Here is a 56,134-nt window from a genome sequence, read left to right as displayed (position 1 = left end):
AGAGAGAGAGAGAGAGAGGTAGATAGATAGATAGAGAGAGAGAGAGAGAGAGAGAGAGAGAGAGAGAGAGAGAGAGAGAGAGAGAGAGGGGAGATAGAGAGAGAGAGAGAGAGAGTTTGGTCGACAGAGGATGGGTTGTTGTTGTTCTGGTTGGCATGCCCAAAGCCAGAAACACACGCCATCACACCGATATCTGTATGAACCCTGGCTAACACCAGACGCTAAGTATTGTCTTTTGCATAGCTTCAGGATGAATAATTACTTGTTCGTACTTTCAAACAAGAACATGCTGTTTTCAGTAGATACTGTTTGCTGTAAGGAGACCAATAAGTGTGCACGAAGGGAATGTGCAAAGTTCAACGGTAAGCCCTGGAATGTGTGATGTGGTATAAAGGGGTTACTTACATGAAGCAATATAATTCTTTACACGAGCTCCATATAAGATATGGCCTTGTGAAAAGTCCTTCGGGAACTTGAAAGCACACAAGCGAAGGTTGAGTGAGACTGCGTGCTCAAGATATCTGTGCATGTATGGGACACAAAATATAATTAGAAGTTTCAAGAAACTACTCAATAGCCATGGACAGTGTAACAGTATCCACTACAACTGGCACAGTTGTCCTCCTATTATCGTTATCACCTTTGATATTATCATCAAGGGAGAGTTTGCTCACGTATTGCCACTGATGGTCCCGTTGTGATGTTGCATATTCTGATTGGTACATTCTGATCGTTTTTTTACTTGTGTGTTACACTGTTGTATTACATGATGCATGGACTGTTTGGGTTGCCTTTGATTTGGTCCTAACTTGCAGCTAACTTGGCATTGTTACCGTATACAATAGTACTATGATCGATATTCTAAAAAAAGTGTTGTGTGTTTCTCTCTGTTGTTTATCTACCATTGTAATATTCATAATGATGCATGGCTCCACATCTTGGCTGCTGGATGCTAGCCCAGTGGGTGCCAATCTCCGGCCTTAGGGTGAGTGCTGATGGATAAGAAGAGGGCGAAAAAAGTGTTTTCAGAACACTGTTTTCGTCCTCTCGTTCTTGTTTGAACTAGCACTGCCTCTCGGTATTGAGCACTCTCTTGGACAGCCTGGAACCTCTGTTATATTCTGAAAATAATTATAGTTTTATCTAATTGTTGGCAAACTCCAATGCAGCAACTTGCACATGAAATATATGAAACTTCACTTCTGTAATTGTATTTATAGATTTTCAACTCTAAACTCCAAAAACGGTCTCTCCACTTTAATTAAAATAAAAAGAATATAATTCTTATCAACCACCACACCACACTTCAGTTGGTACTCTGCTCCTTCAGACAGCAGCTGTTTCGATCATCAGGATCTCGTCAGTGAAGGTTTATAATGTAGAATGGGTAACAAATAGTGGACTTCATCCTTTTGTAGCAAAAAAAGGGGAAACATAATGATGCATCTTAGGCGCAAAAAGGGGGGAAACATAATGGTGCATCTTGGCGCATCAACTGAAGTGTCGTTTTGCTGATGGTGTACTGTGACAACGCGTTGAGGTCGGCCGGAGAGCGCAGCCTCCACCGCCACCGGTGAACTCGTCGGTCAGGATTGACCGGTTGGGTCAAGAACCGGAACTGGTCTCCAAGGCCGAATGGTCAGAGTAAGATAAAATATTTGTGCATAATGCATTAGAGCATTTGTGCTCGTTTGGATTAGCGAATTCAAATAAAGTATACAAAAAAGAGTAGAGTGGAGCCAAAATAGGGACCGGTGTGACTGGGCAGGACGTAAAAGTGAGGACGTCGCGCACTCTTGGATGGAACTATGTTGATATTATTGAGGTTTTCCGGGTGTTGGCGGGTGAAGTGGTAAAACAGTTTGATTTACATTGACAAACAATCTGCTGCGAGCAGAATAAGTAAGTTTCAATTGTCGCTAATATAGGTCAAGATAAAGAAAAAAAATCCAACATCAGCTCAAGAGCTAGACGATGTTCGGCCGTGGAATAAAGCAGGGAGTCGTAAAATACCGGTATTTTACGACTCCCTGGTGACAAGACAAGACGCGGTAGACCAGGTTTTTTAGGAATTTTCAAATTCCGAATATTCTGCGCCATTGATGGTATCTGATATCGATAGTTTTACAGTGTGTACCATACTCTCGATAATACATTCTTCCCCCTCTTCACGTTCGGCTTCCCTGCCTGGTCCGCAAAACCCACATAGGTAAATAGATGATATGCCAAATAAGCCCTCGAAAGGTTGAGAGGGCATTCGATTGATGCTCCCAGGCTTAGCTTGTCAAGTGCACGGGATGTGCAAAGGACACGGATTTTAGGCTTGTCGCGTGCTTATGTGATCAGGTGCTGCATGTGCATGAATGGAATGCATGCAGTTCCACCGTTACTAGTTTTAGCACTTCCTTCGGCTTTGAGATTACTGAAAAATTAAAGCTGTAAATCTGGATAGAAGAAACAGTTTTGCTTGCTTGATAGCGGCTGGAGTGATTTTTCGCTGTCTTATTTTCGGATACCGACCAACCATGACCATTGCTGTGTTCAGGATGTACTGGTGACCGGCGTTACTCCCCGGCCCCAGCAAAATGGTATTAGTCTTTTTCATAAATTTCCATCATCCTGAACTGTGAAGGAAATGAACTGTTGCTATTCGAAGGGAGGAAAGAGAAGGAGAGTAAAAAAAAGGTGACACTACAGTGGTGTGATCTGACCATTTCTTGCCAGAAGATTACGTACAAGGGGAGAAAATCGCCAGAGCAAGACTGGTAAAACATTTTGTATCTGGAGTTTTCAATCTGGTCCACCAAGACAACAGCGGCTGATGCTAACCGGCGTCGCTCTGCCTCGTGTCGCGAGCTACTGCACAGGAGCTGCCTGAAGACAATCATACGACTCATACCTAGTGATATCCCAGGCATCCTGTCCCTACGCTGGAGGAAGCATTCGACAGTATTCAATGCAATCTGGGTGACTGCAAGAATAAAGTAGCAAGATTGAGCGAAATGACTAACACAGTAACAGTCGCATGTATGGAGTTCTAGTATCAAGATTCAAAGACAAGGCATTATATCAGTAACCTTGCACAACACACTCATTCGACGCTTATTTGGCTACCCAGCAGCCACCATTTGTCACCGCCACAAAATATTCCAGTCGCCATCCATTATAACCTTATAATAATTATTTCGCCTTCTTTTGCCTTGTTTTATAAATGTGTGCATGGCCGCCACAGTTTATTTGCAGAGTTTCCTTTGTTTTTAGGTCAAATATTCACCCTACGCTGGCTACGGAAGCCTTGACCAGGGGATACACCCTCGCTTTAGCCCTACCTAATGCTTCTTCACGACATGGCTTCTCTTTGCAAAACATACAGGTACCTGGTCTCTGATAGCTGGAGTTTTCTTCCATCGGGGTGCTGCTAGGCAGCCTCCTTCGTCATGCCGCAGAGGCTGCGTAGAAGGCTGTTATGTTATAACAACCTTCTACGTAACCTCTCTTATTGGCCACAGGCCATCGTGAGAAAAAAAGATTTCAAACCTCCTTAGCAATACGTAATGGCGTAGTATGCAGCCTCGGTTTTTCATTCAACTTTGTTTTACCCACTTACCTCGAGCACCCTGTAAAAAGGCGTATTGTCTGCAGGGATTGCCCTAGTAAAATAATAAATACAATACAAATACAAGTAGAACACTTGAACTCCTATTTGTGCTGGCCCTGACTAATAGCGAAAGCACATAAGAAACTGGTTGCCTGGAGCAATGACGGAAGAAACGCTGATGTGATCTCACTCGGGTAAGGGATGAGGTGAAACCGCGAAGCAGTCAGGGTCTTGCTTCTCAGCCTATAATATGCCATATGCCGCTGCCAATCTGCTGTTGGGTACGGCGCTCTATTGCCATTGCCTCTGTTAGGAGCACCTTCTCTGTGATGTGGGATAAGGAAGGCGGGATTTCCCAGTACAAAGGCAAATCAATGTTGCCAGTGTCAGTATGCCCAGGTGGTTGATAAGGGGTTTTCATAACTACGTTCTTTGGCCATTGGACCCCATTGCTGTTGTTGCTAGGCTGCATATGCCAGGTATTGACCTTTCATCTCACAATAGTTGAGGGTCAGCAGCAATACAACAATGACTATGTGGTGGAAGGCGCATGCAATGCTGCAGTGCAAGTGCAATATGCAGACATCACTTCGAGTACATGCTTTTCTCTAGTTTAGCACTGTAGCACACACTTAGCTCTCCTTCTTCTTTTGAGATGCCCAACACTTAGCCTTGACAAAGTATCTCTGCGGTCCAGAATTATTTGGCTCTGGGAAGCAACACTCAACACTGTAAACGAATGGCGAGAAGAAGGACTCATCCCCGAATGGTTTCTGTGTCGTTAGGTACCTTTCTTGATTCTGAAGATGCTGGAGTACAGCACTAGCAGAAACACCCCATAGCTAATCCTCCGAGCGATGGGTCCAGGCCTCGGCGGGAAATTCTGCGTCTGTTTTTTTCTTCACGGGAGAAGCAGCTTCTTCTGTTCCCGATGCAGATGGTGTCAAGGTATTTGCTGCTGTAGCGACCAGTGAAGGAGGAACGGATTCTCATCGCCCTTTCACTGCTCGGCGCCGACTGCCATCATTGTCCCCTGTCCTGGGGCGTTGGGAATAAAATAAAATCTTTCGGTCTTACCTCTGCAACAAATCATCTCGCTTTCAATCTACCGGTATCTCTCACTCACGTAAGTCTTCAGCTGAGCAAAAGTCCATCTAGCAATCGTTTCGCCCACAGGTGGGTTCGCAAAACGAGAAGCAATTGCTGGTGTACTATTTCTTGCTGCCATATCCGGGTATCAAAATGAAAAATTGAAAGCAAACTATGCACAAAGGTGTCAGAGTTCCTTTTCTCTATCCGAAAATTTTCTCCGACGGATTCCTAAAATGCGGTAACTGTGGAACTGCATGCATTCCATTCATGCACGTGCAGCACCTGATCGCGTAAGCGCGCAACAAGCCTAAAATCCGTGTACTTTGCACATCCCCTGCACTTGACAAGCTAAGCCTGGGCGCATCAATCGCATGCCCTCTTAACTTTTCGAGCGCTTATTTGGCATATCATCTATTAGAAGTTCTCCATCGCCGTACCCTGCGCATCATATTTCCTACTGATCGTTATATCTCAAAACTAGACTTGTATGCTGCTGCATCCACTACCACTCTGCAACACTACCTTGATGCTTTCAAGTGCACCCTGGCACATTCAATTTTTCTTGACCAGCACCCTGCTCATTTACAGTCCCTTAATTGTTTCAATTCAGGTGGCACCATCCGAAGCTGCGTTCGTCCCCCCCCCCCCTGGCTAGGTGTACCCTATTCGTAAATTCCCCTTCCTTTTCCTCCTACTCCACGTGGCTCCAACTGGCTCCCAGTGTTAGACAAGCTCCATATATGCCCATATTCCGTACCCTCGTCAGACAGCACTTCGGTATCTCCCAGTAAACAAAGTCGCAGACCCATTTCCGCTGCATAGCTCGCTGAACATCCCATTGCTTTGTAAGTTGCTAATCCCTTCCGACTTTGTGTACGTGCTCTTCATTTTCCTTTTTCTCTTCTTCCGTGGTTGGTCTCACCCTCTCCTCAATTCAATTGGCTGTCTTGACATGCCATGAGGTGCAGAAATAAATAAATAAATAAATAAATAACATAGAGATTACGTTATAATTATGGAGAGTAGACCTGTAATGAGATTGTTGTAAATGTTGATCGTTCCCAAGCGGTCACTGCTTTCTCCCACGATTTCATCGTACTGTTGTACGAAATACAATACAATATCCTTAAAAAATAGAAATAAACGAAGAACAGCCTCTTTTTTGAACAAACGGCGAGGAGACAACAACTTGATAAGCCTCTTTTTTATTTTATTTTAGGCCGCATTCACACAACTTGAAATAGTGCGTTATAGACCATTTTTCAGGCCATTCTCCTTAGCAACCTAGGTTATTTGGCACGAAAGTATAAAAGTTACCTGAAAGGTTTGTGCACCTCCAGTACCCATGTACAAGGCGACTTTTTCTTTCAAGCAGAAGTCGTAAAACTGTATTTTTGTTCCACTGGTTCCAGAGTATTTTTCAAAATGCCGAAGGTTCTGTTCACCGACGATGTGGAGTGTCGGCTCATTGAGCTCTGCGGCGAATACGAGCGAACGAAAAGTGGCACTATGATGAAGCGAGAGCGTCAGATCGCATCCATACTCAATGATTACATCCAGCATCTCGGCATCAAGGCTGTCGTTTTCACGGCGGCGAGTGTGCACATCAAGGTGGATAATTTGAAAACGAAGGCCCACGATCACTACAAGAGATTTAGGAAAAAGAAGGAGAAATGGCAAGGGCAGCGGCAACTCTCCTCCGACGTCTGTCACGGGCATGGCGATCCATGTCAGCAAAGAAGGATTTCCTTGCAATATCACCACGGAAGAGAACGATCAACGAAAATTTGATGTGTGTTCACATCGCCAGAAAATGTGGAGCTGAACTATTTTGACGCACTCGTCATAGCGAACGTAAAAGTGCATCACGTGACGCGCAGTGCATATCGTGTGTGTTTCTTTCAAGTCGCCTTCAACATACTTTTGCAGGCAGTTGCTTTTGCGTAGTGTTAATGCGGCCTTATGGGCAAAAGCAACACAATATGATGAGAAACCAGGGTATGATAGGAACATCCTTATACCGTTCAACACCGTACACCACTGTATAGGTTTGCTGCAAGTACAGCATTTTGATATTTACATGGTAGAAAACAATCTGCATGCGAGCAGAATAAGTACGTTACAATTGTCGCTAATATAGCTCAAGATGAAGAAAAAGATTCAACATCATCTCAAGAGCTAGAGGATATTCGACCTTGGCGTAAGGCCTGGAAAAGAGACTATTGATCTGTTTTTTACAAAGCCAATGGTTAATTAAAACAACACATGGTGGACCAGGTTTTTTCGAAACTTTCAAATTCCGAATCTGCGCCTCTAATTAATCCGGAAATTGCCGACAAGAAACATGAAGGAAAACAAAACAAAAACGGGACCATCCCAGAGTAAACGTGGACAACGAAATGAAAAAAGAAACTAAAGCAAAAATTCGAATAATACAACAAACCGCTCAAGAGCTGGACCAGCTCCAAACAAACGAAAAAATTAATTCATTGCATTGCTTACAATGGAGCGAATTAAAGACTAGATGGATGAATGCATAGAGATAATTAACCCCAAATGTTCTACCATTAGGCCTGGGCAGATAATGCTAGTTATTTTGTGGGATAATGCTAATGGCAATGCCAGAAAAACTGGACCATAATGCTACTTGCTCGTTGCAAATGGCACACCATAATGCTACTTATAATGCTGGCATTTTCCGCCCACGCCTATCTACGATCCACAAGTCACAGTTTGTACAACAGACTATGAGTGGAAGTATGGTCTTTGTATTAGTCAGCAGCATAACATGCTGTGTAAACAACTAATGAATGGCAAATCACACACCACGACATCCATCAGAGATAGCTAGCATACTACAGAACTTTTTAATAATACCAAGAATAGTCTTATCGGAGCAAGAACACAAGCAAATGTATGGGAAGTAAACTAATACAATACAGCGCTAGTAGGTATTGGTACCGTACGTGCGTGTTGCCTTTTGCCTAGCACTTCTTTCTTCTCCTCTTCTTTTCCTTCCTCAGTTTTTGCCGGATCTGTCTGACTTGAGGCTTCAACTGCTTAGGAGTTGTGACGAACGACTGGGATGAATGGGATGAAATGAACCCTTTTTTATTACTATTATTTTTTTACTATGTTCACATACCCAACTCATAAATAATACAGAAAGACAATGGTACTGAGACAAGGACAAACGTGACAACTACTGAGAAGGGGTTGCACCGAGATGCAGCAGTGATGGTGGGGCATTGATTGCTCTGCCGACCTGAGGTCTCGGCATCACGGCCAGAAACATGCACCAAAAACAAAAGATAGAGCTGAAAGGGTCAGCAAAACTAAAAAGAAAGCAGGGGCAAACTACAGCTAGTACTAGTGTGCAGCGCATTTGTAGAAATTACCTTCGCTCTTGCTGCACAGTACAGCGAGATGAAACATTTGTTATCATGCTCCTAAACTGGACTGAAGTGGCAGGCGTTGACGGGGCACTAGAATGTAAGTGGGTCGACAGGCAGAATGTCCGTGGACCATCGCCAATCCCGTCGGCGGAGGTATTCGTTGACGTTGCACTTAAACTTTTGAAGATTTTTGCGAGTTGGGGCGAAGTCTAGAAAAGCTGGCGGCAGGGAATTCCACAGCTGGATTGCACAATGTGGGAAGCTGCGGAGAATGGTGTCTGGTGCTTGGCGCAGTATGGGATTTCGTAGCTGGTTACTGTGGCCGGCGGCCATGCGGAGATCGTTTCGAGTGCGAGTGGCGTCACGGGGCTCAAGCCTTGGCTGGAGGACTGCTAGCAATTGAGTCAAACCGGTGATGAAATGCAGTTTGTACGTGTATGTTAATGCAGCAACGTATCGCCGTAGGCTGAGGCTCTGTAGCTCCATCCCGGGACCAATGATGCGCAATGCACGGCGTTCGATGCTATCTAGGCGTGCAAGATGTTGTTGTTGTTTGGCTTTATTTAGAGTGGAGTTCCTAAACAGGCCTAAACCTAATGACAATGGTCCCATAAGATGGTGTTGTAAACTCAACCGCATGTATTCATCGATGTCTTGATTGTATAGCCCTTTTGGCTAATGAATCCTCACTTCTCTGTGTTCAGGTCTAGGTGCTGAAAGCATGGCCCCGGAAGCCCCGTAGGCATTCTACCACCCAGCTCTATTCATGTCTGCTTCAGAGATTTGGCGCGTGCCCGTGCAGCTGCATGTGTGTACTCTGCCGCTAGGTTCTGCGCTAGGTTCTACGCGTACAGAACTTGCTACTCTTTGCTACACTTTGCGCGCCAACTCTGTTCAACGGGACACATACGTCTGCTTTTGGGGATATAATCTGGTACTGGTTGTTGCTCTCGGGGAGTTCTCGGAGAGCTGTGGAAAGGAAGGCTTGAGTTTTCAAGGTGACTGGACTGTCCTGCGTTTGAGTGTGTGAACGGCGACCACCGAGTATAGACGAACCATAACAGATGGCAGGGAGCAGCTTTCATCCAGACGAGCGGAGCAAACTCCAAAACAGGCCGTACAAACCCCTTGTACACCGTTAGGCGGCCTCCTCGAGAGATAGGGCGCAGCTCGCCGCAGGAGGCCCAAACGCTGTTTGCCACGTATCGACACTGCACGGATGTGCTCCGCGAAGGACAGTTTCGGATCAAAATTCACCCCCAAGAGCTTTATTGTGGATGACTCTGGCACAGGGTTGCCTCCAAAGAGGAGAGAGGGCAAAGCTAGCTGTGCTCTTTGCAGCGTGACTGTCTTAGCCTGGGATTTCGACGGCTGAAACGCTACACGCCACCCCTCGCCCCAGTCTGACAGACGATTGACGGTGTCCTGGAGCAAGGCAGCATCAGCGGGGAGGTCGTTACGGAGAAGAGTGTACAATGTCGTATCGTCAGCATAGGCTTCCAGCTGCGTGTTCCCAGGAAGGCATGTTGTTAAGTCGTTAATGTATATGAGAAACATGGTTGGCCCCAAGATGCTGCCTTGTGGGACTCCCGCCTTGATGGGGTATGGACGGCGGGGGGGGGGGGGGGGGGGGGGGTTGCCCCACCGACAACACACTGTATGCTTCGGTAAGACAGGTACGATGTCAGCCATGCAAGGAGGATTCCTTGGATGCCACATTGCTGAAGCTTGAAGAGGACACCTGCATAAGAGACCTTGTCGAAGGCTCCAGCGATGTCAACTGCAAGTACGCGTGCTGCGCCCCGTGTCCGATAGAGGATGCCCAGGAGTGGTGTAGCGCAGTAAGAGCGTCGGCTGTACCCAGATTCCGTCTGAAGCCAAACTGATTTGCTGCAAGCAGTGCGTTACCCTCGAGGTAGTTCGTAATTTGCATGTTGATAATGGTCTCCATTACTTTGGTTATCACACTAAGGAGAGATACAGGGCGGTAAAACTTGAGCTGTGAGCGAGATGAACGTTTATGCACAGGAACAACATTGGCGAGCTTCCAGGCCTCAGGTTGGTATCCATGCCGGAAGCACAATGAGAATAGCTTGGTCAGGACTGGTGCGAGCACCGAAGCGCATTCTTTCAGGACACGGGGGGGGGGGGGGGGGATGCTGTCCGGCCCCGTGGCTTTCGACGCGTCGAGACGGCGCAGGAGGCGGTGAACAATCCTGATGCGGAAGTGGACGTGGGTGAGTGGTAGATGTGGGTGAGCAGGCGCTGGGGTTCCAAGGGAGGCACGATGTAGTTCCCTGTCACCCAGGCTGCACTTGCCAGCAAAGAGGTGACCAAAGCAGTCAGCCTTCTCCTTGCTGGTGATGTGTTCCTTCCCGGCATTGTCAAGGAGGAGGAGGGGATGTCAGAGTTTGGGCCATGACCGCATGCTCCTTTCAGGTTGCACCACCATGCCTTGTCGCGAAGCGAGCCACAGGTGAGCCGGGCCCGAAGGTGCCGGTCCTTCTCCTGCCAGGAGTGCTGAAGTGTGGTGGCGCGGGTAACAGAGTCGATGAAGGATTGCTTCTTGACGTCATTGCCGAGGTCGTGCCGCCATTTCCTCCATTCGCTGTCCTTGATACGCATCACTTGTGTGCACTCAGGGGTCCACCACTCGGGATCAGATGAGCGGATGACGAGAGTCTTATGGGGAATGAACTGGTCCATGCCTGCAGCGATGGTATTGGTGACTTGTAAGCAAGACAACTCTGGATCGTCCGTGATAATGGAGGCCCAAGGGACAGCCTTGAGGTGTGCTCTGAGTCGCCCCCAGTCAGCACGATTGTATTTGTATTGTATTTATATCATTATCTCATGGCACATCATGCTGACGGCCAATAAAACTGAGACAAGGGTGAACTGTGTAACGCCACACAGTACGCGTGGTGGCCTCTCCCCGGCATGGTGAAATGGTCGGGAATTGAGCTATCACAGTTTTCATGATCTGAGCGTCCTAAAGGGGCAAGTAAAGTGGTGCTGATGGGTTGTTGGAAAGTGGAGGGTTTAGGTCTAGTGTGTTGGCACCTCGAGTGGGCTCTCGGACATATTGCGTGAGCTCGTGGGTTATACAAAGATCCTCGAGAGCATCCCCGGCCGGGGTTGACTTCGCGCTACCAAGTCAATCTGCACTATGCACGTTGAAATCCCCAGCGAGGATTATGTTCGGGGACAGCTCTTTGGCCTGATGTAGTGTATCGTCAAGTGAATCGATGAGACAGAGGTCGGTGGGGCTACAGGAGCCTGGACGGTACACACAGCCGATCACCAAGCTTGTGCCACCATGGAGGCGGACTTTAACCCAGAGTGTTTCGTGTTCTGCAGAATGGAGTTGGTCTAGATGAGCAGAAGTAACGGTGGACTTGATTCACACAGCGATACCTCATCCGTGCTCGTTCCGGTCTCTGCGATGTGGCACGCCGTATCCAGGGATGGACGAGTCAAGGCTAGTTATGGCACCAGCAGAGAATTTAGTTTCAGTGATAATTGCTACATCTATGTCGTGCTGGTTGAGTGCATGCCTCAGGTCGTCCAGCTTGTTACGAAGGCTACAGGCATCAGTCACCAGCAGTTTGAGTCCTGTTGGAGAATTAGGGTCACCCAGTGCTGCCATCATTCTTTATCACTAGTCAACTGGCATGATAGTTGCATCAAACTTGGTCTCGGTCACAACAGCGATGTCAACATTGTGATGCGTGACAGTGTGGACAAATTCTCCAAATTTGTTTGCTAAGCAAAAGCATTAGTCACCAGGAAGCGCAGTGACTGGGTCGAGGAGGTAGGTGGTGCTGTGGGTGTTACATTATAGTTTTAGTTCTGCCTTTTTTTTCAAGTCACGATTAGACTCTGGCAAGCGGACTAAATCGTGAGCCTGGAGCTAGATTTGTTGGTTTCCGGGAATCCTTTTTCTTCACCCCAGTTGCCAATGTATGGATATTTGTTTTCGCTGGGATACGATACATACGTTCAAAGTGAGTGAGATCCTGGTAACTCGAAGGACCATCAGGCCAGACCTGTTGAGAACATACAGGACGCTGTACAAGCCATACACTGGCGGTCTGTTCATATCAATACTTGATCAGTGCACTAAACAGAGGTGTAGAACGCTCGGGACCCAGAGACTTTTCGTAGTACTTGAAATGAAAGAAAAACTGGACAATAACACGTACAGCTTCTTTCCGTCCTGCTCGACAAACCGGCAGGAATTACCTTCGAAATCCGGCAGAAACATTGTCACCACTTCAACATCACTCTCAAATAACGGGGCACCCTAGCAAAGTCTGCTCTCATTTAGTTCTTTTCGGTCTAAAGCCAAAACAGTCGTTGGATCTGCGAGATGAGTGGAACGAAGCATAATAATAATTATGATAGTAAAATACTTCACAGAATCTTCGCAGCTCTGGAAATGTGAAGCCCTCCTCGCGAGCAGGTAAATCCATGACAAACGAAGACCTCAGTTAACCGAAATGTATCAGCACTTTCAACGGCAACACATCAATTTGGTAAAGAGGAAACTGAATAACTAGACAAACTGTGACCTATTTTGCTAAAAGGTATATGAAACCCACGTATCATCAAGGTGTGTATTTGTTTGGGCCGTCGACATGCCTGGCGATATCCTGTACCTGTCCCGTACCGTATCATCAATGTGTGTGTTTGTGACAGACGGACCTACATCTGGCGCTATCCCGTACCTGTCCCTATTAAATACACAAGCTCGGCCGATCGGGGAGCAAAAGTCTCTCTGTCCCATAAGCTGCCACATACCAACTAAATACAAAAACCATGCACTTATTATTCTAAAATAGCAATAAAAAATATCAATTGTGCACTCATAACCATGTAAACAGTTTCCTCTGAGACAAAAATGCGATAATACTCATAAAAAGGACACACTTCAGGCTCATTACAAACATCTTGAAAGTTTTTGTCTTCACAAGTATACTTTCAAGCCTTCTCATCAGGTGAAATACAGGCAAGAGAAAAGGAACAGGAACAGTGGATTAAATACAGTAAGAAGGTGGTAAAACAGCGCAAAAAGAAAGAAAGAAAGAAAGAAGATAGCTAAAGTAAACAGCGAAAATTGCAATAATGACACAAAGGTGCAAATGCGAGAAAACTCAATAAGCGCGACATGTAGTGCGACAACAAGAGACAACCACTGGACATACATGTAACTAACGAGGTTTTGACGACCTACCTAACAGCCTACTTGTGAAGACAAAAACTTTCAAGATGTTTGTAATGAGCCTGAAGTGTGTCCTTTTTATGAGTATTATCATAACCATGTATAAACAATTAAAATGAAACAATTCCAGAACGTTTTCGTGTGACCATCATCAGTGGAACATCGTCACATAGTAAGAATCACTAAAACAACCAGTTATATAGCTAGAGTAAAATGAAAAGAAGCGTGAGAATGCAGCACAGCTAGCGGTTATGCATAACGCGTGTAGTGTGAACCTTTGCAGTGTATCTGAGAATGGTAGCAGCAGATGGATGTGGCAGCTGTGAGTGCGTGTGAACAAAAACTGGTGAGTGCGTATTATTTAAAAAGTGTGAGTGCTACAACATTTTCTTTTTGCTTGCATGGAAATTATTCTTATTATTCTTTTATTCCACGATGGTGTGACGCCAATAAGGATGATTAATAAGTGCGATAGAACTGGTACTAGCCAGAAACAGCTAGATGGAAATTAACCGGAAGGCAAGAAGCAATGGATCTTGAAAAACAAGCGGGGGCAACGTTAGCAGGGGTGATCGAGATAGTTAACCCTTTGTGAGTCCACTGGTTTCGGAGAAAATGACCAAATTTTCCATTCCGACAATAATCCCCTGTAACTCTACAGTTTTTGAGAATTTGTAATTAGAAGTTGTGTTTTTCTGAATGGAATCGTTCGGCTGAATCCAAAAAACTATGTTAGATTGTTGCCATGGTTACCAATGTTGCCATATTAGGCACATATTGTCATAATCACGTGTATAGCCGCGTTATTTACAGAGCGCACCATAGGAAGGAAATGAAACCATACTTTTATGTACAAATATACAGTAGACAAGATAGAAACTCACAGCACTGAGATAAGATATCCTTCACGGGAAGTGGCGTGCATGGTAAGCGGCGTAGCAGTCGTGGTCGCTCGTGATGTGGAGGTGAACATCGCACGTAGTGCAGTAGGGTACACGTTCGAGATATCAGAAACCAGGGGGATGCGCGGAGCAGGAGCAGGTACTGCTCAAAAGAAGACTGGATGCATTGTTTTGGAAAGAATTTCTACGAGGTTGGGTTGTGATGTCAATAGGGAGTGAGTTGTAGAGGGTGAGGGCACTGTTGATGGGGGAATCTCGGTGCCTGTTCGTGTGTGCGTGTCCGATGGAGTAGGTCCTTGTCTGTCGAAGGGTGTATGGTTGGTGTTGACGTTGTGGTGCAAGATGTGGTTGTTGCAGGTGTGGTGGGGAGGTTTGGTGGTGGCTGTCCCATGCTAGTAGGGCTTGTTTAACAAGGAGTCGTGAGCTAAGGGTGGGGAGCTTTGCGTGATGGAGGAGGGAGCTGTGGTGAACTGGTGCAAAGAGGGGAATCCGAAGGCAGATGCGTATAGCACGGCGTTGAATTCTCTCCAGTGTGTCCCGCTGTTGCTGTGTGGTGTTGGAGAGGGCAAGGCTGCTATATTCGAGAACGGGTCGGATGTAGGTTGTGTATATTAACAATAGGCTGGAAGCGTTCATTGTGCCACGTGTCTTGTGGAGTTGGTGTAGTAGTTTTTTGGCTTTGTTGGTGGTTTCTATGATGTGTTGGGTCCATCGCAAATCGTCTTGGAGTGTAACACCAAGGTGCCTATGTTGGTGGACCTGCTGCAGCCGAGTCGAGTGGAGCGTGATGTGGATGGTGTGTTGGGGTTGGAAGGAAAGGACGACGGTTTTCGTGGTGTTGACGAGGAGATGCCAATCCTTCAACCATCGTCCTGCTGCGTCCACGGCACGTTGGACGAATGCAGCTGACAAATCCCTCGTGTAATGCGTCGCGATGAGTGCCGTGTCATCGGCGAACTGGCTGCATTTAGTGTGAGAGTTTGTACATGCTGGGGGGAGGTCGATCGTGTACACCAGGAAAAGAAGAGGCCCCAGGACAGAGCCCTGGGGTACTCCAGCTGGAAAGGATTCCCATGATGACAAAGCGGAGTCAACCTTGACGCGTTGTCGGCGGCGAGTCAGGTAGCTTGTGAGCCAGGTAAGGGGCAATGCATTCCACTGGTGGAGCACACAGTGGGGAAATGATCGCTTCAGGACTAACGGGGTAGAGGCTGGCAGGCTGGCGTCCAGTTGAAACCGGTGGCCAGCAGCGCTGGCATGGTCGCTTCGGGTTCGCGGGTTGGCAGACTGCTGACGGCGAGCTGGCAGAACCGCTAGAAATTGAGGTGGGCCGTAATTACTTGTAGCTTGTATAAACAAGCTAGGGCAGCTACTGTCCGTCTGATTGCCAGACTAGGCAGGATTGCTCCCGGACCGATGATTCCGTGGGCCCTGTGCTGGACTCGGTCCAGTCGGCTGAGTCGGATGACGCTCCAATCCAGATAAGTGGGGCGTACTCCAGCAGCGGACGAACGAATGCTTTGTACACTGTTATGCGCCCAGCCAGAGGGAGAAGATGAGCTGACCGGCGCAAAAGACCAAGTTGCTGCCTTGCCCGGGTTGCAACAGACCGGATTTGCTCCCCAACAGACAACTTCTGGAGGACGCCTCGGAGGGTGATCGAGTTTCCCTCGGGGACTTGTATTCCGCCAAACATGATAGGCGGGAGGTGTAAGTCAGCTCTTCGGAGCGTTGCAGTCATTGCCTGGGACTTGGTGGGCTCAAATGCAATCTTCCATTTCTGGCCCCAGTTATGCAGCCGATCGATTGACAGTTGCAGTGAGTGCGCTGCACCTGCCGCGCTGCCATTCGACACAATGGAGTAAAGTGTGGTGTCGTCTGCGTATGCCTCCAGCTGGGCATCATCCATCGGAACAGAGGGTATTCCTGCATTACGTGCATTTTGGAGGACACCAACATGGGACAAGCGATCAAATGCCCCAGCAATATCAACAGCGAGGATATGAGCTGCTCCATTTCGCCCGACAGCATTAACCCAGGCATGATGCAGAGCCTGCAGAGCATCAGATGTACCCAATCTTCTCCTGAAACCAAACTGGTGGGAGGTGAGGAGCTGATGGTGTTCCAGATGGTTTGTAACCTGGCTGTTCACAATAGTCTCCATCGCCTTCGAGATGATGCTCAGCAACGAAACGGGGCGGTAGTTCTTGAGCACAGAACGCGAAGCCTTTTTGTGGATAGGAACCACGTTTGCCGTTTTCCACATCTTGGGTTGAATGCCTCGCCGGAAGCAGAGGGAAAACAGCTGACACAGTGGTGAAGCTAGTTCTTTAGCACACTCCTTGAGCACCCGGGCAGATATTTCATCCGGTCCCGATGCTTTTGACGTATCCAGTCTAGCCAGAACTCGACGCGCTGCTTCAGGTCGGAAGTGAATGGTACTGATCGGTTGGGATGTGGGCAAGTCGTGGGGAGGGTGATCAGCAGTGGAGATATCGTCGCCGGGGATGCTACACTGCTTTGCAAAGAAGCGTCCAAATGCCTCCGATTTCTCTGCACTTGTTGCATACTCGTGGCCATCGGCGTCAGCAATCAGCAGTTTATCTGTATGGCGCCCCATGCCACTTGCACACTTGAGCTTTGTCCACCACTGCTTGCTGTGCATCGACCCGTTTGATAAGCTGCGGCGTAGGCTGTCCTCCTTAGCCTGACGGGCTCGGAAGAGGGTTGCAACAGCCTCATTGACAGACGTCACAAATTGTTGCTTCAGTATGACGTCCTGGGGGGAGCGCCTCCAGGACCGCCAATGCCTGTCTTTGATGGCCATTGCCCGCGTGCACTCCGGGGTCCACCACTTTGGATCTGATGGCTTGGTGGTCATTGCCTTTGACGGAACGAACTGGGCAACGGCGTTGGATATCGTGGCAGTCACCTGCTGGCAAGAAGTGTCCGGGTCATCCGTTATGATGTCAGACCAGTTGGTATTCCTAAGGTGGGAGCGAAGACGGTTCCAATCTGCTTGGTTTTAACGCCAAACAGTTCTGTGGGTGCGCTTCTATTGCTGCACTCGAGCGCGGAATGTGGCAACAACTACAGCGTGATCTGATTTACCAACAGGAGGCAACACATCTACCTCCACTCGCTCCTGGAAGTCGGACATTATCAGGTCAAGAGTGTTGTTTCCGCGGGTTGGTTCTGCCACATGCTGGGTGAGGCCATGCAGGGCACACATATCCTCAGCGGCTTCGCCGGCTAGAGACGTCCTGCTGCTCTGAAGCCAACTGCTGTTGTGCACGTTGAAGTCCCCGGCAATTACGAGCTTGGCGACTTGCTGTTGCACTCGATCGATTGTGCTGTCAATATGTTCCAGGATTGAGATGTCATGATCTGCACATGAACCGGCCGATAAGCGGCACACACTGTAACGATATTGACACTGGTCTTCCAGACAGCTGTTTCGCTCCTCCTGAGCTCATCAGTGGAGGCATATGATGTTGAAAAATAATATGAACGAAGTAGCGGTGAGGCATCCTGCAGCTTCATAACTCGAAGAGAATTGGTGAGCACACATGCTCATTCCCTGGGCACTGCAAATTCACAACTCAATTCATTTTACAGAATCATTTTCAACGTTTTGGCAAATTGCCATCATCAGGATGCAATATGAAGTGGAAGTCTGCCAAGGAGCACTTATAATTTACACTAATTTGCTGTTCTTAGGAGAAATTTACCACCAGCTAGAGGGAGTTGCAACGGGCAATAATCTAGCCCCACCATTCACAATAATGTTCATGCACTCTCTGGAAACGCACCTTCTGGCTGAGTCACCGGTTCTGCCTGTGCTGTACAAACGGTACATTGATGATGTGATCATTCTCTGGACCCACGGTAAGAAACGCCTCTTGGAGCTAATACAGCATTTCAATGCAGGACACGACCCACTCAAGTTCACCTACGAGCTCAGCAGTAGCAAAGGCTGGATTGATTACATGGACGTGACGATTGCCATACAACAGTCGGGCCAGATGACGTACAAGCTCTTCCAAAAGCCATGCAATAGTGGATTGCTGATAGACTACGCATCTGCTGTGCCCCATCACATCAAACTTGCCGTTGCCAAGTCTCAATTCTTAAGAGCACAACGTCTGTCTTCCAATGACACCATGTGTAAAGAAAGTGAACAGAAAATTCAAGACCAACTTCAACTCAACCACTATCCAGAGAGCCTCATCATCAATGCCCGAGAAGCAGCAAGGAAACCCAAGCGTCGCCGCCGAGGTAATCCGTGTTGTGCGTTTCTGAAGCTGCCATATAAGTCGGACAGGATGCATCATCCGAAAGCTATCCGGAAGCACAAGCTACCAGTCCGGGTGGTTTACGAGCGTGCGGGTAGCCTCAAACGTCAGCTCTGTCACTCAGCACAAAGTCCGCCCAGCTGCAATAAGGAGCCCAACATCAGAAAGACAAAGAGAAGAGGACGCCCAATGGGACCGTGTCTGACTTGTAAGTCGGGTGGAGTGAAAATATGTTTGAAGAAGAATGTGATACACCGGCTGCAATGCAAGTTGTGCAGGGAAAAATACATCGGAGAGACGGGTCGCACACTGGAGACGAGACTGGAGGAACACAACGGTGAAGCTCGTAGGCGCACTGTGGATAAGCCATGGGGTGACCACATGCGAGCTAAGCATGCGAGGATCAACCTAGGTGTCGGGGACAGCGTCTTCTCGGCAGTGTCTGTGGTTGCAAGAGCCAGTGAAAGGGAAGCCGCAAATTCCGAGAGGCAGTAGAGATCAGAAACGAAGGCCCAGAGATCAACACCAGTGCTGGATGGTCATTACTCTAAAACAGTCACACCACACTGGCTACCTAGGTGACAGTATTTTCTGGAAAACACTGACATGGTCACATTTGTGTATTGCTTGCGAGAACCTGTTCAGACATTTCTCAAGTTATCTGGTGACATCTGAGCTGTGCTAACTTATTACCAACACCCAGCATATGAGTCAGTGAAAACTTGTGATCTTTCACTAGTTTTAGAAATGTCATATTTCTAGCACTGATGTAACATGTGCAGTCATAGAAATATTATCAACACCTAAGAACACCAAATTAGTGTATATAACTGCTCCTTGGCAGACTTCCACTTCATATTGCATCCTGATGAACTCAATTTGCCGAAACGTTGAAAATGATTCTGTAAAATGAATTGAGTTGTGAATTAGCAGTGCCCAGGAAATGAGCATGTGTGCTCACCAATTCTCTTCTAATAATAATATAATAATACTCAAATCTGTGGAAAGCAACTGTTTCGCTCTGTTTGAGGTCCTCAGCACAGCTCAGAGGACCGAAGCGCAGCTCTTCGCAATTCGTTTCCGTGAAGCAAAGCATTTTGATAAAGAGCTGCAAACCCCGCCAAGAGTGCTCGAAATGCTCCAAGAGCAGTGAGCGTTGCACAGGGCGAGCGGCAAGGGTTCGTGATAAGGTAAGAGTGCTCAACCTAACATAAATAATAATAATAATAATAATGTAAATAATCGACGCGGAGACAACAATTTTATAATAGCTATAAAGAGAACAAATTCTGCTGTCATCGCCACACTACAACAAAGTCATGAAGGTTTACCAAAATCGATTTTCTTGTCACAATCATCAGTGGAAAGCCGTGACTGAAGAATAACCATGCCAAATCAATAATTTATATACATTTAATAAATGTGTTACGAGAACGAAACAAAGTGGTAAAAATAGAATGAGGGAAGGTGAGACAATAGAAGTAAAGTGAGAGCTAAGTGCAACAGGGGTGAGGAACTAATTGCAATGCTAGAACTGTGTAGTTAGACAAACAATCATGCTGTGCACCTACGAAAACAATCTTAACGCAACTACATGTTTCTTCTGCTTACAAAGATCAGGCTTATGCAAACGAATACAAACAGCCTCAAGTACTTTCAACTGACTAGCGTACCGTGCACGACAAAGAACAGAAAAACTAAAATCATCATACACCTGCAGACACTTAGGGTGAGACAACAGATGAAGAAAAACGGCAGACTTCTTACGATCACAATCACCATCCGATTCCTCGTCTCCACCAACCGCAACCTCGTCCCCCGTCTCATCTTCCAACTCGTCCTCAGTGTCGTCCTCCGTGTCATTCTCCTCATCACCACCGATCGGTCCCAGGCTCGCTTCACGTTGCTGAACCTCTGTTCGTTGACTCCTCCTTTGATCTTGATGGTAATTTGTTACCATTGTTGTTGTTGTCATTGTTGTTGTTCCTGTTGTTGCCAAATCTTCTGTTCCCAGTGTCTTCACCGGTGCTTGACATCCAGTATTGTAATAATTCATTGAATAATTAGCCGTTGATCGTCTAGGTCTTTGAATGTTGATCGTGTTGTTTTCTCTGTTGAATTCCGTTTCCTTCAGCTTTCTTTCTTCTAGTTCATGTTGTTGAACACTTGTCACACTTTCACGAGGTGTGACACCAAAAACGAACGACGAAGCGAACTGGCCAACGTGGCATACCCAGAGGCCCCTGAGGCTATCAATGTCCTGCCAGCCCGTCGCACACAGCTACACCACGCCGCCATACCCATTGGAGACGCACACTGATGTTGCCTGCGCCTTCAGTCAGCATCTTCTGCTCCAATACAGCCACTTGACACACCGAGAGGCCCATGGGGCATTCACTCCAGTCAGGGCTGTGCTGCGTCCGATGCTGCTAAATTTCGATCTAGCAATGGATGTTGAGGAACTTTCCCGCTTGTCTCGTAATTTCACTGTCGCTTTACGGCGCAGAGTTTGGATCGGCCAAGAGCGAAATGTGGTGGTGTGGTGTATAGTATTTATTTAACATCGAACAAATCAACAGTGTTGACAACCAAATTTAAAGAGCGCCGATGAGGCAAAAGGAAGAAGAAAAGTTTAAAGATGAGGCTATAGCCAATGTGAAGACACAGTAAAGGTGAAGATAATGAAGAACATACATGGAGTGTGACTTGCAGCAAAGAAAAAGAAGTCAATAAGGATACACAACTGTCACTCCAGGATATACAACGTCCGCCACACATTGGTAACGCGGCCAAAAAGGAAGTTAAGGAAGCGATTGACCTGCATTGGGTCCTTCAAAAAGTTGTTGAATTTCTGCATGTAATGCTGAGTGTGTGAGGAACTGCAGAGTTCAGAGGGTAGCGCATTAAAGAACAACGCAAAAGAATTGACACCATCAGAAGTACGCAATGTGTTAACTGCAATGGGTTGGGTGGTTTGGCTCCTCGTACAACGGGCAGCACGAGGCTCAGGGAAGAGGGAGGAGAGCGAAGGTAGATGGTGAGAGACAAAATTGCGATTTAGGGGTGGTTGCACACCTGCGAATATGTCATGGCTGCACTGGGGTTCTTAAGTAGGAATTGGTTGGCGAGTCATTTACATACAAGCTCACTCCCCACAATGCAGTAGCGTTGCCTTGTCTGTAGCGATTATCTCAGTTTATCTGCAGGTTTTCTTCTAGGCGGAGGTTGCACATCTTGCTGATCGAATACCAACTTAGATGTATAAAAGTAAAAAGTAAATTATCGTATCCGTTCCCGAAGGGAACTCACGACGGCCGCTAACACCCGATAAACCCTAGCGGATGTATAAGAGATGTATAAACTTACTTCGAAGTAGATGTATGAAATAATGTGTGGGTAGGAGCCGAAAGAAACTATTCGTCCTCCTACAGGAATTTGCAACACACTGCAAAGTCTTGATCTGCTTATGATAAAACTGCATCATAAACTAAGCAAATCACACTCATACTCCTCATCATCGACAGTAGTATCCTTTGTTACTTATCTTGCATACTCGATAGTCACAATAGTAGGGCCACTTCCGATGGCTATCCTAAACAGCATCCCCAGCCTACTCACTATCCCAGGTCTGCAGAGATCCTTAGAGGAAGAGCAAACGGCTGATTCAGGAAATACTGGGAATGTGTGTAGTCTCGTTAGTCAGGCAAGACTTACAGATCAATTAAGTGAGGTGTGTCATGAGGCAGTCCACCGGGAAGATAGCGGAGATTATTCTTTTGCAAATACCTGAACAAGGATAGAGTATGAAGGAATGTTGGAAAATGTGTCTAAATAATCTTTTGACAGGGAAATTTAAGGTTTTCATCTTGTAGCATTTTTAAGAGAGCATATCTGAGAAAACCAAAAACGCTGGGCGGGCCAATACTCTGATTTCACTCAAATTTTGAAAGTGGGTTTCTTTTGGGGTCTACAACAATCATGCAAAAGGGCTCGTTGCATAACTTACGGACACTTTGGCTAAAATGGGCCCAAAATACGACTGAATATTGGGTCCAAAACGAGCGCTAGTACAGCGTACGCAATGGAGCTAAGAACAAACCACCACCATGCCAAATTTACCTCACCTGAGCAGTCTTCACATTACCACCACATAGAGCCATGGCTACATCCAGGAAAGCAATGGCCACCATCTCCAAATATCACTAAATTGCATCGCTAGAATAGCCAAATGTCAAGGGCCATAGCGGGAGACATTTACAGCGTCTATTTTTCTGAACCATGCACTGCAGGATAGTGGACTATACTCCACTACCACCCAGGACATGTCTCGTAAAAAAGTGTTCCAGGTTTTCTGGAAATAAACAAATTAAAATATTTTCACTTCACCACATTGCAACATTGCCAATTATATACCCGACGACGGAAAGAGCCTTCTCAAGCTCAAACACCAGGCACTGCTCCAGACACCAGCACGCCAAACACTGGCAGCGTGGTCACCTCTACCGAGTCTGACAAGAAATTCGAAATGACAACCCTTGTCACTCCAAACAACAACCATTTCCTTCCCTGAACAACTCGAATTTCACTAGCAGCAAAGCTCTGCAGAAGTGCAAACATATTGAACAGATCTCGATTTGTGCGATTGAAGCACGATATTTTTGTGTCCTGAAACTGGCCGTGTGCCGACCACCGCGTGACACAGCAGATCGACGGATTTCGACCTGTTTTCCAGGAATACCATTTGAAATTTCGACCCCGTAGCATACTGATCAACCACCAAAATCTCAATCCCTTGACAATACATGCAGAATCCCTGGATTTTTCGCAAAATCCCTGGATGGCACAAAAACAAGTGAAAAGGGCTTTTCCCGCCAAAAAAGTTCAACTCTGCAGATCTGCGTACGGCGCAGTTCAACCCTGCACTGCAGTTCGATCAGTCGGCGCGTCGGCGCCCGCCTATAGCGCCTGTCAGTGCAGATCTTGTGGTCAGGTCTTGAAAGTGCCATTTACAGTGCGAAGTGCAAGTGCGCACCGTACATATTTTAGAAAAAACCGGGACATTCAAACTAAATCCATGGAGTTTTCAGGAAAATCCTGTATCAGACAAAACTGTGACTTTTCCGGGATTTTCCTTCAGATCCCCAGGACCCCGGGAGTAGTGTTGATTTCCCGGGATTTTCCCAGGAAAACCGGGAGGGTTGGCCAGTATGACAGGTATGACAGGTTCGAGCACTTGCTTTTCAGCTGCACCCCGGAGAGATCGACTTGTTGGGTACGGAAATGCATCCACGGCTATTTCGTATATCTGGCAAGTTGGTCGTGTGTTTCGTGCATTTTTTTAGGATGCCAACAGTAATTTTGTGTTTCACGCATGGATGAAATCTGTTGCCGGAGCGACATAGCTCGACAAAGAGAATAAAGTTGATTCCTATCGACATAATGTCTATATTCCCACCGGATCTATATTCCTGCAAGCAGATAACGTGATGATCTCAACACAATAGTCATTATTGGGGTTTTGAGCATAGTCATCTGAGTCCTAGAAATCGAATTTTCAATGCGAGCTGATTTCAAAATGTCCTCCTTGCCAGGTTGATGGAGTCGCGCTGAGACCACACTTTGCGCGGTCAACAAGCTCTGCATTGTCACTGATTAGAGTGTCGACCTTTTGGGGACAAATAGTTGCTCGACAAGAAAATTACAACAAGCAGACGTACGCTCGCTCCTCACCGAACCTGAGGAAAACCCACACCTTGCTACATGCTGCGAACTCCGGCAACTCGGGTAAATGTACGCAAACATCTCGTTGCTGATCAGCCTTCATCGTCCAGATTTTGATTCTGATCTTGATTGTCGATCAACTCGATCAAATCCGTTGATCTGCTATGTTGCTGGGTTGGTTGGTTTATTTTAATTTACACAATAAGCGGGAACTAGACCCAATGTTATAAAGGCGAATGGATAAGCCGCATTTAGAAAAGAGAGGACAGGAATTCGACAATTACGAAAGTGTCTGACAAGCGAGTATCAGGGGTGACAGGGTGGTTGAGGAGAGCTAGGGGCGGGCTAATCTTACCAACAATATGGTAGGCAACTTATGCTAAACTTGTTCTGTCTTGCTATGGTCCCAACATCATCTGGCAGCAGGTTCCAGAGTGCAGAAAAACGCCAGAGCGAGTGGAGGATGGCCCGGCCGAGTGCTTTCAATTACACACTTGGATTGATTCATGAATCCATTCGCATGCATTCAAGTCGTTCGATTTCCATGTCGTGAGCCCTGGAATCGATTCGGAATCGATTCCACGGATCCACATGGGGTGATGTGAAAAAAGAAGAGAAAAGAAGCCACGTGTTGAAAAGTCATGATGGTACTAAACTGGTCCGCGATGAGAAGAAAGTCAGTATCAAACAGCAGTTTTTTTCGTGAAATCTACGACTTATGGCCCTTTTCCTGAAATTTTTGGCAGTGTCAATATATTGACACTATATATTGACACTGCCAAAAATAAGTCTGTACACATTACCAGACAGATATAATGTACAAACTGGGCTTGCATGCTTTTTCATGTACAACATACAACTAGTTCATAATCACAAAGCATGTTCCATATAAGCATTCATCCATATTGGAATTCAAGCCCACATTATTACACATATGTCATAACAGAATTGCAGCACTTCCAAATTAGGAACTCCCAATGCCCTTGGGGCCCCTAGCATTTTAGGGGCCTACTTGTATCTATTTATACCATGGTATGGTACGGAGGGCCTGTTTTCAGCCAATCAGCGCTCGTCTAGCCATGGTTATATTGGCCAGTATAAATCCCGCGCGGGATTTATATAGAATATAAATCCCGGTGCACGGTACGTACGCTAGGGCACTGCCACCGTACATGTTCACTGCCTGAAAGGCAGTGAACTTGTACGGCGGCAGTACTCCAGTGCACGGACCATACATAAACAGACACAACGGACACCACATGCACGTGTACACTCCACACAGAACGGCACACTCACGAGGAACAGTACACAATGGAAAAGAAGAATGACCTGGAATTCGTCTACAGAGTATTCTGTTATACTGAATCTGAGGATAAAGAACGTCGAATAACCACGAAGTATGCCGAATGGGTAAGCAATGTACATTGTACTTCGAAGAGTTGAAGATCATCAACCGACTGTCTCCTTCGTAAATAAGTTTATAATACCAGTGTACATGTACTTCAACCCAATTGGAAAAGGCTACAATAGATTGGATTGAAATGTGATACAAAACAGTGCATGCAAATGCATCTACTTGCAAGCAAAACTGATTATAAGATGCCGCATGTGAAAATCAGCACTGTACCATAATTATAGTAACACTTACTCCCAAAGAGTCTGTAATCTAACTAGTGACGGTAGTTTGATTCAACGACAAACTCCAACACCGCAGCAATTCAGTCGACTTCCGCACCGCTCACGACTCAAGACAAGATCATGAAAATGCTACAATATTCACTGGTACTGAAAGGAAATCTTATGCCAAACATCCACGGAGGAATCTCCTTCTGACCTTGCTCGACCATTCTTTCAACTGACAACTGATAACCATCAGAAGATGTTCATGTACTGCATGATGTAGGAGATCTCCAAATAGGTTCGTTGTTCTGGAAATGCGTATGGGTACCTGGCATAAGTAGGATATGACCCTCGTAGTCGGGTTATACCGTACCCTTATATAAATCCCTCCTGCTATCGCAGTCGGGATTTATATTCAGCCGGTATAACCCTCTGACTCGGGTTATATCCTCTACGTATAATTTAGTGCCACTCTCGCCTGCATAAATTCTGTTGTGTTTTTACATTTCTCTTCACTCTGATGAGCTGCCTTAGACAGCGAAACCGGTCGGTCCTTTAAAAAGATTTGTAAAACCGAAAATATGTGTTCTGTGAAACAACTTGTGTCGGGGATGTTTCCCTCTTCAGTAAATTAATGATTGTTGTTTGGAGTGACAAGGGTTGTCAGTTCAAATTTCTTGTCAGACTCGGTGGAGGTGACCACGCTGCAGAGTTTGGCGTGCTGGCGTCTGGAGCAGTGCCTGGTGTTGGAGCTGGAGGGGGCGCTTTCCGCCGTCCACACCGATTTGAATGAGTTCGCCCGACTGGTTTGCTATGGAACGAGCATTAAATATTGTAAGTCGGTGAGTGGCAACATGTATAGACTAGAATCATTCGGTTCTGAACGCATATATCTGTACTCCCCCGGGCGTTTTCCAAAAGCGGCCAGCTAGATTTTCTTCATTTCTTCAAGAAGTACTGCCAGCTATATGGTTCATGCAATAAACATAAGCTATTCGGCATTGAATCAATGTGAAGGACATACAGTCCGTTTCAAAACGATGAGCAATCCTGGCCATTAGGCCTTGGCGGATAATGCCGGCAGAAAAATTGGCAGAATTCGGTACTTTTTCTGGTAAGTTTCATGCATGTTTGGTATGTGGATAAAGAAATGGAGCAGAATTCGAGGAATTGTCCGCCATAAGGTTTGTATGGTTCTGCCAATTTCGGTGCAAAAAAAGCAGAATCTGCCACCTTTTCGAGCATTATCCGCCAAGGCCTACTGGCCATCGCCCGTGGAGTTTGCCGTCTTACCATATGAGCACTCGAGAGCTGCCTGGAAAAACTCACTGTGAACTGGAAGAAATATTCCGCGCGAAAGCAGGAAGAATGACAACTCACTCACGTTCATACAGTCATGCACGTCTCGTTTACAACAAACGAGTTCTTCCTCGTATCGATAATGGAGTCAGGGAGAACTTGTCGAAACGAAAGTATTGTAATTGTTGACGAGCGGCATGGGTTCCACTTCGTTTTGCGATCAAATAGTTTCTTTTTTAGCTGCGATGCAATTTTATTTTACTTTTATTTATTTCACCTTACCGTGGCCAGAGATTATAGGCCAATATGGAGGGAGGGGGCAGTAGCCAGCCATGGCAGTAAACAAAAACAAAGCAGAATTATAAATATTACACATTACTGGAGGCAAAGAGAAACAAACCTCGATAAAGAATTAGCAGTTTACCGTATTTTCCGGGGTGTAAGCCGCACTTTTGTTCGCTAAAAATCGGACAAAAGTCGCCCCTGCGGCTTATACACCGAATATGGTTGCGCGAGTGAATGCTTAACATACATCAGTATGCATGCTGACGTCACGTTACATGTCATTCGACTCAGCTGCGCGCCTGTGTTGCTATCCCGGCACTTTTACTAGTTTTAGTGCGCGGGCTACACATTACGGTGCGCGCATACGGGGACTCTATTTTGCGTATTGCAAGTGCCGGTTTCCACACATCCATACATAATAAATTTGTAGAAAGGCCATTTGTCAATGAGTGTGAAAAATCTTGGTTTGTGGGTGCGGCTTATACTCCGAATACCAACTTTTAGTCAATATTTTGCCTCAAAAAGGGGGGTGCGGCTTATATCCCGGTGCGGCGTATACCGCGGAAAATACGGTATTAGGGAGGTTCTGCTCTACATTTCGGGAGTGTGAGAATCACGCGAAGTCTCTTCGCGTTCCCGTAACGTAAAGAAATCCTGTTCTGCTCCACTCTTCATGTAGAGAGGTTACGTGGAATGAGTACTGGGAATTTCCCTTCTCTATTTGGCAGTTTTCTGCATCAGTTGATCGATACCCAGCCAATCCGTACGCATTTTCTTTGCGTGTGCCACAACGTAGAGAACCTCAGCTCCGCGTAGAAATCTGGACCCAAAACATACGAAGCCGTATACTCTAACCCAGACACCTGATCTCTACGTGATTTCTCTACGTTTGACGTATAGCAGAACCTCTCTATTAGAACACGAGCTTCATATTGGCCTTGAAATCATTTAGGGTGCAAGACGATTTTACTGATAGAGGCAGGGCCAGCCAGAGAGAATAGGCAGCGAAAAACGGAGATCCGGTATAAACTGATGTTTGGGCTTTAGGTAAAGTGCAGGGATTGCGCGTAGAACGAGTGGGAAGAAACCAGTTATATTTACGCAAGTGTGGCGGGGCTTTGTAAAGACGAATAGAATGAACAACAATACACAGTTTTCGATCCGCTTGACTAGAGATAGGGAAGGTTTGCGGAAAAGGACTTTCAGTATCCTCTTATTGTGGACTTCCAGGGTACTGATTAACGATGTACTTGGCAGGGATGACCAGGCGGTTGAGCAATAGAAAAAAAATGGGGAGATTATAGCAAAGATAAAAAAAGGCAAATGCATTCAAGCGGTAGGTGGGAGAAATGAGACACGAGATAGCCAACAGCTTTACTGACTTTGCTACAGATATAGGCGACATGTCAACTAAACGATAAGTCTGAGTCAATGACCAAGATGCTTGTGTTGCTTTACCACTGTGAGGTCTGTGAGGGATCCGGGAAGAGTAAATGCATAGGTTGGCTCCGAGTTCGGCAGGAATAATATCTCAGTCTTGGCGATATTAGGTCTTAATCTCCAGGTAGTCATCCACTGATGGACTTCGTTGATGCCGCACTCGCAGCCTCTCTAGACACTCATTGAACCGGAGCAGTGCAGTATCGTCAGCAAATAAGGACACACCTTCAACATGACTGGGAAGATCAGTAATATACACTAGGAAAAGGAGGGGCCCTAGGATGGATCCCTGCGGCACTCCGGACAGAACACGCGAGGCATCTGAGAGAAGTCCACCTACAAAGACTACTTGCGTCCTGTTGGATAGGTAGTCTGTAATCCACTCTAGCGCTGCGACACACACACCGAAAACTTTGGAAAGTTTAGCAAGTAATGCACAGTGCCACACGGTGTCGAAAGCTTTCTCGAGGTCGAAAAAGCACATGGCAACTTTCCGCCCCATATGACAATGGTCGGCAATGTTTTGGATCAGCTTGGTGAGCTGTAGAGCAGTCGAGTCACCACGACGAAACCCAGATTGCGCGGGATCCAGAGCAGGAGAAATATGATTATATAATTGATTGAAGGACGGAGGACTCCGCTATTTGTAATTGATTGAAGAAGAGCCGTTCGCAAAGTTTGGAAATACAGGACAGGAGGGAAATCGGGCGATAGTTACTCGCTTGGGATTTGCTGCCTTTTCACTTGTAAATAGGCACAAATGTAGCCAGTTTCCAGTCGGTAGGGAACTTGCCTGTGGTGAAGGAGAGGTTAAATAGGTGGCTAAGTGGAAAAGAAATCGCAGGAGCTAGTTTCTTTCTTGAAGGAATGCGCAGTGGAACTTGTAAGGAGATTATCTCAGCTCTTTGCTTCCAACTCTGAGTTCTACCTGGAAAAGTCTTCCATGGGCGGCGTCAGGTTCGGGTCATAAAGGGTACATGAGATCAATCAACGAGATGCCATATCCCGAAATCCCATTTGCTACATCTCAAAAGAAATACGACAAAAACGCCTTTTTACGGTACATTCAAAACATGACTTACAGGTATTGTAATTTGGTTGTGGCTTGGAACAGCCCGTCAGGTAGGTGAACAAGTTGATTACCGTCCAAATCTCTGTGATAACAAAGTAGAATTTTGATAGGATGTATAATTATCACTTCCTGGAAGAATATCTTATTACTCTATTTTGTCGTACTAGTTTGTAGGTGGAGTGTGTGGGTTACAGTGAGGGCTTGTACCCACCCGCCTGTGTAGATTCAAGTTGATTATCGTCCAAATCTCTGGGAGAGCAGAGTAGAGTTTGGATAGGATGTATGATCTTGGAAGAATATTGCGTGCTAGTTTGTAGGTGGAGTGTGTGGATTACAGTGAGGGCTGCGTCTCACCCGCCTGTATAGATTCACACAAAGTGTGAGTTTCGAAGTCTGAAGAAAATGTTGAACGGTTTCTGCTGGGATGACCACTACACCATAGCTCAGTGGTTACAGCATCGCTGGCTACAAGCGAGGGTCCCTGGTTAGAGTCTTGGTGGAGTCAGGCAATTTGTTCTTCAGACTGCTCCTACTGCCATTGCCGTCGTTGCCGAACTTGTCATTCTTCTAGTTGATGCGGTTCCTGTCACTGCCATGCCAGTAAGTGTCTTGTCCGGTTGTTTTTCCGGTGGTCTAGTTAATTGTGAGGTGACGTTGCTTGGTGTTCATGTCGCTGCGTTAGATCATCTTGTACCAGGATGATTCTTTGCTGGACATCTCCTGTTGTCGGATGCGTGAGTCCAGATTTTGACACTGAGATCGGCAACGATGGTGATGGCAGTCTAAAGCACTGACATCAACGCCAAGCAACAGCAAAGATCGGCACTGACGGTGATGGCAGCGTCTAAAGCACTGACAGCGGTAATGGCTAGGGTCCACACGACTAGCCATTTGGTATCGGATGTGTCCACGGCACATGCTGATTATTTTGATGGTAGTTCTGATAAGTATGAGTCGTCCATTGCTAGTCATTTGTTTGAGCATCCTGATTGTTGTGCTGGGTATTCAGATGATTTTGTTCGATTGTGTCATGTGTACGCAGTGCTAGATTGTTTTGAAGCCGTATACATCCATACAAAGAAACCCAACCTTTGCAAGCAATCATAAGCAAATTAAATTCACACTTAGGCTGTTAGGTAGGTTATCAAAACCTCGTTAGTTATGTCCAGTGATTGTCTCTTGTTGTCGCACTACATGTCACGCTGATTGAGTTTTCTCGCACTTGCACTTTTGTGTCATTATTGCTATGTGTATAGGTCACGCATTTTCGCTGTTTACTTTAGCTATCTTTTTCTTTGCGCTGCTTGACCACCTCCTTACCGTACTAAATTCAAAGTTCCTTTTCCTTTTCCTTTGCCTTTATTTCACCTGATGAGAAGGCTTGAAAGTATACTTGTGAAACCCAAACTTTCAAGATTTTCGTAAAGTCCTTTTTATGAGTATTGTCGCATTCTTAGCAAGCCGTGAATCTTCTACGTGAAGGGGGAGCTGGTTTAGAGACCAGTCGTGACAATGTGGAACATGTTCGTGTCTCACGAGTTCGGATGGGTCTACTCGTCATGACCGCTACGAGTGGGTTTTGAGCTGTTTCTCAAATTTCGAAAATGTCTCACCCATTCTTTTTGGAATAAAGCCTAAACTGTCGCAGTGCACACACCTCCACGCATGCCGGCAGAGAAGGCAGTAGCACGGGCAGCACAGAGCGGAACAGCGGAGCTGAAACTGACTCTCACCGTACCGATTTGGCACCAAAAGCGGCCCAGAGTTTGACCCACGCCAGCGCCGTATCCGAAACCGTCTCCGACGGTGCCAACACCACTCCAAAAGCGGACCTGCTCTCCAGCTCGCACCAAATGACCCAGTCAACGACCAGTACGAACACGACATTATATCGCCCATGTCGGCAACCAGCATGACTGTGCACCCTGAAACGCCGCCAGGCGGCACAGGTACAGGTACGACAACATCCAACCTCACCGCACACGGACACAACCACTCCTACCACCACAACATGCAATCACCCAGATTCGGCGCTTGCTGAATATCTCCTATCCTCACTGGTGTCTAACACAGACATGTCTAAACAGCCAACAAACTGGATTACCTCCGAACAACGCAGGAGAACCAGTCCCAGTGCGTAATCCTCACCTGATTTCTAAAATTCCAAAAAAAAAAAAAAAAAAAAACAGAGCAGCAACATCGACCCTGGCCACAGCCAACCCCTTGCCCCAGCACAGGGCTCACGCCTCAGCAAACTGGTATGACAGGATACTCAACCCTAGCCTACAGTGACGTTGTTCTCCGCACCTTTCAGGTATTTCATTAGATTTGTAGGACTCTTAGCCATACATGTAGCCATGCGTCCGCTTATGCCAAATTTCACTCCCCTTTTTAATTACCTCCTCCTGCAATGAAGTGTAGCAAGCATCTTCATATTCTCTGCACAAACGTATTTCGGCTTAGCCAGCAAACTTCCCGACCTACAGCACGCACTCCTGCAGCATCAGCCCGACGTCGCAATTGTGACAGAAACAAAGTTCACTGCGGAGAAAGTGCTTCCCTCTGACATTAGTTTCCCTGGATACAGCTCACCATTTTGGTTGGACAGAACGGTACATGGGGGGAGGGGTAACCATCTGGGTGAAGTCGTCACTCCCCTCCATGCTCATCACTGAACTCATGTCCCCCGCACATGAGATCATCTGGTTTTCTCTCCAGCTGGGCCAAGGTCTCCGCACCGTCTTTGGAGCAGTGTATCGGCCGGAGTCCTGTGCCCCTGGAGATCTCACCCTAATTGACCATCTCGACACCATCCTCTCAGAAGCTAGACAGCAGGGCCCCCACATTATCCTAGCTGGCGATTTCAACGTGCACAACCAGGCTTGGTTGAACAGCTTGAAAACTACGCCTGCAGGCGAGGCTCTCGAAGATACCTGCTGCCCATCTTCTTTTCAGCATGTCACCCGTGGAGACAACCCGCTAGACCTCATAATGTCAACATTCACATCACCAGTAACTACACGTAGACTTCCACCCCTCGGTCGATCTGACCATGCAGTTGTACTGTCAGACTTTTCTGATGTGCTCCATAGACGTGAACCCCCCAGTGTTTTGCTACAACAGGGCAGACTGGGATCGCGTCAGGGCGCACCTTCGCAACATGGAATGGGGTGATATCATCACGGAGGAAATTTCCTGTGAGCAAGTTACCGCTTCGATAACTGGAGCTGTTGCATAATTTTTCGCTTCCAAAGTTCTGGAAACGAGGCCTTCCAATCCGGTATCGTGGACGCCTGAATGCACCCAGACTGAGAGGGAGAAGAAAAAGCGCTGGCGCGACCGGAGAAAACACCCTTATGACCCAGCACTTCAGCAGGCATTCACCAATTCCGTGACTGTAGCGATCGCCACTCAGTTCCGATCACGCGGCCTCTCAACTGGGTCCCTCAGAGACAAACAGTGGTGGACGAAGTTGAAGAACGCCGCTGGCAACTGCACACAGCTCGAAATTCCCCTAATTGTCAACTCTGACGGCCACGAGTGGGCAACGAGCTCAGGGAAAGCCGAGGCATTTGCTCGCTTCTTCTCAAAGAACTGTAGCGTTGCCGGTCCGGACCTTGTGGAGGCTGACCTAATGGACCCTGCTCCCTCAGATGCTCCACCTCTTTCCACCATCCGCTTCCGCCCAGAGGCTGTGCGCCGCCTCCTGGCAAAGCTCGACGTCTCCAAGGCTACAGGGCCTGACAGTATTTCTGCTTGCGTCCTTAAGGAATGTGCTCACGAGCTTGCAGAGCCACTGTCCAAGTTATTTGCCTTATGCTTCCGGTCTGGAGTCCAACCTAGGATGTGGAAGACGGCCACCGTGGTTCTCATCCACAAGCGATCTTCCCGCTCAACTACAGGCCCATATCCTTACTGTGCATAATCTCGATAATCATGGAAACTCTATAAACAGACACATCGTGAACTATTTTGAGGACAACCATCTACTCACGTCGCACCAGTTTGGATTTTGTGGAGGCCTCGGAACATCAGACACTTTGCAAGCTCTCCAAACTGCCTGGGCAAGCGCTGTGGGCTGTAGAGGGCAGCGCGTATCCTTGCTGTGGACATCACAGGAGCATTTGATCGTGTCTCACATGTCGGCCTCCTCCACAAGATGCGAAGCCTAGGCATCAATGGTCTGCTTCAGTGATGGCTGGCCTCGTCCCTCGACACCCGTTCCTTACAGTGCCTCGTTGGAGGCGTACGTCATCTACGTACACGACCACCGCTAGAGTCCCTCAGGGAAGCATTCTTGGAGCAAGACTTTTCTAGGCGTACGTCAACGACACGCCAGATGTTCTTGCTGACGTCGAAAGCCACAGCAGCCCCTGGGGCATGAAATCGTTTTCGTCGTTTCCCTGCGCAGTGGTAGGTTCTTTTACGTCCAATTCCCAGCTCTCCCAGGTACAGTATTGCTACCATCGATTTTGGTATTCTGGATAGCTAGGGACAGAAAGCCTAGCAAGGGCCGACAATGTGAACTTGGCCAGCCTCAGCCGAGTTCAGCTCGTCGGAGCACTCCGGGAAAAAAATCCAGCCAAATGATCGAGTAGCATTAAAGACTGGGCTACCAATGGACCGACCCTCAAGCCGCCAGCACCAGGATGCTTACGATCATGAATCAGCTGAGGGAGACAGTGCGTCTTCTTGTGGAAGATATTGCGGACCTGAAAAGTCTAACAGCCTCCAAAGAACAGAAAAAGGAAGCCGCCATTGCGGACTTTCAAGAGGAGATTCGGGCTCTCCAGGAAAAGAACGTCTAATTCCAACGTGAAAGGAATAATCATTGGAGCCAGCTGCAGTACGTGCTAGGGGGGGGATTCCTACGCATCGCGGATAGCCATTGAAGCACCAAGAGAGTCCCCACCCCCCCCCCCCCCCCAGTCCGCTTTCTAGGCTGCATTCGTTTTTAGCTTCCTGGTAGAGTAGAATCACTCTATTGATGGAGGTAGGCGGTAGAGGTTCAGGGTTTTTACGCCGGGCCCGAGACGACGGCTACAAAGGCCAACTGGACAACAAAGAAGGTGACGCCTAAGAGAATGTTTTATGATTGTGCGCATGCTTATAATGTGATAGTGACGTCATTCCGCTACAGTACTCCCCCGCCATTGGTGAGGCCGGGAGGCGCGAAGCACGATAAACAAGGAATGGAGAGAGAAGAAAGGAAGCGCGTCATGTACAAGGCTGAAAGGCAAAAATAGAATACAATATGTACAAGAGAGCGCTGCGTGTATGAAGTTTGTTGATAACGTGGCAACAAAGACCAAAACAAAACTCAGAAAGCAGAACGTGGAAAAGAGAGAGATGCATGACAGAGGCGGGTGTCAGAGTTGGAAAGAAAGAAAAGAGGGAATGTACGCGTGACAGAGGAGTGTTATCATGTAAGAGGCGGCTGCAACGTACCAGTCACTGAGTACAGGAAACACTGGGGCGAGGCGTGCCGTGGGAGGCGAGGACTCATGGAGGCGTGCGTACCTCCAAGTCCTGTGCCGGGCATATGCCTGCAAACTGATACTTGGGGTGGAGGTGGCCAATTTCCAGCTTGAGGCCAGGATGAATACAAAAGACGAAGACGGCTGAACGATGTGCTGTGACAGGATAGCGGGTTATCCAGGTGGGCCCGGAGGTCGGCAGGGGCCGTACTAGCTCTGACGCGGATCCAGTTTCGAAATGGTGAGGCTCAAGTTTTACAGTCAACAGTCGGCGATTGACTGGATCCCGAGAGTTGAGGCGAGCAGGGGGGGGGGGGGGGGGGGCAAGCCGAGCTGAGGGATGGCATGATGAAAACTCCGAAGAGCGCATGTCGGGGTCACCAATTTAGGGTTTTAGGGTTTTAGCAGTCCGAGGCGGATCCAGTGTCGGATGATACTGAGATTCAAGTTTTATGTTGCCGGCCGGCGATTGGCGGCAACCCAAGAGTTGAAACGAGCAGAAAACTGCGGCAGGAGCTCAGGGATGGCACGCATCGGGCAAACTCCGAAGTGGGCAGCGTGTGGGGACATCAGTTCAGGGCTTTATTTTGCCGCTCTAGTCGACGGCTACAATGGCCAACCGAACAACAAAGAAGTTGAGGCCAAAGAGAACGTTTTTTTCTTACGCACGACTATAATATGATAGTGAAGTCAGGTCGATACGGAAGTATCTGTACGCGGATTTTTTTTCTTCTGTATTGAGTTGTGTACAACTACAGTCTGTATCGGCTATTGAGTGACCGGATATAAGAATATATCGGCTACAGTGATATTGGTAAGAAATATCAAGAGCAATACACCGCACAGCCACATTGCGCTCTTAGCCGATCCAAACTCTGCACTCACATCACCAACACCACAGAAACAGATGTCTGGAGGGTCATTGTCAATATCAATCCATATACCGGAATTGTCCTCTTGTACTTTTCGCTCCTGTTATTTCGCTATCCTTCTCTGGTTTGTAAACCTGAAACACTGACATGACATTTCGGAATCGTAGGAAAGCGTGAATAATATTTTGGAGAGCCGACAATCGTCACAGAGCAAGGCTGTCAACGCTGCAAACAAATAAGAGCGAACTTTTCTTTCATTTCTTCGTCCACCAGGCGCAATGAGAAGAAAAGCACTGCCCTCACATCTCGTTGTAGCTATTTTTTCAGTTCAGACCTTGACAGATCAGGACAATGGCACCCAGGAGCAAGAAGAGTGGAAAATGAATAGCAATAGCAGCTAGCGTGCCGAAGCTTCGCCATGATGTCAAAACTCCATGGCTACCTGCAGTGGCCATGATCATCCTTAGCAGATGGATGGTCCTTCGTAGCTGTCTACATACAACTGTATCTGATACAAGGCTGCTCTTGGTTCTGCACGGTTTTCGGTACAGGGTGGATGAAGATCCACATTTTCGCTTACGTTGGTTGCGACCAACTCGTGAGCGTCATCAGGTATCGGTCATAAAGGGTGGGGAAGGGTACCTAAGATCAACCAACAAGATGCCACTGGGCACTGGCGGATAATCATCGAAAAGTTGGCAGATTCTGCTCGAAAAGCAGTGAAATTGGCAGAACGATACAAACCTTATGGCGGGCAATTTCTCGAATTTTGCTCCATTTCTTTATCCCCATACCAAACATGCATGAAATTTACAAGAAAAAGTACCGAATTCTGCCAATTTTCTGCCGGCATTATCCGCATATGCCTAGATGCCACATCCCGAAATTCCATTCTCCACATCTTAAAAGAACAGAACTACTTCAAAAAAACGCCTTTTTACGATACATGCACAACATGACTTACAGGTATTTCAATTCGGTTGTCGCGTCCAACAGCCCGTCAGGTAGGGTAACAAGTTTATTATCCAACAATTCTCTGGGAGAACAAAGTAGATTTTTGATAGGATGTATATCACTTCCTGGAAGAATCTCTTAATACTCTTTATACCGTGCTATACACATTTACCGCATATCAAAATAACAGAACTACGCAAAAATCTCTTTTCCGATATATGCACCCCATGACTTGGATAAGATGTACATTGCGTAGTATCCCTGCCTTGCTTGTAACGTACCGTATATTCTCTATTATAAGCGCAGGTCTCCATTACTAGCACAGTCTCTAATACTAGCACACTGTGAGCACCTTTCGAAAGATTATAAGCACAGTCTCTATTACTAGCACGGTCTTGGTGGAAATCAATGCTGCATGCATGATATCTAGCATATATTTCTCCTTGCTCTGTATGGATTGTATTGGTTTAAAAAATATAAGCGCAGTCTCCAATTTAAGCTCGGTCTCCAATATAAGCACGGGGTAGAGGGGTGTTGAAAAAATATAAGCACGGCGCTTATAATAGAGAATATACGGTATTCTCGTACGTTAGCGTATCCCCATACGGTAGCGTATGTGGTCTGTTGCAGATAAAAGCTGCTGGCCATTTCTGTTTTCATGAGATTTTAGAACAACAACAAAGCCGGACAGAAGAGCTGTTCAACCTCCAGGTGTGTACCGGAGAAAGTTCTTTTTATCGTCGCTTCTTTTTTCAAAGAGAATTGGTGAGCACACATGCTAATTCCCTGGGCACTGCAAATTCACAACTCATTTTCATTTCTCAGAATCATTTTCAACGTTTTTGGCAAATTGCCCTCATCAGGATGCTGTATGAAGTGGAAGTCTGCAAAGGAGAAGTTATATACATCAATTTGGTGTTCTTAGGTGTCATGCAGGTTCTCACACGCAACGGGAAGACTTCGTGGTAGTAAAATAGATATTTCGCAAAAAAACAAAAAGACAACTCTTTCTCTTCCTTTCGAAGAACCGAACTTGCCGAGCCTCACCGAAAGCAAACTCTGAAAAAGCCCTACACTAGTACGGGATTCAGCGCCGAGCAAAACATAATTATGAGTCATTATACAATGCATGCAGTGTAGCCGTGAAAACTGGTGAATAAAGAATGCAGTAGGTTGGCAGCGCGTGACCCGTCGTACCGCAGTACACGACGGCGTCGCGGCTTAGAAATGAAAGGAAACACTGCGAGAAAAGACAAAACGAAAATACATGTCCCTTTGTCAAAACTAACTTAGAAGAAACAAACAAAAGGCAACCACGAATCATTTTGAGAGTCAACGTCAATACTCTTGTGCAGTTGTGCAAATTCTTGTCTCGCACTGTGCAACGCAAGAAACAAACAACCCACGAAATGACTCGTGAACTAACTGTAGGCTTAATCACCACATGTACGCGAAATTGCGTTCCAAAATAAACTGCATTTCTGAGACATTTCATATTTCACATCCTAAGAGAAATATTGAATAAATAGTAAATAGCAATGAAAAATATCAATTGTGCACTCATAACCATGTATAAACAATTAAAATGAAACAATTCCAGAACGTTTTCGTGTGACCATCATCAGTGGAACATCGTCACATAGTAAGAATCACTAAAACAACCAGTTATATAGCTAGAGTAATATGAAAAGAAGCGTGAGAATGCAGCACAGCTAGCGGTTATGCATAACGCGTGTAGTGTGAACCTTTGCAGTGTATCTGAGAATGGTAGCAGCTTCTTTTCATTTTACTCTAGCTATATAACTGGTTGTTTTAGTGATTCCTACTATGTGACGATGTTCCACTGATGGTCACACGAAACGGTTCTGGAATTGTTTCATTTCAATTGTTTATACATGGTTATGAGTGCACAATTGATATTTTTCATTGCTATTTTACGACTGTTGTCTCCTCATCGGTTATTTAAATAGTAAATACATCATAAAAAAACACATGGCCACGACGGCCTTCCCAACATTAGCTGTTAATATTTCTATGACTACACATGTTACCTCAGTGCTAGGAATATGACATGTCTAAAACTAATGAAAGATCACAAGCTTTCACTGACTTCTATGCTGTATGTTGGTAGTAAGTAATTAGTTAGCACAGCGCAGATGTCACCAGATAACTTGAGTAATGTCTGAACAGGTTTCTCGTGAGCAATACACGAAAGTGACCATGTCAGTGTTTTCCAGAAAATATTGTCACCTACAGTTGCGCGGTGAAATACGGCCCGAAATGCAAAGCCGGCGCCGCGAATTGGCGCGAAGCCAGCTCCCATTACATCACTGGCGATTTGTGTGTATGAACTCAACGGTACGCACCTCGCGTAAAAGTTCGGAGTGCACGTGTTGCATACTAAAAACAGTTCAAAATTTCTTTCATTCACTTCACTCAAGCACAGCAGGATCGTGTGACCAGTTCATCACTGCGATCGGTTCTACCAGCACGACGAAGGAAATCCTGGCGAAGGCTGAGGAGACGACAACATTTCAGCAGGTTGTCGACATGGCCACGGCTCATGAGACAGCTGCCCGCGAGTCTGAGAAGTTTTCAACGTAGGTTCATGCAGTACGCGGAGAGCCGGGGCTCGCTGACAACACCACGTTCAAATCTGACAAGCCCTGTTTCCGCTGTGACAAGCTGGGACATCGACCGGATGAGTGCCACTTCAAATCTGCGAAGTGTCGTGCTTGCGGCAAACTGGGACACATCGAACGAGCCTGCCTAAAGAAGAAAGTGGCCAGGTCCGTCAAGCATGTCGGGACGCATGTCGGGACCACATCAAACCCCAGTGAGCGTGTTCCTTGTAATGACTCTGTACCGATGTTGAATGTGAATGCCACCATGAGTGACAGAGCTGTAGCACCGTACACTACGCCTGTCGAGCTAAATGGGGTCAAGGTGCACTTGGAAATTGATACGGGTAGCACCGTCACACTGCTAGGAAAGAATGATTTTCTGAAATGCAATGGCTCCTTGTCTGAGCTGGTACCATCCAACATCACCCTATCTACATACACAGGAAATCCAATCAAATGTCTGGGTGAAATCGAAATGAAAATGGCTTTGGGTGGTGTAGAGGAGAATGTTCTGGTCAGAGTTACTGAATGTGATGGTCCTTCTCTCTTAGGCCGGGATGTCTTGTCCAGATTTACTTTGCCATGGAAATCTATATTCAAAGTGGGCACTGGCGGGCAATCCACTACCGATTTCGTTAAGAAATACCCGAATCTGTTTGACAACTCCACTGTGGGTACGGTGCAAGGGGTGCAAGTAAAGCTGCACGTGTCAGATGAACAACCAGTCTGCAAACGAGCAAGACCAGTACTTCTAGCAATTCGACAGCGGTACATCGACGCGTTGAACAAACTCGAGGCTGATGGGGTGATTGAGAAAGGGACACATTCCGAACGGGCCTCACCAACGGTACAATTAGAGAAACCAGGAGGAGGATTACGGATTTGCGCAGATTACAGTGGGACTATTAACTAGTGTTGAAACGATCTCACCGGATACTCGTTAGCTCGCTCGCCAGAAACTCGGCTCGTTTGTGCGGCCAGCTCGTTTGCACTAACGAACACCGTACACTGTACTCCGTACACATGGCAGTACATGTCGACCGGGGAGTCGTAAAATATTTTACGACTCCCTGGTCGATCGAGAGTCCAGTCCCGCGCAAAGGAAAAATCACTCGCAGTTACAGTGACTGTATGCCTGCACGACACTTGAGTTGTTTCAATAGTCGTTGCAGCTTTGGTGGACTCTACTGATGTCTTGTTCCGCATCTGCTGACCTGTCGCAGGATATGCTTCGGTCACCTCTCCCTTCGAGTGAAAGTAAATAATTACGCTCAGTCGTTTTGAAGTTTTCTCCCGCGGTGCAGCGAAGACCGTCTTCGCTGCATCGCGGGAGAAAACTTCCAAACGACTGAGCGTAATTATTTACTTTCACTCGAAGGGAGAGGTGACCGAAGCATATCCTGCGACAGGTCAGCAGATGCGGAACCTGGCAGGGCTACTTGCAACCTTTGCAAAACGGTCTATTCTTACAAAGGCTACTCGACGACGGCGCTGAAAAGACATCTCGACACCAAATAGCAGTACGAAGTGAAGCAGCAGCAACCCCAAATGCCGGCGGTGATAATTTGAACCAGCTGAAAAAAATCGAACTTAGAAAAAAATACGAAGTAGTGGTTGCGACTTCGGCGATGATTTGTAAGAAAGGGTCGAGGGTCCTCGACGTCTGTCTCACCGTCCAGGAGCGACACTGACTCACGCTGCTATCTGGTGTTCACGAGGTGTTTGTCGCGCTGGAAGCGGAGCGTCTCTGTAAGTTTGTATCCCTGGTGATGTTTGTGCCTGGAGAGCACTATATAAGTGGTGCTCTTCAGGCACAATCTTCCTCAGCCTACTCAAGCTCAACTGATGAGGGGTGAATTCCCCGAAACACTGTGTAATGAGCAGGGAGTGGTGCTTTCTTGCAGGTTTGCCGAGTCGAAGGTTCGATGGACTTCTCGTGTGCTCTGGATGGCAGTCGTGAGTCAGTCAAGTGTCAAGTAAAGTCGGCGGAATAGCGCGAGCTCCGGTGTGGGGAGCAAACCCTTTCTTAGAAAAAAATTATTCAAAAAATCATATTTGCCACATCAATGAAACTCGTTAGCTCGCTCGATAGCTTGCTCGTTAGTGGAACTGATCGCTCGTTTGTTATAGATACGCTCGTTTCAACACTACTATTAACAAGCATTCAGAATGTGAACAGTACCCACTCCCCACCCTCGAGGAATTGTTGCACAAGTTGGGCCCGGGAGGGAAGTTTACCAAACTCGACTTGTCCCAAGCATACCACCAGCTAGAGGTAGCACCGGAAAGCAGGAAATACACCACTATCAACACAATTCAGGGCCTGTACCAGTACAAACGCTTACCGTTTGGTTTCCACAGTGCCGTATACATTTTCCAAAGGGTAATGGAAGAAACCTTGGTTGCGCTACCAGGCAGCGGCGGGTACATTGATGATGTGCCATGTACCGGGGCGAATGATGAAATCCATGAGGAAAACGTGGACCGGGTACTCCATCGACTGGATGAGAAAGGTTTCAAATTGAATCCGGAGAAATTCTGTTACATGGCTGAGGCACTCTCTTACTTAGGTCACACGATCAGTGGGCAGGGCGTCTCCCCTTCAACAGCCAGGATACAGGCACTGAAAATGGCCAAACCACCACAGAATGTTGCCGAATTGCAATCTTTCATCGGTTCTGCAAATTTCGTGCGGAAGTTTGTGCCTCATTTCGCAGAAATTGCAGCTCCTTTGTACGACCTCTTGAAAAAGGGTGGGAAATGGCACTGGGAGACCACTCACGAGCAAGCTTTTGGCAAATTGAAAGATGCTATGTGTTCAGAAGCCCTACTGGCACACTATGATTTACAAAGGCCAACAGTGTTGCAAGTGGATGCTTCGGGAGTGGGCCTTGGCGCAGTCCTACTGCAGAAGCAGGAGAATGGCGGATTACGACCGATCGCATTCATGTCGCGTAAGCTGACCGCAGCAGAGTCACGCTATGCTCAAATTGAAAGAGAAGCATTGGCTGTGGTGTTCGGAGTGACCAAATTTCGCCAGTACCTACTCGGTAGAGAGTTCATAATGGTCACTGATCATCGGCCACTCTTGAAGTTACTGGGAAATCACGAGGATGTCCCCACTCTCGCCTCTAATTGAATCAAGAAATGGACATTGCAACTGGCGGCATATGATTACGAAACGCAGTATCTCGCGGGGAAAGAAAAAGTCCTTGCAGATTTTCTCTCGTGACAACCAATGCAATCTGTGTCACCGAGCGAGGAGGAGACCGTCACGGTACAGGTCTTGCTTATCGAGAACGACTCAATAATCAAAGCGGCTGTGGTGAGACCAGAATCGGCAAAGGATTCTGTATTGGCTAAAGTAATTCGCTATACGGTTAATGGGTGGCCTGCTGAGATTGAGGAAGACCTCAAGGCATATGCCAGCAAGAGAATGGAATTGTCTGTGGAGAATGATATCTTGTTATGGGACAACCGGGTGGTGATTCCTAACTCACTTCGAATGCTCTTGCTACGAGATCTGCATGCAGAGCATTTTGGCATGGTGAAAATGAAGCAAGTGGCCCGGCGCTACCTGTGGTGGCCCGATATTGACCAGGATATAGAATCTAAAGTCAATGCGTGTTTGCAATGCCAAGAGAGTGCCAAATGCCCACCGGCAAAACCCGGTGTTTGGTCATGGCCTACGGGTCCATGGAAACGGATACACATTGATTTTGCCGGGCCATTTCTGGGGAAAATGTTCTTGGTGGTGGTAGATGCTTACTCTAAGTACTTGGATGTAATACCCATGGCTCATGCAACCAGTGCGACCAGGATTTCTGCTTTACGCCATCTGTTTTCTGTGTTTGGTTTGCCTGAGCACTTGGTTACAGATAACGGCAGTCAGTTCACGAGTGCGGAATTCCAGGCAATCCTGGATGGCAATGGCATTCTACACACAACAACGGCGCCAGGTCATCCAGCAACTAATGGCCTCGCCGAACGCTACGTTGGCGTCTTCAAGCAGAAGATGAAAGAAATGTCAACTACTGGTGAACAACTCAACGTCAGGCTCGACATCTCTTAGCGCATCGAACAATGCCGACCACCAGTGGGAAGACGCCGGTTAATGGGCCGGCAACCGAGAATCCGGCTCAGTGCATCGCGGCAGTCTGAGAGTCGTCGGCAGGTCAAGGTGTACCAGGAGAGCTTGACTACGCCAAAGTTTAACACCGGTGACGCTGTGTTTGCCCTTAACTTTGGTTGTAGAGCAACTTGGGTACCAGCTACTGTAGTGCATGTCCACAGCCCTCACAGTTTCGGAGTACAGCTGGATGATGTCGTCAGGAAGCGCCATAGGGAAGAACTACGACCGCGGGCGGTGTAGTTTGGCCAAGTACCCGTTTCTTCTTCTGCGGACCAGGCGGTGGTCGCACAGCTGCCTACACCGACCAGTGACCCGCCGACAGTACTAGATTCTCCTCTACCACTTCCGGACGCTAGCAGCAACAGTAGCACTGTCAGGCTGGATGTTACGCTAGCCCCAGCAGCAGACGCCTTTGGAGTCGAGACGTCTCCCAGTGTTGTTGCACCGGCACCCTTGCGTCGCTCCGACCGACATGTCTCCGCGCCCAAGCGCTTGATTGAGAACTGCTAAGTATCTGTACTATTGCCTTTGAGTATGTATTGCTTGTCCTGTTACTTTGATCTGATGCGGCCTGAGTGTAGGAAGTGGACATTTCTGGGCCAGATGAATATTCTACGTGTAGGTCATGACGAACAGTCTTCACATAAGATTGTTTTCGTTTAATTCATTGAAACATTTGCATGGTTTCTCTTCCGATCTGATCTAACCCCCCAACGCTGTGCAATATTAGCTGGCTTTATCTGTCATTCCTACCTCGATCTATAGCTCAGCTCTCATGGACTATTCTGGAAGGCGCAGTAACTGTTATAAGTATATTTATTGCCGTAGCTATGCAGAAGATGTTACTTCAGTAACGTCTGGCACTAGCCAGGGTCCACCCAGCTTTAATTTGGTATTTATTCCCGTAGCTATGCAGAAGATGTTACTTCAGTAACGTCTGGCACTAGCCAGGGTCCACACAGCTTTAATTTGGTATTTATTGCCGTAGCTATGCCGAAGATGTTACTTCAGTAACGTCTGGCACTAGCCAGGGTCCACACAGCTTTAATTTGGTATTTATTCCCGTAGCTATGCAAAAGATGTTACTTCAGTAACGTCTGGCACTAGCCAGGGTCCACACAGCTTTAATTTGGTATTTATTGCCATAGCTATGCAGAAGGTGTTACTTCAGTAACGTCTGGCACTAGCCAGGGTCCACACAGCTTTAATTTGGTATTTATTCCCGTAGCTATGCAAAAGATGTTACTTCAGTAACGTCTGGCACTAGCCAGGGTCCACACAGCTTTAATTTGGTATTTATTGCCATAGCTATGCAGAAGGTGTTACTTCAGTAACGTCTGGCACTAGCCAGGGTCCACACAGCTTTAATTTGGTATTTATTCCCGTAGCTATGCAAAAGATGTTACTTCAGTAACGTCTGGCACTAGCCAGGGTCCACACAGCTTTAATTTGGTATTTATTCCCGTAGCTATGCAGAAGGTGTTACTTCAGTAACGTCTGGCACTAGCCAGGGTCCACACAGCTTTAATTTGGTATTTATTCCCGTAGCTATGCAGAAGGTGTTACTTCAGTAACGTCTGGCACTAGCCAGGGTCCACACAGCTTTAATTTGGTATTTATTGCCGTAGCTATGCCGAAGATGTTACTTCAGTAACGTCTGGCACTAGCCAGGGTCCACACAGCTTTAATTTGGTATTTATTCCCGTAGCTATGCAAAAGATGTTACTTCAGTAACGTCTGGCACTAGCCAGGGTCCACACAGCTTTAATTTGGTATTTATTGCCATAGCTATGCAGAAGGTGTTACTTCAGTAACGTCTGGCACTAGCCAGGGTCCACACAGCTTTAATTTGGTATTTATTCCCGTAGCTATGCAGAAGGTGTTACTTCAGTAACGTCTGGCACTAGCCAGGGTCCACACAGCTTTAATTTGGTATTTATTCCCGTAGCTATGCAGAAGGTGTTACTTCAGTAACGTCTGGCACTAGCCAGGGTCCACACAGCTTTAATTTGGTATTTATTCCCGTAGCTATGCAGAAGGTGTTACTTCAGTAACGTCTGGCACTAGCCAGGGTCCACACAGCTTTAATTTGGTATTTATTCCCGTAGCTATGCAGAAGACGTTACTTCAGTAGTGTCTGGCGCTAGCCAGGGTCCACACAGCTTTAATTTGGTGTTTGTTTGTTTCTGTGTTTGTGTGTTTGTGTCACGACTGGCGCTATGCCGTATCTGTCCCGTACCGTAAAGTACCATCAAACACAGCTGGCCACATACAGCTGGCCGCAATATTCAAATAGGGTTTTCAAACGCAAGATCATAACGTGAAGCAACTTGGAAGAATGAGTATGAATGCGAAGTGTATGGGGGAATGCATGTAAGGCGATAGTGCGAGTTCGAATCCCAGGTAATGCCTGAAAAAACAGGATAATTGAAAAATTTATAACATCCCTTTTCTTTTTTTGCCGTCATCAAGGTGGTATTACCCTCGACCGTACCTGTCCCGTACCTGTCCCGTACATATCCCGTACCGTACTGTACAATCAAAGACGGCTGGCCACAATGCATATTAAATAGGGCTTTCAAATACAACATCATAACGTGAAGCAACTTAGAAGAATTAGTATGTATGCGAAGTGTATCGGGGGATGCATGCAGGGCGATAGTGCGGGTTCGAATCCCAGGTTTAATATGTCTAAAAACAAAAAAGTAGAAACTTATAAGAATTTATAACATCCCTATTCTTTTTTGTCTACGTCATCAAGACAAAAAAGCATAGCGTAGAGCCCTGAGCTTCCAAGCTCTCTCGTTTGTTTTTTTGTTTGTGTCACGCCTGGCGCTATCCCGTATCTGTCCCGTACCGTACCGTACCATCAAACACAGTTGGCCACAAACAGCTGGCCACAATATTCAAATAGGGCTTTCAAATGCAAGATGATAACATGAAGCAACTTGGAAGAATGAGTATGAATGCGAAGTGTATGGCGGAATGCATATAGGGCAATAGCGCGGGTTCGAATCCCAGGTTATGCCTAAACAAATTAGGAGAATTGAAAACTGGCATCCCTATGCTTTTTTTGCCTAGGTCATCAATGTGGTAGACGGTGTATTACCCTCGATCGTCCCGTATCGTACCGCACCATGAAAGACGGCTGGCCGCAAAGAGCTGGCCACGATATTCAAGTAGGGCTTTCAAATGCAAGATCATAACGTGAAGCAACTTGGAAGAAGTAGTATGTATGCGAAGTGTATCGGGTGATGCATGCAGGGCGATAGTGCGGGGTCGAATCCAGGTCATATATTAACAAAATAGGAGAAATGAAAAAAATTATAACATCCCTAGGTCAAGGCAAAAAAGCATAGCGCAGGGCCCTGAGCTTTCAAGCTCTCTCGTGTGTGCAATGTTTGTTTGTTTGTTTGAACTTTTTACTTTTGCATTATCCTGCCGTTGTATTGTCAACAGCTACCTCTATATCTGTCGGCGCCAAATTAGACTGCCTCTTTGCTTATAATTTTATACCCCCCAAAAAAATCTTGGGGGGGGGGGCGATTGCTAGTTACGTGATGTGATAAGGCGCAAGCTCGTGGCTGGTTTTGCATGCTTGCTGTGCTGAACTAGGTCCGAGAATCTGAGCTCCCTTTTCCTCGTCTTTCTGTTCCTTGATTATTACAATAACTGTACGAACCTTAGTAATGCTGTGTTTTGGCACTTAGGACCAGACCTAACACAGTAGGACCATTGGTTTTAATCATAGCCATTACTAGCATGATACAGAACAGGATCGAGGGTAACCACAGTGCTCAGCAATTAGACTTGTTCACACTTGCTCTCTCATTTTTGTCTACTGCTCTGAAATGTACATTTTTTAAATATTCTCAACTGGCTTGCTCCATTGTAAAGTCATTCTGAGAATGTTTGGGCATGGACCTCGTGAACAGAACCCTTTACTGCAACAATCCATCGGCGCCATGATGTGGCTGTCATGGGGTTTATTTCAGTCGCATTCGGGTAAAAGTCAGTTAGGCTGAGAATTGTTCTCAAGGAAAAGTTTCGCAACACACTGTCGCCAGTATAAAACATCAGAAAACTGTTAGAAACTGGAAAGCAGCCGACTCGTGTAGGCAGGTTGTGAGAATCTAATCCTAAATTACGCGTTTTTCACGTGTGTTCCGAAGAACTTGTTCCCGTGCGCGTTGACGTTTCACGGCTTGCTAATGGCCAACAACGTAACCAGATCATATACAATCAGCGAGTACAAAAAATGGCACAAACCTGACAAGGAGTACTGAGACATTCAGCAACCAGACATCCAGCTCGAACACTTCTCCAAGGCGCAAGGCAAATACCTTCCAACTTCGAAGGCTCATGAACTCGTTTTCGTCGTTCCCCTGCGCAGTTGTAGGTTCTTTTACGTCCAATTCCCTGCTCTCCCAAGGAGAGTATGGCTACCATAGATGTTGATGTTCTGGATAGCTAGGGCCGGAAAGCCTAGCAAGGGCCAACAATGTGGTCTTGGCCAGCCTCAGCCGAGTTCAGTTCGTTGGAGCACTCCGGGAAAAAATCCAGCCAAATGATCGATTAACATTACAGACTGGGCTACCAATGGACCCTCAAGCTGCCAGCATGAGGATGCTTACGATCATGAATCAGCTGAGGGAGACAGTGCGTCTTCTTGTGGAAGATATTGCGGACCTGAAAAGTCTAACAGCCTCCAAAGAACAGAAAAAGGAAGCCGCCATTGCGGACTTTCGAGAGGAGATTCGAGCTCTCCAGTAAAAGAACGTCTAATTCCAACGTGAAAGGAAGTATCATCGGAGCCAGCTGCAATACGTGCTAGGGGGGATTCCTATGCATCCCGGATAGCCATTGAAGCACCAAGAGAGTCCCCAGGCCCCCAGTCCGCCTTCTAGGCTGCATTCGTTTTTAGCTTCCTGGTAGAGTAGAATCACTCTATTGATGGAGGTAGACGGTAGAGGTTCGGGGGTTTTACATCGGGCCCAAGACGACGGCTACAAAGGGCAACTGGACAACAAAGAAGGTGACGCCTAAGAGAATGTTTTATGATCATGCGCATGCTTATAATGTGATAGTGACGTCATTTTCCTACAGTACTTCCCCGCCATTGGTGAGGCCGGGAGGCGCAAAGCACGATAAACAAGAAAAAGAGGGAGAGAAGAGAAAGGAAGCGCGGCATGTACAAGGCAGAAAGGCAAACATATAATACAATATGTACAAGAGAGCGCTGCATGGATGAAGTTTGTTGATAACGTGGCAACAAAGACCAAAACAAAACTCAGAAAGCAGAAAGTGGAAAAGAGAGAGATGCATGACAGAGGCGGGTGTCAGAGTTGGAAAGAAAGAAAAGAGGAAATGTAGGCGTAAAGAGGCGGCTGCAACGTACCAGTCACTGAGTACAGGAAACACTGGGCGAGGCGTGCCGTGTAAGGCGAGGACTGATGGAGGCATGCTTACCTCCAAGTTCTGTGCCGGGCATATGCCTGCAAACTGATACTTGGGGTGGAGGTGGCCAATTTCCAGCTTGAAGCCAGGGTGAATACAAAAGACGAAGACGACTGAATGATGTGCTGTGACAGAATAGCCGGGAGGTCGGCAGGGGCCACACTAGCTCCGAGGCGGATCCAGTTTCGAGATGGTGAGGCTCAAGTTTTACAGTCAACAGTCGGCGATTGACGGGATCCCGAGAGTTGAGGCGAGCAGGGAACTGCGGCAAGCCGAGCTCAGGGATGGCATGATGAAAACTCCGAAGAGCGCATGTCGGGGGTCACCAATTTAGGGTTTTAGGGTTTTAGCAGTCAGAGGCGGATCCAGTGTCGGATGATGCTGAGATTCAAGTTTTACGTTACCGGCCGGCGATCCACGGCCACCCAAGAGTGGAGACGAGCAGGAAACTGCGGCGAGAGCTCAGGGATGGCACGCATCGGGAGAACTCCGAAGTGGGCAGCGTGTGGGGTCACTAGTTTAGGGATTTATGTTGCGCTCTAGTCGATGTCTACAATGGCCAACCGAACAGCAAAGAAGTTGAGGCCAAAGAGAACGTTTTTTTTCTTACGCATAACTATAGTATAATGTGATAGTGACGTCAGGTCGATACAGAGGTATCTGTACGAGAATTTTTTTTCTTCTGTATTGAGTTGTGTACGGCTATTGAGTGACCGGATAAAAGAATATATCGGCTACAGTGATATTGTTAAGAAATATCAAGAGCAATACACCACACCGCCACATTGCGCTCTTAGCCGATCCAAACTCTGCACTCACATCACCAACACCGCAGAAACAGATGTCTGGAGGGTCATTGTCATTATCAATCCATATACCGGAATTGTCCTCTTGTACTTTTCGCTGCTGTTATTTCGCTATCTTTCTCTGGTTTTGTAAACCTGAAACACTGACATGACATTTCGGAATCGTAGGAAAGCATGATTCATATTTTGGAGAGCCGACAGTCGTCACAGAGCAAGGCTGTCAACTCTGCAAACAAATATGAGCGAACTTTTTTTCATTTTTCGTCCAACAGGCGCAATGGGAAGAAAAGCACTGCTCTCACATCTCGTTGTAGCTATTTTTCAGTTCAGACCTTGACAGATCAGGACAATAGCACCCAGGAGCAAGAAGAGCATATCTGACAGAAGGCTGCTCTTCGTTCTGCACGGGTTTCGGTACAGGGTGGATGAAGATCCGCATTTTCGCTTACGTTGGTTGCGACCACCTCGTGAGCGGCATCCAATATCGGTCATAAAGGTTGGGGAAGGGTACCTCAGATCAACCAATGAGATGCCACTGGGCACTGGCGGATAATCATCGAAAAGGGGGCAGATTCTGCTCGAAAAGCAGTGAAATTGGCAGAACGATACAAACCTTATGGCGGGCAATTTCTCGAATTTTGCTCCATTTCTTTATCCATATACCAAACATGCATGGAATTTACAAGGAAAAGTACCGAATTCTGCCAATTTTCTGCCGGCATTATCCGCATATGCCTAGATGCCACATCTTAAAAGAACAGAACAAGGCCAAAAAAAAAGCCTTTTTACGATACATGCACAACATGACTTACAGGGATTCTAATTCGGTTGTCGCGTCAAACAGCCCAGCAGGTAGGTGAACAAGTTTATTCGACCGCAAACTCCTGGGAGAACAAAGTAGATTTTGGATAATATGTATAATCACTTCCTGGAAGAATTTCTTAATACTCTTTATACCGTGTTTTACGCATTTGCCACATCTCAAAATAACAGAACTACGCAAAAAATCTCTTTTCCGATATACGCACCCCATGACTTGGATAAGATGTACATTGTGTAGTTTCCCTGCCTTGCTTGATTGTAGCGTATCCTCGTACGTAAGCGTATCCCAATACGTTAGCGTATGTGGTCTGTTGCCTATAAAAGCTACTAGCCATTTCTGTTTTCATGAGATTTTATAACAACAACAAAGCCGAACAGAAGAGCTGTTCAACCTCCAGGTGTGTACCGGAAAAAGTTCTTTTTATTGCTGCTTCTTTTTTCGAAGAGAATTGGTGAGCACACATGCTCATTCCCTGGGCACTGCAAATTCACAATTCATTTTCATTTCTCAGAATCATTTTCAACGTTTTTGCCCTCATCAGGACACGGCTGTTCGCGCACGGACATCTAACAATATGGAGTCGTTCGGTGCGATTTACGTAACGCGGTACAAACCTCATGAATACGATGGGAGTTTGCGTTTTGGGATGAAACCCATGTCACTCTCCGTGTGGTTCCACGATTTCGCAAGTCAAACCAGGATTTAATATTTGAAAGCGCTCGAGCGAGATACTCAATATCAAGACAATTTGAGAGAGTAGGAAGGTAAAAGGAACTCCTGCTGTGGTCAACCAGCATCCTGACCTTTTCGAACCTCTCCAAGCTGTCCCTGGTAGTCTGGATATTGAAGCACGCACTGATTTTCAGCTTCTCCTCGCCGGCATCACGGGTGCAACTTTCAAATTTGCCGATATGCACTCGAACAAACGCACAATTGGATCTACATCACAATTTCGGGGCTATCTGTGTGCTTGCTGCCTTTTTCAGCAATACCCCACATGTCTACTGGGCAGTTTCCACCAGGCCTCGGCCTCCTGGACTCAACAGCGACTCCAGCGCCATGCCATCTGTCCCCTAAATCGCATGAAAAGGTAGCTCAGCATCGAACGCACGGGACCTGAAGTTTGTGCACGGCCCGTGATAAAACTTGGTGAAGATAGCCAGAATATAGTCCTCTACCTGGGAAAACTGAAAGCTAGACTGGGAAAATTCCTGAAAGGGCTTCTTGACGCAGGCATGTCAACGATGAATCAAGGAACGAGCGAGAAAGAAGGCTTGACTTGTGCAACGCGGAACAAACTGTTCCTGAGACGAAGTTGGCCATGTGAGGTACCAGCGGAAAGCTAGTTTCAAGAGGAACACGGAATACCTGTTTTCCGGGTAAACCTGGCCTGGTAGCTTTCTAAATCCAGCGAAAACCACAGCGAAATCGGCTGCTGAGAATTTGAAAATTCAAATTTCCTTGCCGATCCAGCCCAATCGAGACTTTTGGCTGCCATTTTGTTAAATGTCGCAATTTCGCGAAAAAAAAAACAGCCGTGAGGATGCTATGAAGTGGAAGTCTGCAAAGGAGAAGTTATATACATCAATTTGGTGTTCTTAGGTGTTAATATTTCTATGACTACACATGTTACTTCAGTGCTATGAATATGACATGTCTAAAACTAGTGAAAGATCACAAGCATTCACTGACTTCTATGCTGTGTGTTGGTAGTAAGCACAGTAATTAGTTAGCACAGCGCAGATGTCACCAGATAACTTGAGAAATGTCTGAACAGGTTTCTCGCGAGCAATACACGAAAGTGACCATGTCAGTGTTTTCGAGAAAATACTGTCACCTACAGTTGCGCTCGGTGAAATCCGGCCCGAAGTGCGAAGCCGGCGCCGCGAATTGGCGCCAAGCCAGCTCCCATTACATCACTGGCGATTTGTGCGTATGAACTCAACGGTACGCACCTCGCGTAAAGGTTCGGAGTGCACGTGTTGCATGCTAAAAACAGTTCCAAATTTCTTTCATTCACTTCACTCAAGCACAGCAGGATCTTCTCGATAGCAGATTACCCAACATCCTGTTTCAACCTCCCTGTTCGCCGGACATTGGTTGGTTGGTTGGTTGGATTTATTTAAAGTCGAACAACAAACAGGCATGTCTGCCTCCTTATATGAAGACCACTTCTGGCAGTAAAACATTTCAAAGAAAAGAGAAAGGAAAAAAGAAGAAGATAAGATCAAGAATGTCTAGACTGAGCATACAGCTAGCCGGAGACTGAGCATACAGCTAGCCGGAGACTGAGCATACAGCTAGCCTCGGTATGTATCAGAGCACCAGGATTACTACATACTAGTACTCAAGACAGGGGAGGGGGGTTGCTGTCACGCTACAGTAAGACAATACGCGTGCAAAACACCCTTGAACTGGAGAGGGGACGTGATGTTTCTCGCATCAGGTGGAAGACTGTTCCAAACGCGTGCAGCAGAAAGAGGCACGGGATGAGTTCTGTATGAAAGCTGCAGCAGATGTTGTTGGGAGCCGCTTGTTTGGCCAGCCCTAGTCGGAGTGACAAAATCTCCAAATAATGCGCTGATCAGCGGCTGCTCCATGGTGGAATGTAGGCACCGGTACCGGTAGGCCAGCGAGCACACTGTCTCATGCAAGAGCTGGTGTACACGAAGCAGGTTGGTTTCCGCATACACGGGAGTCATACGGGTACGGGAGGTCAGGTTGTACATGACAAGAATCCATTCGAGAATGTGTGGGCTCTTCTCAAGATTTGACAAGAAGAGAATAATTCCACATCGCTGCGAGAATGCTGACCAGCTGGTGCAGGCACTGCACCTGGTGTGGGACTTGTTGGCTCCTGACACGGTTTCCCCATACGTGGAGTCAATGTCACGTCGTGTTGAAGCCCTAATCGAAGCAGACAGCGGCCACACAAATATTGAAGCCCTGCTGGTGTGTGTATGAAATAAACTGCTTTGAAACGATCTCTGTCTTCTTTACTTGTGCTGAACTGAAATGAATGTTACTCTTGTCTTTGTTTGGCGCGGTTTTTACCCTTTGGTGTAAGCATGCATGCGCATCAGTACAGCACATGCGCGCAACTGTAGATAACCAGTGTGGTGTGAGTGTTTTAGAGTAATGACCATCCAGCACTGGTGTTGATCTCTGGGCCTTTGTTTCTGATCTCCACTGCCTCCCACAATTTGCGGCTTGCCCTGTCACTGGACCTTGCAATCACAGACACTGCTGAGAAGATGCTGTCCCTGACACTCAGGTTGATCCCTGCATGCTTAGCTCACATGTGGTCACCCCAGGGCTTCTCCACGAGCTTCAACATTGTGTTCCTCCAGTCTCGTCTCCAGTGTGTGACCCGTCTCTCCGATGTATTTTACCCTGCACAACTTGCATTACAGACGGTATATCACATTCCTCCTCAAACATATTTTCACTCCACCCGACATACAAGTCAGATATGGTCCCATTGGGCGTCCTCTTCTCTTTGTCTTTCTGATGTTTGGCTCCTAAATGCAGCTGGGCGGACCTTGTGCTGAGTGACAGAGCTGACATTTGAGGCTACCCGCATGCTCGCAAACCACCCAGACTGGTAACTTGTGCTTCCGGATAGCTTTGCTGACGCTGTGATGCACACGGTCCGACTTATTATGACAGCTTCAGAAACGCACAACATGGATTACCTCGGCGGCGACGCTTGGGTTTCCTTGCTGCTTCCCGGGCATTAATGATGAGGCTCTCTGGATAGTAGTTAAGTTGAAGTTGGTCTTCAATTTTCTGTTCACTTTCTTCACACATGGTGTCATTGGAAGGCAGACGTTGTGCTCTTAAAGGGAAACTGTACGCCAACGCTAAGTATGGCTTATCCGAAGGGGAATTGGGCACTGATTCCGATGAGCTATGTCTCGAGCCGATCAGAGAAGAGGAACAGTGTCAAATTTTATAAATAACACCTTCCATATTTGGAAATTGGGCTTGATGACGTGCGAATTGCTTAGCTGTCACCATGCTGTGCATGCTGAACAGTGTAATTGAATGGAAGAAAAAAATTACTTTGGTGTTTTGCAGCTCTATTTCGTTCCCTGACGGTAACCAAATCTAGATGTAGCAATGTGTTGAGCAGGAGAGTGACAAATGTCTTCCCGAAGGCTGTCCAGGCTGCAGTGGTGATGAAGAAGACACGATCACCACCCCGAGATCGATTGTAGCGAATTGGAAAACTCACGTATTACTCTCTCCGATGGATGTGTTTTACCCTGCACAACTTGCAGACGGTTTGGCATGGAATGTTGCTAAACTCGCCACATCGGCAGATGCCTTGATGCTTTGGCAGATGCCTTGTGCAGCTTATCTGCAGTTTGGCAGGGTTTGTGCCGACATTCATCGTTTCAGCAAGCTCAAAATGTTCTCGATCGGGTTTAGGTCTGGTGAACGAGCAGGTTGAAACGCAATGATCGGCATGCCGTTGTCGAGGATGTGCTGCTGTGCGTTAAGCGACAGAGACACAGCGCCGAGGACGTGCACCTTCGCCGGATGCTGTGACTGCTCAAGAACAGGCACAGAATTGCGAGGAAACCAGAACATGATTCGACCGTCAGGGCAGGCAGCGAATCAAGCTTCGTCGGCGGATACCGTCTGGTCGAAGGCATGATCTTGGTGGACGATTGCCCGCACAAAACGGTGGAGCTTGTGTGCCTCTGTGAGGACGACTTTCTTATGCGGAAGCCAATGCGATAGGTTTCTGATAGGCGCCGTCTCACCTGCCTAGCACCTACTGATTTGCCTGCTAGACCGACATGAGCCAAGTCGGCTGCTGCTTTCTCGCTGCTGGAATAGCGGTTGTTTTCCAGAAAATGCTGGATGTGCTGAAGTCCGTCAGGGCCTAGTGTGGGCTGAGCGCCACTTCCCGTAGCGGTAGCGGTAGCGGTAGCAGTAGCAGTAGCAGTAGTAATAGTAGCAGTAGTAGTAGTAGTAGTAGTAGTAGTAGTAGTAGTAGTAGTAGTAGTAGTAGTAGTAGTAGTAGTAGTAGTAGTA

General features: G+C 46.9%; 1 protein-coding gene and 1 long non-coding RNA gene across 2 annotated transcripts; one reads left to right on the top strand and one right to left on the bottom strand.

The window, feature by feature from the left end:
• Nucleotides 1–405: 405 nt before the first annotated feature.
• Nucleotides 406–37,328, bottom strand: LOC135821092 (uncharacterized). The gene is made up of 4 exons (XR_010554295.1): nucleotides 37,257–37,328; nucleotides 29,954–30,025; nucleotides 22,221–22,292; nucleotides 406–521 (listed from the first exon to the last, which is right to left on the bottom strand). It is a non-coding gene; the product is annotated as an uncharacterized LOC135821092 (long non-coding RNA).
• A 5,780-nt stretch (nucleotides 37,329–43,108) lies between these two features.
• On the top strand, nucleotides 43,109–43,942 carry LOC135821794 (uncharacterized protein K02A2.6-like). Its single transcript, XM_065334790.1, has one exon. It carries the CDS (start codon nucleotides 43,109–43,111, stop codon nucleotides 43,940–43,942), a length of 834 nt encoding a protein of 277 aa, XP_065190862.1.
• Nucleotides 43,943–56,134: the final 12,192 nt, after the last annotated feature.

This window comes from Sycon ciliatum, chromosome 7, assembly GCF_964019385.1.
Source record: "Sycon ciliatum chromosome 7, ocSycCili1.1, whole genome shotgun sequence".
Taxonomy (NCBI): domain Eukaryota; kingdom Metazoa; phylum Porifera; class Calcarea; order Leucosolenida; family Sycettidae; genus Sycon; species Sycon ciliatum.
This window is presented reverse-complemented; position numbering and strand designations above follow the sequence as displayed.

Excerpts from the sequence above, each read along its gene's own strand:
- LOC135821794 (XM_065334790.1), top strand. The coding sequence starts at position 43,109 with ATGCAATCTGTGTCACCGAGCGAGGAGGAGACCGTCACGGTACAGGTC.